Source organism: Phoca vitulina, unplaced genomic scaffold (assembly GCF_004348235.1).
Source record: "Phoca vitulina isolate PV1807 unplaced genomic scaffold, GSC_HSeal_1.0 scaffold20, whole genome shotgun sequence".
Lineage (NCBI taxonomy): Eukaryota > Metazoa > Chordata > Mammalia > Carnivora > Phocidae > Phoca > Phoca vitulina.
This window is the reverse complement of record NW_022589723.1, coordinates 34,233,975-34,306,063: the sequence shown is the minus strand read 5'-3', so window position 1 is coordinate 34,306,063 and position 72,089 is coordinate 34,233,975. Positions and strand designations below refer to the sequence as shown.

The following is a 72,089-nucleotide window of genomic DNA, read 5'->3' as shown; positions in this document are numbered from 1 at the left end:
ACTAACAACCATCAGAAAGAGAAATTAAGAAAACAATCCCATTTACATCAAAAAGAATAAAATACTCGGGGCACCTGGGTGGCTCAGTCAGTTAAGCATCCAACTCTTGATTTGGCTTGGGTCATGATCTCAGGGTTGTGAGATTGAGCCCTGTGTTGGTCTCCGTGCTGGGCATGGAGCCTGCTTAAGATTCTCTCTCTCTCCCTCACCTTCTGCCCCTCCCCCATCCTCTCTTCCCCTCTCTGGAAAAAAAATACTCAAGATAAATGTAAACCAAGGTGAAAGATCTATAATCTGAAAACTATAAAACATTGATGAAAGAAACTGAAGAAGATACAAATAACTTAAAAAATATTTCATGCTGATGGATTGGAAAAACTAGTATTGTTAAAATGTCCATAGTCCCCAAAGCAATATACAGATTTAATGCAATCTCTATCAAAATTCCAATGACATTTTTCACAGAAATTTAAAAAGCAATTCTAAAATTCATACGGAATAACAAGAGACTATAAATAACCAAAGCAATCTTGACCAAGAAAAGCAAAGCTGGAAGCATCACACTTCCTGATTTCAAACTACATTGCAAAGCTATAGTAATCAAAACAGTATGGTATTGGCATAAAAACAAACACATAAGTCAATGGAACAGAATAGAGAGCCCAGAAATAACCCATTCATATATGGTCAATTAATTTTCAACACAGATGCCAAAAAATACACAATGGGGAAAGGATAGTGTCTTCAATAAGTTGTGTTAGGAAAACTGATCATTCATATGCAAAAGAATGGAATTTGATCCTTATCTTACACCATACATAAAAATCAACTCAAAATGTTTGAAGATCTGAATGTAAGACCTGAAAATGTAAAACTCCTGGAAAAAAAAAAAAAACAACCCAGAGGATAAACTCCTTGACATCTTGGCAATGATTTTTGATTTGACACCAAAAGCAAAGGCAACAAAATAAAAATAAACAATTGGGACTACATCAAGCTAAAAACCTTCTGCACAGCAAAGGAAACCATTAACAAAATAAAAGGCAATCCATGGAATAAGAGAAAATATTTACAAACCACATATCTGAAAAGTAGCTGGTATCTGAAGTATATGAGAAAGTCATATAACTTAATAGCAAAAATAAAAGCAAAAACAAATAACCCAACTTAAAAATGGGCATTGGACCTGAATAGACACTTTTCCAAAGAAGACATATAAATGGCCAATAGGTATATGAAAAGGTGCTCAACACCACTAATCATCAAGGAAATGCAAATAAAAATCCACCTCAAACCTGTTAGCTGTCTATTAACAAGAAGAAAGAAGATAACAAATACTAGTAAGGATGTGGAGAAATGGGAACCCCTATACACTACTGGTAAATGTAAACTGATATAGCCATTATAAAAAAAATAAGTATGGAGGTTCCCCAAGAGATTAAAAATAGAGCTACCATATGATTCAACAATCCTACTCCTTGGTGTATTTCCAAAAGAAATGAAATCATGATCTCAAAGAGTTATCTGTACCTCCACATTCTTTGCATTGTTCACTACAGCCAAAATATGAAACAACCCAAGTGTCCGTCAATGGATGAATAGATAAAGAAAATGTGGTGTGTGTGTCTGTGTGTGTGTGAGAGATGGAATATTTTTCAGCCTTAAAAAAGAAGGAAACTCTGCCATTTATGACAACATGAATGAATCTTGAGGGCATTATGTTAATTAAATAAGTTAGAGAATGACAAATACCACCTGGTATCTCTTATATATGGTATCTAAAAGAAACCGAGAGTAGAATGGTGGTTGCCAGGGGATCGGGGATGGAGGAGATGGGAGAGGCTGTTAAAAAGGTGGCTCAGTTGGTTGAGCAACTGCCTTCGGCTCAGGTCATGATCCCGGGGTCCAGGGATGTATTCCCGCATTGGGCTCCCTCCTGCTCTGTGGGGAGTCTGCATCTCCCTCTGCCTCTGCCTGCCACCCCCCCTGCTTGTGCACCCTCTCTCTCTCTCTGTCAAATAAATAAATAAAATCTTAAAAAAAAAAAAGGTACAAACTTTACATTATAAGATGAGTAAGGTGTGAGGATCTAATGTATAGCATGCTAACTCTAATTGATAATATTGTATCATATAATTGAAATTTGCTAAGAAAGTAGATCTTAAGTTTTCTTACCAAAACAAAACAAAACAAAAGGTAACTATGTGAGGTTATGAATATGTTAATTAACTTGATTGTGGGAATCCCTTCACAATGTAGATATATATCAAATTATCATATTATACACTTCAAACATATTACAATTTTGTCAGTTATACCTTTTTTTATAAAGATTTTACTTATTTATTTGACAGAAAGAGCAAGAGAGCACAAGCAGGGGCAACAGTAGAGAGAGAGGGAGAAGCAGGCTCCCCGCCAAGCAGGGAGCCCGAGGCGGGGCTCGATCCCAAGACCCTGAGATCATGACCTGAGCCAAAGGCAGACGCTTAACCATCTGAGCCACCCAGGCGCCCCTTGTCAGTTATACCTTAATAAAGCTGGAAAAATTTTTAAATAAAGAAATATGACAACAAAAAAAGTATAAAATAATTTATGGAAAACAAATTTCTATTTGGTAAAAGAAGTGCTAGAAAATTCTCATAGGAAATGTTAGCAAAGTCGTTAGTATATTTTTTCTGTAGAACACATTTCATTGTTTTTATATCATGTTTGAATCGAAATTATCATCTTTATCCAGTGTCTATTACACAGCAAAATACAAAGTACTGCCCAATAGTTGTCTAACAAATGCTATTCCTTAAAAAACAATAAATATGTATTGTATTACTAATTTGATCAAACTTATATATGCTAATTTGTGACTCTATTCTTTGGGAATTAAGACATAATGTAGATTTTTGTCTATCAAACCTCTGACTACATATTACAGCTTTCCTAATTCCACATGAAGACAAACAGGATTGAGCAGGCTGGCAGGAACAAATACTCGACTGAATTCACAAAGATGTGGTAGGCAATGAGGATCAGATATCCACACTGAAAATACAGTCTATCAGGCAGAGCACATAGATGAGAATATAGAATATTGATGTGCTCTCAGTGATTATCACAGGATGATGGATGCTCTAGAAAGCAGCAGGTGTTTATGGTATAGTGGTTTTCAAACTTTAGCATGCATCAGAGTCATTTGGAGGGCTCATTGCAACACAGACTGCTGAGCTTCACTCCCAGAACCACTGAATTAGAAACTCTGGGTGTATGGCCCAATAATGTGCATTTCTAACAAGTTCCTAGGCAATGTTCATGCTGTTGGTTTGAAGAGCACAGTTTGACAAGTGGTAATGTAGAAGAAAATACTCATGAAGGCAGGAAGCATCAGGTAAGCCTATTAGTTAGTGCCAAGCCAGTGGGTAGAATTCTAGTCCCTGAACAGGGATTAGTCTAGAGCAGTACAAAAGGAATGATAGATTACTAAACTTGGGATTCGGGTACAAGGTTCTGATTACTAAACCTGGGGTGTGAGGTAGGGGTGAAGTCTCAGGAATAAGGAAGGAATAGGGATCTCAGAACTAGTGTACAAGTTCAAGGCTAGTTTAATACTCAAGGTGAGTTGATGCTAAGTCCAAATGGGTTGATTTATATTATTCCTGCTTAAAGTCAAAGCTGGTCCTAGGGTCAAGTCTCAATCTGCAGGAAACATCAAAAGAGATTTTAGTAGAGGGGTGCCTGGCAGGCTCAGTTGGTAGAGCATGCAACTCTTCATCTCCGGGTTGTGAGTGTGAACCCCATGTTGGATGTAGAGATTGCTCAAAAAAATAACTTAAAAGGGATTGTTGTAGGAACTAATAACAGTTTGAAATCAAATAGAAGTTGGCTTCAACTTAAAATAATATATCCCACCAAAATCTGAACATATAAAATAGATAAAGCAGTGTCTCGCAATGCTTTAATCCAATGTAAATATTTTCTCAAAGTAGAGTTTCAAGCACATTGTCAGACTATACAGAAGATATTTGAATGTTCTCAAATCACATTATACGGCACTGGTCCTATATAATCATACTATCTAAAGCTATAAGTAACACAAAACTACCATTCATTAACACCTGCTATGTACTAGGCCCTTCACATATGCTATCCCTTTTAAACCTTCCAACTCTCTCAATCTCAGCAGATATCCTCAATTTCTACAACACTAAAAAAGAAGAAAAGAAGAAGAGGAGGAGGAGAAGGAGAAGAAGAAGAAGCAGCAGCAGCAGTTACAATCTGGAATTATCTCAATTTTTGCTACCAAACCTATAAACCTATCTTTATCTGAATCCTATCCTTTATCTTAAAGAATGCTTTTATGAGCATTCTTTCTCCTTCCCCCCCCCACCTCCTGCCCCATTGCAATAAAGGAAATGTTAATCTTTCCATCTAAAGTAAAATGCTGTTGGTATTTTGATAGGGATTGCATTAAATTTGTAGACTGCTTTGGGTTGTATACATTTTAACAATATTTGTTCTTCTGATCCATGAGCATGGGATGTCTTTCCATTTCATCATCTTCAATTTCTTTCCTCAATATTTTATAGTTCTCAGAGTACAGATCTTTCACATCTTGGTTAGATTTATTCCTAGATATCTTACTATTTTTGGTGCAATTGTAAATGGGATTGTTTTCTTAATTTCTCTTTTGCTGCTTCATTATTAGTGTATAGAACTGCAACAGATTTCTGCACATTGATTTTGTATCCTGTGACTTTACTGAATTCATTTATCAGTTCTAATAGTTTTCGGGTGGAGTCTTTAGGGTTATCCATATAGAATATCACGTCATCTGCAAATAGTGAAAGTTTGACTTCTTCCTTGCTGATTTGGATGTCTTTTATTTCTTTTTGTTGTCTGATTGCTGTAACTAGGACTTCTGATATTATGTTAAATAACAGTGGTGAGAGTAGACATTCCTGTCTTGTTCCTGACCATAAAGGAAAAGGGATACATGCACCCCCATGTTTATTGCAGCATTATCTCCAATAGCCAAATTATGGAAACAGTCCAAGTGTCCAACAACTGATGAATCGATAAAGAAGATGTGGTATGTATAAATACAATGGGATATTACTTAGCCATAAAAAGGAATGAAATCTTCCCATTTACAATGACAGGGATGGAGCTAGGGAGTATTATGCTAAGAGAAATAAGTCAGTCCGAGAAAGACAAATACCATATGATTTCACTCCTATGTGGAATTTCAGAAACAAAACAAACAAGCAAAGGGAAAAACAAGAGAGAGGGGGGCAAACCAAGAAACAGACTCTTAACTCTAGCGAACAAACGAATGGTGACCAGTGGGGAGGTGTGGGGGGGAGGGGTGAAATAAGTGATGGGGATTAAGGAGTGTGCACTTGTGATGAGCACTGGGTGTTGTATGGAAGTGTCGAATCACTATACTGCAAACCTGAAATTATTTTACACTGTACATTACCTATTTTTAATTTAAATAATTTAACTAAGTAAGTAATTAATTAAAAGCTTAAAGAATAAAGTAAAAATCCTTTACCAGTATTCTGGATCTCATCTGCTCCACTGACTATTCCCCCCTCCCTTCCACCTTCAACCTCTTTTCTACTGGCTCCTTCTCAACAGTTGCTAAACACGGTCTGGTCTAGTCTATCTTAAAATAACAAGAAACTAATATTTTCCTTGGGCTTTTTTAAAAAAAGATTTTATTTATTTATTTGTCAGAGAGAGAGAGCACAAACAGGGGAAGTGGCAGGCAGAGGGAGAAGCAGGCTCCCTGCTGAGCAGGGAGCCCGATGCGGGGCTCGATCCCAGGACCCTGGGATCATGACCTGAGCTGAAGGCAGACGCTTCACCGACTGAGCCACCCAGGCACTCCTTCCTTGGGTTTTACTTTCCCCTCCAGCCCTCATCTTTTTCTGTTATTCTATTCAGTTAAATATTTCAATAATTGTCTATATTTTCTGTTTCCATGTTCTTAACTTATTCTTCCAATATGCTTTCTTCACCAATGCTTCTGCCAAAACCACTTTTTAACTAATTCAGTGGATGATTTTCAGTCTTTATCTTGTTTCTCAGTTACAACAGGGTTAACTCCTCCCTCTTTCTTTAAACACTTTTCCTTTGCCTTATATTTAATTACATTTTTCCTGTATACCCCCTACTTCTCTATTCTTACCCAGTTGCTTAAGGACTCTTTCCCTTATTTGTCACTTTAAGGTAGAGTTCCTTAAGCCTTAGTTCTAGGCTTTCTTTGCTTCTCTATATACTCCATGAAGAGTCTCTCTACATCAATGGCTTAGATTTCCATTTATGTGCAGATAGTTACCAAATCCTTATTTACTGCTATCTCTTAATCTCTAGACCAATGTGTAGCTGGGACATGGTCTTAAATTTAGTATATTCAGAAATAACATTTCCAAAATAATCTTCCCCACAATCATGCTCACTCTTTTTATTTTTTTTAAAGATTTATTTATTTATTTTGGAGAGAGAGAACACACGAGAAGGGGGAGGGGCAGAGGGAGAGAGAGAGAGAGAGAGAGAGAATCCTCAAGCAGACTCCCTGCTGAGCATGAAGCCTGACATGGGGCTTGATCCCAGGACCCTGAGATCATGACATGAGCCGAAATCAAGTGCCAGCAGCTTAACCAATTGAGCCACTCAGGCATCCCAATCATACTCACTCTTTTAAATATACTGTAATGTATTAATATTTATTGAGCATATAATTACAGGCCAAACATTGTGCTAGGTGCTGGGATTACAGCAGTGAACAAAACTGCCCCTCCATGGGAGACAAACACTAAACAAATAAATATACAAATAACCATAAAATCATAATTGTGATAAATGCTATTAAAAAACAAAGTACAAAAAAAAAAAAAGTACACTACCACCTACCCAGTGGAGCAAGTCAGAAGCATAGAAGTTATTTCTGCCTTTTTTATTTATCTCGAATATCAATCACCAAGTTCTATTGATTCTTAATTCCTAAATATTTCTGAAATTCAACTACTTATTTCCATTTCCTCTGTTACCATCCAAGTGCAGGACATCATTTTCTTTAAGATTCCTATCACATTCTTCTAACTGGCTTCTACTTCTAGTCTTGCTCTTTCTTATCTTTTATCTGCACTGCAGCCTACTAGAATGACTCGTTAAAAATGCTTAAAGTATTTCAAAATATTTTCACTGTCTTTAGGATAAAGTGCAAACTCCTAAGCATAACTAAAAACTCTGGACATCACATGTAAAATAAACACCAGAAGATTCTAAGTGGTGGGAAAAAAGAAGGCATACTGGCTAGAGAACTCTGAATCCAAGAAATGACATGGTGGTGCATTCTCCAGACTTTTTTTCTCCTTCATATATCCCAGACTTAGAGCTAAAAAAGCTGATAAACCAAAAACATGAGCAGGCACTGAGATAAAAACCCTAACAAAAGCCATTCTCTGTAGCCAAAGGATTGGAAAGGAGCAGGCTAGCAACACATAAAACTTTTAGACAGTAACCACTCAATTACAGCCAAACATTACAAAAAAACTGTAACTTCTGACCCAATCCCCATCCCCAATGGCAAAAGCCAAATAGGGACCCTCCCCTCACCAGGATGGTATTAGAGAAGACTCAGTAGGAATGCAGGAATTTCTTCCCCAGTGGATGTACTTAATCCCCCACTTCATATTAATGAAGAGTATGTGAGTAGCCTGAACTTCCACCCCTATCCAGCAGTAATGAGTCACCCCTCCTCACCATTAGAGTGGTGTCAGAGGGGCCTAGTGGAGAGTCAGGAATTTTACCACTACCCAGCAGATACAATAATCAATAGATGTCAAGACCAAGATAACAGCAGTTTCAGAACTACATGACAAAGATGTTAAAGCAGCCATCATAAAAATGCTTCAATGAACATTACAAACATGCTTGATATAAATGAAAAAAGTATAAAATCTCCCCCAAAGAAAGAGAGTCTTAGCAAAGAACTGGAAGATATAAAGAAGTACCAAGTGGAAATTTTGGAACTGAAAAATAAAATAGTTGAAACAAAAAGCTCACTGGATGGGCTCAACAGAAGAACAGAGGGAACAGAGGAAATAATAAGTAAACTTGAAGACAGAATAATAGAAATTACCCAATCTGAATAATAAAAAGAAAGTGAACTGAAAAAAATAAATGAATAGAGCCCCAGGATCCATGGGACTATAATAAAAGATCTAGTGTTCACATCATTGGAGTCCCAGAAAGAAAGAAAAAGGTGGGGTTGAAAACGTACTTAAAGAGGGGCACCTGGGTGGTTCAGTGGGTTAAGCGTCTGCCTTTGGCTCAGGTCATGATCCTGGAGTCACAGGATCGAGCCCCGCATCAGGCTCCCTGCTCAGTGGGGAGTCTGCTTCTCCCTCTCCCTCTACTCCTCCCCCGCTCATGCCAGCTCTCTCACTCACTCTCTCTCTCTCAAATAAATAAATAAAATCTTAAAAAAAAAAAAAAGAAAAAGTACTCAAAGAAATAATGGACAAAAATTTTCCGAATTTGGCAAAAAGCATAAGCCCATAGATTCAAGAAGCTGAACAAATTTCAAATAGGATAAATCTAAAATAATCTACACCAAGACACATTATAGTTAAATATCTGAAAATTCATATCAAAGAAAAACAGAAAAACCCTTGAAAACAGTGAGAGAGAAATGACATTTTACCAATAAGAAAAAACAATGCAAATGACAATGGGTTTCTCAACAAAAACCATGGAGGCAGGAAGGAATTAGTACAACATTTTGAAAGTGATGAAAAGAAAGAACTATCAACCCAAAAGCCAATATCCGGCAAAAATATCCTTCAGGAATGAGGGGAAAATGAAGATATTTCAGATAAGGGAAACCGGAAGGTACACTGGAGAATACCAAATGTTGAAAGAAGAATTAAGATGAATTTATACAATCTTTTCCAGAAAATGAAAGAAGGAGGAACACTCCCCAATTCATTTGATGAAGGTAATATTACTCTGATGCCAAAACCAGACCAAAAAAATGCAAAAAAAAAAAAAAAAAAAGGAAAACTACAAACCAATATTGCTCATTAGTAGGTGCAAACATCCTTAATAATACTAGCATATGGAATTAAGCAATATATACAAAAGAATTAAACACCATAACTATTTTAGTTTCCTAGGACTGTCCTAACAGAATACCATAAACTAGATGGCTTTAAACAACAGAATTTTACTCTTTCATGGTTTTGGAGGCTAGCATTCCAGAATCAAGGTGTCAGCAATGTCATTCTCCCTCTTGCCTTTCCTCTTCTTTGCTTTTGGGTGATGGCCATTGATCCTTGTCCTTCCAATCTATGTCTCTGTCATCACACAGTGTCTCAGTCTTCAGGTGGCTTTTTAATCTTCTAATGTGGACACCAGTCATACCGAATAAGGGACCTTGCATTTGGAAATTGTTTCTTAGACGTGACACAAAAGCACAAGCAGCAAAAGGAAATAAACATTGGACTGTATTGAAATTTAAAATTTCTCTGCTGAGGGGCGCCTGGGTGGCTCAGTCATTAAGCGTCTGCCTTCGGCTCAGGTTATGATCTTAGGGTCCTGGGATCAAGCTCCGTGTCTGGCTCCCTGTTCGGTTGGGAGCCTCCTTCTCTCTCCCTCTTCCACTCCCCCTACTTGTGTTCTCTCTCTGTCTTTCTCTCTCGTCAAATAAATAAATAAAATTTTTTTAAAAATATAAATAAAATAAAATTTCTGTGCTGAAAACAATACCATTAAGAAAGTGAAAAGACAACTGACAGAATGGGAGAAAATATTTTCTAATTGGATATCTAATAAGGGGCCAGTGTCCAGAATATATAAAGAATTACAACTCAATAATAAAAAGACAAAGAACTCAATTAAAAAATGGCAAAGGATCTGAACAGACTTTTCTCCAAAGAAGATATACAAATAGCAAATAGGCACATGAAAACATATGCAACAGCATTAGCCGTCAGAGAAATACAGGTCAAAACCACAATGAGATACCACTTCACTTCCACAAGGGTGGCTGTAATAAAAAAAAAAAAGACATTGGTAAGTGTTGGGGAGGATGTGAAGAAATTGAAATCCTCATATATTGCTAGGGAGAATGTAAAAAATGATTCAACCCCTTTCAGAAACAGTTTGGCAGTCTCCCAAAGTTATACATAAAGTTACCATATGACTCAATAATTCTGCTCCTAGGTATACACCCAAGAGAATTTAAAACTTATGTGTACACAAAAATGTGTACATCTGCAGCAGCATTATTCTTAATAGCCAGAAAGTGGGAAAAACCCAAAGTCTATCAACTGAGAAATGCATAAACAAAATGCAATATATCCATATAATGGAATACTATTCAGCCATAAGTAATGAAGTACGGATACATGCTAGAATACAGATAAACTTTGAAAACACTGTTAATAAGAAGCCAGTCACAAATGAATACATATTGTATGATTACATCATATTGAAGTGTCCAAATAAGCAAATCCATAGAGAGAGAACACAATTGCCAGGGGCTGGGGGAGAGAGGAATGGGGAAAGGACTGCTAGTGGATATGGGGTTCTCTTTTGGGGGTGTTGAAATATTCTGGAATTAGATAGTTATGATGGTTGTAAAATTTTATAAATACACTAAAACTATTGTACACTTTAAAATAAAATAAATAAATGTTAAATAATAGTGATGACCCCAAATGCTGGTGAGGTTTCAGAGAAACTCATACATTGCTGGTGGTTTTAGGATATGGTACAGCCACTCTAGAAAACGGTGGGCAGTTTCTTTTAATACTGAATATGTAACTACCATACATCACAGCAGTTTCACTCCTGGGCATTTATCCCAGAGAAATGAAAACTTATGTTCACAAAAAACCTGTAAATGAATGTTTATAGGAGCTTGTAATAGCCAAACCTGGAAATAACCCAAAGGTTGTTAAGCAGGTGAATAGATAAACTGCACAGCACCACTCAAGTAAAAAGGAAGGGATTGATGCATGCAACAAGCTTGCTCAAGCTCTGGAAAACTGAGCTGTGGGAAGATAAGCCAATCCCCAAAGATTACGCGCTGTATGATTCTACTTATAGGACATTCTTGAAATGACAAAATTATGGAAATGGAGAAGAGAATGGTGGTTAGCAGAGGTTAGAAAGGTGTGAAAACAGGAGGGAAGTAGGTGTAGCTATAACAGGGCAACATGAGGGATCCTTGCAGTCTTGTTAATGTTCTGTATCTTATACTAACGCATTTATCTTGCTTGTGATATTGCACTATAGTTTTGAAGATATTACCATTAGATGAAATGAGTGAAGAGCACATTAACTAGATCTCTTTGTATTATTTCTTAAAACAGCATGTTTATCTATAATTATCAAAAACTTAAAAAATTTAATTAAAAGGTAATAGTCACAACCATGAGACCACTACACACCTAATAGGATGGTAAAAATTCAGAACACTGACAACACCGTGTGCTGGTGAGGATGTGGAGGAACAGGAACTCTCGTTCATTGCTGGTGGGATTGCAAAATGGTACAGTCACTTTGGAAGACAGTTTAATGGCTTCTACAAAATTAAAAATACTCTTACCGTACAACCCAGCAATGGGGCTCCTTGGTATTTACCCAAAAGAATTGAAAACTTATGTCCATACAAACACCTGCACCTGGATGTTTATAGCTGCTTTATTCATAATTGCCAAAACTTGGAAGCAACCAAAATGTCCTTTATTGGTGAATGGGTAAATAGACATTATTCAGAGCTAAAATTAAATGAGCTATGAAACCATGAAAAGACACAGAGGAACCTTAAATGTGCATTATTAAGTGACAGAAGCCAATCTGAAAACGTTACATACTATATGATTCCAACTACATGACATTATAGGAAAGACAAAACTATGGAGACAGTAAAAAGATCAGTGGTTGCCAGAGATTGAGAGGAGGAAGGAATGAGTAGGTGGAGCACAGAAGATTTTTAGGGCAATGAAACTACTCTTTATGATACTATAATGGTGAAACCTATCACTATACACTTGTCCAAACCTACAGAATGTATACCACCAAGAGTGAATCCTAATGTAAACTATGGACTTGGAGGTCATAATGATGCATCAGTGTAAGTTTATCAATTGTAACAAATGTACCACTTTGGTGGGGGAAACTGATAGTGAGGGAGGCTATACGTGTGTGCGTATATATGGAAACTCTGCACCTTCTCCTTAATTTTGCCTAAAATTGCTCTAAAAAATAGTTTATTTTTAAAAAGGTAAAAACACTAAAACACTAGAATAAAAAAGAGGAATTTTGTAAAATCTCAGAGTGGGAAAGGTCAGACACAAAACACAAAGGCACCCAAAGAAAAAAATGTATAAATTTGATTTATGAAGGTTTTCAATTTCTACATGGGAAAATCAAAACACAAATAATAAACTAGACAAAATATTTGTAAAAATATGACACAAAATTCTAATTTCCTTGTTATATTAAAAGGTTGTATGTACCACTAAGGAAAAGCAACCAGTAGAGAAATAAACAGGAACAAGCCGTTTCCAGAAATAAAAATATAAATATAAAAAGATGTCCAACCTCACTCATAATTAAGGAAACATACATTAAAACAACTAGATAATACTTTTCATTTATCAGATTGGCCAAAATATAAAAGTTTGCTAACTTTTGCACGTTCGAAGGTGTGAAAAAAACTGGCACAATTGAAACTTAGGTCTACTCAAAAACTTGCACACAGATGTTTGAAGCAGTTTTATTCATAATTGCAAAACTTGGGAGTAATCAAGATGTCCTTCAACAGGTGAATGTATAAACTCTGGTACATCCATACAATGGAATATTACTTAGTACTACAAGAAATGAGCTGTCAAGGCACAAAAAGACATGGAGGGATCTTAAACACATATTAAGTGAAGCCGATCTTAAAAGGCTATATTCTATATGATTCTAACTACATGACATTCTAGAAAAGGCAAAAGTATAGAGAGAGTAAAAAACATCAGTTTTGCCAGGGATTGGAGGGATTGGGGAGGAAGGGGGAGGGATGAATAGGTGAAGCACAGGGGATTTTTAGGGCAGTGAAACTATTGTGTATGATATTGTAATGGTGGATATGTGTTATTATATATTTGTCAAAACCTATAAAATGTACAATACAAAGAGTGAACCTTAATGTAAACTATGGAGCTTCAGTTAATAATAATGTATCAATGTGGGTTCATCAATTGTAAGAATTGTACCACACTAATATAAGATATAAATAATAGTGGAAACTATGGTAGACTAGAGAGAGGTATGTGGGAACTCTGTATTTTCTGATCAATTTCTCTATAAGCCTCCAACTGTTCCAAAGAATAAAGATCTAATTTAAAAAAATAGGTCACCATTGGAGGATTCTATGAACTAATTATTTTGAAAACTGTTAAAAAAGAGAAAGATTTGATGTCTTTCCAATACACACTGGACTCCTAGGGAATCAAATAATAGAGGAGAGGAAGTTTCTCATTATAGACATATTCCAGCTAATAAGGAAGGAATGATATGTCCATTTTGCATCACCTGATCAATAATCTAGGTAATGAACATCAAAGGCTGCTTTATAAATACAAAAGTAAACACAACCAGGGTGCCTGGGTGGCTCAGTCGTTAAGCATCTGCTTTCAGCTCAGGTCATGATCCCAGGGTCCTGGGATTGAGCCCCGCTTCCGGCTTCCTGCTCGGCAGAAGGCCTGCTTCTCCCTTTCCCACTTCCCCTGCTTGTGTTCCCTCTCTCACTCTCTCTATGTCAGATAAATAAATAAAATCTTAAAAAAAAAAAAGTAAACACAACCAGATGATCTATGCTATCTTGACCAAAAAAAGAGACAAACCTGAGTCTGAAAAAGCCTCTCTCGATCCAACTATCGATTTACAGAAAATACGGAGGACAGGAAAACATACTAAAAGGCATTATGGGGATACAATCAGCAAAATCGATAGGTGTAAAACTATAGGTCAAATGACCAATTTCTTTGATAAGTAAGCTTCAAGGAGAAAAAAGGTGAAAGAAACTCTAGATTAAAAGACTTATGGGGCTCCTAGGTGGCCCCGTCGTTAAGCGTCTGCCTTCGGCTCAGGTCATGATCTCAGGGTCCTGGGATCGAGCCTGGATCGAGCCCGGCATCGGGCTCCCTTCTCATTGGGAGGCCTGCTTCTCCCTCTCCCACTCCCCCTGCTTGTGTTCCCTCTCTCGCTGTGTCTCTCTCTGTCAAATAAATAAATAAAATCTTAAAAAAAAAAAAAAAAATTTACGAGTCAAATCAAATCTCAGTGTGTGAATTTTATTTGGATCTTTGATTCATACAAACTCTAAATTTAAAAAAATTACTAGCAGTTGGAAATCTGAACAATGACTGGATATTTGATGATAAAGAATTATTAAATTTGTATGTGTGGTGATATTGTGGTTGTTTTTTTTAAAAACTGAAAGAGCTTCACACTGTAATCTTTACAAATGAAATGAAAAAGTATCTGGGATTTAATTCAACATAAAATAGGAAAGGGGAAAAGGTGAGGGTTTAGGTGAAACAAGATGAGTCATTAGTAGATCACTGTTGAAACTGGACATTAGGTACATAGATCTATTACATTAATCTGTTTACTTTTTCACATGTTTGAAATCTTCCATAGTAAAATTAATTTTAAAAATAAGCAACATACACACAAAATAAAAAAAAACAAGCAACAGGAAACAGTAAAGAGTGTTATTGTGAAACAAAACCTATGTGGTCCTTTTTATGATCTAGCTAATTGTGTAGAAATTATTTTTGATCCCTGCTACTCTCTCAGTCTCTATGTCCATGCAATCACCAAATACTGTTGATTCTACTTCTAAACTAACACTTCTTTTGAACTAGTCTAAGCTAAATTTGGCCTTTGCTTAGTGCACTTCTACTTTTGTCTGCCTCCAAAACTGCAGCCAGAGTGGTTTTTTTAAAAACACAAATTTGATCATACCCATCTTTTGCTTAAAATCCACGAATGCTTCTCAGCAATCATAGGGTAACAGCTAGCGTCGTCAATATGTATACACTTTAAGGCCTTGCAGGATCTGTTCCAACCCTGTGTACCTAACCGGCTCCATCTTGAGATGTTCTGCCTTTCTACACACCAGCTACTTCTTGAATTTGCCATACTCATTCCCAACTCAGAGCATCACACTTGCTGTTCCCTCTGCCTGGAATGCCGCCTTCCCCCTACATGCACCCTTATCCTTCAGATATCACCTTAAATGCTACTTTCTCAAGATAGCTTTCCAGTTATTTTTGGTCTAGGTGAGATTAAACTTCTCACAGATTCATAACAACTTGTCACAACTGAAATTTAAAAATTATTGAAGTTATTTATTTAATGTCTATCTTTCCTCCTATAATACAATCTCAAAGAGAGAAGGAACTAGGTCTTACTATATCCCCAAAGCCTAGTATTTTTTCTGCACATAGTCTAAAAGGTCAATAAATCTCTACTAAACTATAAATGAGTAGTTTGATGAATGAATAAATAAATGAATTTAAATATAATACTGGTCAAATCATGAAAGAATTATGTGCATCATAAGCATGATATTACACAGTTAACCTTAGTCGTGTTAGTCATATTCCTAACAAAAGATTTGCAAAGCCTCAATGTATATGTATAGAAATAAACAAAAATAGGGGGCACCTGGGTGGCTCAGTCATTAAGCGTCTGCCTTCAGCTCAGGTCTGGATCCCGGGGTACTGGGATCGAGCCCAGTGCCCCGCATCGGGCTTCCTGCTCTGCGGGAAGCCTGCTTCTCCCTCTCCCACTCCCCTTGCTGTGTTCCCTCTCTCGCTGTGTCTCCCTCTGTCAAATAAATAAATAAATAAAATCTTAAAAAAAAAAAAGAAACAAAAATAGGAAGTAAGTGAGAATGGCTATATTACAAATCCAAGTTACAGCCACTCACTGATACTCCAAAAGTACTTAACAACAAAGAAACAGGGACGTATCTTCATATACCATCCACCTTTCAAAGGAGGCAGACAGATATTCAAATAAAAGTGCTGATTCAAGTTCCAACTTTGTTATTCAGACAGAAAACTCAGATCCTCTCAAAGAGTAATAAAGACCATATATCCTAAAATTTTACATTTATATTCATTTATTTAAAACAGGCTACATACAGATTGCACACAGTCTCTTAACTCTTATAAAATGGGTGAATTTAACTAATCTAGTCAAGTAAAATCAAAGATCTTCATAACTTTTAAAGTTAATTAATGAGAAAAAAACTACAAACTCCTGAACCAAAATTTTATTTTAAATTATTAGGCTTTCATGCATATGAAATTTTTTTATAATATATGACATGGAAAGATGTTAGCACATTGAACAATAGAAAATATTTTCATACAACTTGTGAATCACTAATATGTTTATTTCTCCAGTGAAATGAATGCACGGTTCGCTTAAATCAACTTTGTTGTGGAACATCAAGTAGGTTTAAAATTTTTATATTATTGCTTAATAACTTCCTAATAAGGTTTTGAGTTTCTAGTTGACTTACACATAATATTTTTTTCAATGTATTGAATACTGTAGTAGCTTTTTGTCTCATTTCTGGTGGAACATGTCTAATATCTAAATATTCAGACAATTTAGATCTGGAATTGTACAGCATGTTAATAACAGTTTCAATGTCATCAATTCCAACGTCCCTGCTTTGTCCTAGTGGTAACAGCTGGGATTTATACATCTTTTGTAGTTTATGTTCCGCTGCTTCTGCTAAAGCAAGGCTCCGTTTTAGGTGCTCTCTAGAGGCTCGAATGTCCTCTCTGTATTCTGGCTTGAGGCTCTCAGCAAGAGGTACCTGTTGTACCTGTGAATGAATATCTGAAATTTTTTTCAAAATGTCTTCAATACTCAGAATCTGTGGGCTTTTTTCAAATGTTAGTGCGTCCGATTTTTCCATTTCATATTCACCTGAGAGCTGAGGAACATCTTCTAGTTCTGTGACCGTGTCCATGTCAGTGCTCCTACTTGAAGAGGTACTAAACGGTTGGCCCGAGGTGACATCTGGACTTGGGGATGTCTCAGTGACGTTTGGCCGTGGCTTTGGTGCCTCAGTATGTGCCAGTTCCGGCTCTGGCTCTGGCTCTCTTACAATAAGCGGTTCATCTGTGCGTAACACAATAGAAACCTTTCTTGGTTTAATCGACCAGAATGCTGTACTTTTGGTAGTTTTCTTCTTCTTTACTTCCAGTGTGAAGTCTCCAGTAGGGGAAGCTGTGGTGTTTTCACTGATAGGATTGATTAAAACATCATTTTCAGTAGAAAAGTCTCCATGTGTGATTATCTCCTTTAATCTCGATACCTTCGGTCCTATAGAATGAACATTATTTGGAGACTTTGATTTTTTCTCAGGACCTGGCTCCCTAGTAGGAACACTTAGTATTAGGTTCTGTAAAACTTCTACATAATGATTTAAGTTTTGTTCTTCGTCAGGCGTCACAGTTATGCCTTAAAGGAAAAAAAAATCAAACAATAAGTAACACTTGATATTATATATGATATATTGACAGAATCTACCGACCTAAATTTACTTCCTATGTTATCACTTAAAAGTTGAGATAAAGAACCAAGAAATAAAGCACCTTTGGCTCAGTCGATTTTCACTTAAATAAAAAAATACATATTTATTCAGATCCTTAACACATGAACAAGATTAGTGCAAAAGTTACATATTAACACAATTCTCTATATTTTTTCGCTTTTATTCTCCCATATGATTCAGTAGGTAGCTTATTAAAACAAAATTCTTGATCATATCCTCCACCACAGTGGTGCGCTGGAATTGGCTCATACTGGCTCACCAGAACCAATTACTCAATTTTTAGGAATTTTGTGAACCAAATGTTAAACATAGACATTATTAAAAATTATTTTAATTTGAAATTAAATAAATTGTATTCAAAATAAAGGTAATAAATATTCAAAATTCATCACATTTTACTATTGTCTATGGTCTTGAGGTTATTTACATCTAGTGTAGCTGTACGGTAGAAAAGCTATGTGATGGTGTACTAGTCTATATCCCTTTCTCTGTCCCTGTTCAGTAACACCAAATAAATAGCCTGAAATCAACTGTGATGGGAATATTTACGTCACGTTAATGGGCAAGTGCTATAAATCTCGGCTTACCAGTCTCTCCAAAAAGCCAGTTGTTGAACGTTTACCAGTACACCACTGCCTTCAACCCAGCAAAGATCTAACTACAGCCTGTGGATCATATCTGATGGGGAAATGTTAAGGTTCAGAGCAAACAGTCAAGAAAGAATTCTTGAGACAACTTTGGTGCAAAAAGGTGGTATTATTAAAGCAAGGGGACAGGACCCATGGGCAGAAAGAGCTGCACTGGGATTGTGAGGGGTGGCGCATTATATATTTTCAAGTTGGGAGGGGGTTAAGGATAGCCTAGGTCTCTAAGGAATTTGGAAGCAAGGTTTCCAGGACCTTGAGGGGCTAACTATTGTTAGGAAAAGTCATTTATCACTGTCTAGTAAGACCTTAGTCATGAAACCCTTCAGATGTATATCACTGGGCCATCTGGTTGAAGGATGATTGCTAACATATATCGTGGGGGTTATAGAGAAAGGAAGTTTCCAAAGGAATTTTTATATGTTAAAGGAGACTTACAGGATCCTGGTGGTTGGGATAACGTTACACTAAGATTGCCTTTTGCCCGTAGCAAAGTACCAACGTCAAGGTAATTGAGTTCCTAGAGGAAGGTCACTCTGCCTGTACCAACTTGTCAACTGGCTGCCGGCTGTAAGGAAATTTAATTTTTTCTTTTGCTTTTGATTCCCACATTAATATCCACCTAATTGTTTTGTAAATAAAGTTTTATTGGAACCCAGCCAGTCTTGCCCATCTGTTTATGTATTATCTATGGCTGCTTTTGGTTGCAACAATAGAACGGAGTAGTTACAACAGAGACCACATGGGCTACAAAGCTGAAAATACTTACTATCTGGCCCTTTACAGAAAAAGTTTGCCAACTCCTGGTCTAAACCATCAACATTTCACTCTTAAAACAAAATAGCAGTTCTATTTATACAGGTATTTTGCAGCATCTGAGTGGTGGTTGGTGAAGCCTCTCATTTCCAACACGGAAAACAAAAAAGATTATTGAATAAGATATTCCGAAATTCTCCTCAGGTCCCCTACTCCTAAGATGGTTTTTAATATTAAGTGCTGGAATTTTGTACTACATGTCATTTTGAAATGATTTTGCCACTATCAAGGATATAAATTGACTTAATTCAAGAAAGTAAGTCACTTTTTACCAAACTCTAATGCATAACTCCTACCTAAATTCTCCCTCTGCAGGCAAAATGAAATTACAAACTTTATATTCAGCAGGTACTTCTATTCAGCACTTTCACAAGCACAAAACGGTTAAAAATGCTTTATATTTAAATGTTTTTCCTCTCTTCCTTAACTGTTACAACTTAGAAAGGCCAGATGGATATTTAATCAAAATTGGAAGTATATTTCTAAATTTAAAAAAAAAAATTTTTTTTAAGATTATTTATTTATTTGACAGAGAGAGACACAGAGAGAGAAGGAACACAAGCAGGGGGAGTGGGAGAGGGAGAAGCAGGCTTCCCGCTGAGCAGGGAGCCCGATACGGGGCTCAATGGGGGGCTCGATGAGGGGCTCAATGCGGGGCTTGATTCCAGGACCCTGGGATCATGACCTGTGCTGAAGGCAGAAGCTTAACAACTGAGCCACCCAGGCGCCCCTAAATTTTAAAAATTTCTTAATGAGAACAGTTTAGTAGGCAAAGTGATAGTGGAAAGATACCAGACTTCTCTGGAGATCTAGATTCTAAAAGTACATTCTGCATTTTATGTTATGCTTAGAAAAGCCTTGCATACTTCAAGATCCATATGACGATGATAGGTGAAAAAAGGGAGATAGATTTTGATATTATCTCTGTAATAATTTTCTTAAAATCGCTGACCCCATATCATGCATTTTGTCTGTGAATTGTGGATTTTAAAAAATGGACTAGAAGGTTAACATACCTAACTCTTGTGGGTCATTGCCTATTTTGTGCCAGTCTCAGCCTATCCATAATAAAGCTGCAGACTAAATGTCCACAATAGCCAAACTGTGGAAAGAGCCAAGGTGTCCATCAACAGATGAATGGATAAAGAAGATGTGGTATATATATAGAATGGAATATTATGCAGCCATCAAAAGGAATAAGATCTTGCCATTTGCAACGACGTGGATGGAACTGGAGGGTATTATGCTGAGCGAAATAAGTCAAACAGAGAAAGACATGTATCATATGACCTCACTGATATGAGGAATTCTTAATCTCAGGAAACAAACTGAGGGTTGCTGGAGTGGGGGGTGGGGTGGGAGGGATGGGGTGACTGGGTGATGGACACTGGGGAGGGTATGTGTTCTGGTAAGCGCTGTGAATTGTGCAAGACTGTTGAATCTCAGATCTGTACCTCTGAAACAAATAATGCAATATATGTTAAGAAAGAAAAAAAGAAGAAGAAGAATGTAGCAGGAGGGGAAGAATGAAGGGGGGGAAATCAGAGGGGGAGAAGAACCATGAGAGACGATGGACTCTGAAAAACAAACTGAGGGTTCTAGAGGGGAGGGGGTTGGGAGGATGGGTTAGCCTGGTGATGGGTATTGAGGAGGGCACGTTCTGCATGGAGCACTGGGTGTTATGCACAAACAATGAATCATGGAACACTATATCTAAAACTAATGATGTAATGTATGGGGATTAACATAACAATAAAAAATTAAAAAAAAAAAATAAAGCTGCAGACTAGAAATGCCTGGTGGTGCTCACCTGGGCCCTGGAGTGAGCTACCCACAGACATTTTCCCTTTCCAAATCAGTGTTATGACTGGACTGACCCTTGTGGTTCTTATTATGATTCCAAGACATCCTTCAGCAACAACCATCAGGAAACTTTGACAAAACAAAGGTTTATTACTTATAAGACCTGGAAATTACATAGTACACTTGGGGCCACACAGTGGGAGGTGGAGACGGATGGAGAGAAAAAAACAGAGAGAGGGAGAGGAGAGTGTGTGGGAGCCCAGGAAAGCAAGGGAGCCAGAGACAGTGCCAGAGATTGGGGGTGGGGGGTGGGGGTGGGGCTGGTAAAGTGCAAATGGGCCAGGGGTTCTCCTTTTATTGGGGTCAAATGTGGGGGCTCTAGGGCTCACTCTTTATTGATGAATTAAAACATAAGAGCATGAATTTGAAGCTCAGGAAGAGGAAAAAACAACTGGCCCAAAAGGACAGTTATCAAAATCAATTAAGATCTGCAAAACAAAGGAGCCTCATTAGGGGCAGGTGGCCTGGCTCTTTATCTAGGCTTGTGGCTGGCACTGTGTATATTTAAGATAGCAATCTTTTAGATGAATGGCTCTTTGATATGGATGCCTCTACAATCAAAGCTTAAGTCTGGCACTTGCATTACAAAAAAAGAAAAAAAAACACAACTGTCCGAGTCTATACTACATTGCCTCCGAGGAGAGGAAATGGGACTGAAGTCAGGTCATTAAAGGGGACTTTACACTTACCCACATATAATATTTTACTCTCTAAAAACACATAAGCACACATACCCAATCATCCAATATAGCGAACCATTAAAATTCACATTTTAAAAAGGAAAATAACTTATTTATGTATTCTCATAGGCATGTAATGCGTTGTCCTGAATCTATAGTTTCCTGGAGGAAAATATTAAGTAAAATGAATATGCAGCCTAGTGCAGCGAAAAAAACTTTTTTTATTCTGGTCCTCCTTGTACCACTTTCTAAGCATCATGACCTTAGGCAATTACTTAATTTCTCTCAACATTTACTTAACTATAAAATTAAGTTACTCTATTTGCCCTTTTATCTCATAGAACCAAATAAATTAGATACTTGAAAAACACTTTAAAAGCCCTATAAAGAAAAATAAATAAATAAAAGCTCTATAAAGATAATTGCTGACATTTCTCATCTTAAAATATAAAGTTAAATCCCTTAAAAAAATATGCCTTGGATCCTATCTGTAAAAAACACTAGAAGCTTTTCTGCTAAAGACTGAAATAAGATCAGGATACTAATATCTCCGTTATTATTTAACATCATGTTGGAGGTATTAGTCAATGTAATTAGACAATGGAAAATAACTGGAAGCATGAGAGTTGGGAAGAAAAAGGTTAAACTATGTTTATGTGTAGATGATATAATTAGACATCTAGCAACACAAAAGAATTCCTTTGAAAAGCTACTGCAAGGAGTAAGAGAATTTAGAAAAGTAGCAAGTTATAAAATCAACATACAAAAATCAGTATACCAATATAAACCAATTAAAAGATGAGAAAGAAGATGCTATTTTGATAACAAATAACAAAAGAAAATATCTAATCATAAATTTAAAAAGACATGTCCAAAATCTATAGGAGTAATTACATTAGGCTGAATATAGGCATCCAGAGGTCTTTGCAGATGTGATTAAATTAAGGATCTTGACAGGGGATTATCCTAGATTATCTGGGTAGACTCTAAATCCAATCACAAATGTTTTTATAAGACAGAGACAAACAGAGATTTCATACACAGAAGAGGAAGGGGTAATATGGAGGAGGAGGCAAAGATTAGAATGAAGTGGCCATAAGACTTGGAATGCTGGCAGCTACCAGAACCTAGAAGAGCCAATTAAAATATTGCCTCTTTGAGCTTGCAGAGGGAACACAGCTCTGCCTTACATGTTGATTTTGGCTCAGTGAAGCTGATTTTAGACTTATGGCCTCAAACTGTGAGAGAATAAATTTCTGTTATTTTTTGATACCAAGTTTATAGTAATTTGTTATAGCAGCCACAGAAAACTGATACAGGAATGTCACAAAATCTTCCAAAAAACATAATGTAAGCTTCAGCAAATGGAAAGATATACCATGTTCTTAGACAAGAAGATTCGATATCATAAAGATGCTTAGATGTCATATTCTCTCTGTTAATGTATACATTTAATATGCTCCTAACAAAATATCATTACTTGTTTTCTGGAGTTAGGAAAATGGATTATAAAGCTCATCTGGAAGGAAAAATGAGTAAGAATAGCCAGAAAAATAGAGGCTAGCCCCAATAAATATTGAAATATATTATAAAGCCTCTATTATAAAAATAGTATAGCATTGCACATGAATGTACAGATGAATGGAACAGAACAGAAAATACAGAAACAAACCCAACTGCATATGGAAAAATAGCTCTAAGTGAGGGAAGTTTCAATTTATAAACTCACTTAGCTAATAAATGAAGAAGCCACCTATAATTATGACATTTTGCAATGATTATCAATATCAAAGATTATTTGTATTACAAAAAGATACACAATCAGACATTATGTATTTCTAGCACCTATGAAGCAGTCTTGTAAAAATGGTCAAAACCTGAATCTAACAGGTCTCTCTAGATCTGACAATATACTGAAAGTACATGGGACAACAAAGGAAGATATAAACGAGACCATAGGGATATAATCAGCAAAATCTAGACTATGGGAAACTATAGAACATATGATCCAGTTTCAACAACTACATTGCAAGGACAAAAATAGAGATGAAGGAGGACTACATTAAAATGGAATTAAAAGATACATGAATTAAATGTATGAATCTTATTTGAATCTCAATTCAACCAAACAAACTAGAAGAGAGAGAATCAGGGAAGTTTGAACATTGGCCAGATACTTGATAATACTAAGGAATTATTATTTTTTAGGTGTGAAATTCACATTATTATTGTGTTTATTTATATTTTAGTGCTTTATATTAAAATATTTACTGATGAAATTATATGATGTATCAAATTTGCTTCTAAAAAATTCAAGTCTGAGAAGCTGGGGAGAGGGACCAGGAAGGTGAGGGGGAAAGGAATGTGGGTGGACATATCAATGAAACAAAATTAATTGTGGGTTAGTAGTTGAAGCTGGTTATAGATATATGGAGATTTATTATACCATTCTTTCTACTTGTGTATATGTTTAAGTTTTTCCACAATAAATTTTTTTTATATCGGTTTTGGAAAAATTTCAATTCTGGGCCACTATTCACATGCAAATCTAAAATCTGCAACCAACAAAGGCTTAAATGCTTTTAAAAAGACATTGCCAATAGATTGTAGGCTGCTAAACATTCCATTTTTTTAAATTATTTTTTTTTAAGATTTTATTTATTTGAGAGAGAGAGAGCAAGGGCAAGGGGGAGGGGTAGAGGGAGAGGGAGAAGCAGACTCCCCGCTGAGCAGGAAGCCCTATGTGGGACTTAATCCCAGGACCCTGGGATTATTACCTGAGCCAAAGGCAGATGCTTAACTGACTGAGCCACCCAGGCACCCTAAACATTCCATTTTTAATCATTTAACTTCTCCCTTCTCAAAGTAGTAAATAGGACATCCAGGTTACTATTAGGTGAATTAGATTGTCAAAGGACAGGAAAAGGAGATCCTTACTGCTAGCTGATTCCTAAAATAATTGAAGTACTCATTATCCCTTTATACTATTACTTAGGCAACATTAAAAAACCTGTTCATGGCTGCCGAACAATACAGCACCCTATCTTCTACCTTGTTTTTCTTCTCTTCTTCATGAACCCTTTGTCTCCATATTGTTCTATTGTTAAATCTATCCTCTCACTACACACTTCCCACCTCCTACTTTTGTACCCCTAAAACATCTACTTACTTCATATTGACTTCTCAGTTTCCCTAATCAGGACTGCTCTTGCAAATCAATTTGATCTTTATACAAATGTTTGCAGGCAAGGTAGTAAAAGATAGTCAAGGCTCAAATATCCTGACAAATGGCCCTGACCACTATGAAAACCTGCTTTCCCCATTCTTCAGAAGTTCCTAGAAAGATGAACAAAATTCAAATTCTTACAAAGACCAGACTACTCCGCTAGAAGTTGAGTTTTTACACATTGGATATGTATAGTTTACACTGGTGTGCTTTATCCTCCTCTGTCTTCTTTACCAGTTAGTGATCCAACCAAACATAGCAATGTCTCAGAATGTGGATAAGGTAAGAATCTCTTCCACCTTTAGAAACCATAATGCTGTTTTCCAGTGCCTCTAGTTGGCAGGATGGCTCCCTGCTATGCAGGCTTAAGGTTTAACAGGAATCACAGATACAGATGTCATAGCTGTGCTTGAGACTGTCTGCACTTTTCTTCTTGAAATAGTACAGGGAGAATTAGTCACATGGCAGAAATAATAGGAAAGTAAACAAAACGGGAAAACAACTGTAGGAACAAAAGTGGCATGAAATCTGAAGGGGAAAATTGGAAGACAGTGATTGAAAAGACCATAATAGCTCTGACTGACTGAGCAATTGCTTTGTGCCAGGCACTATACTAAGGGCTTTGAACATGAGGAGCGTTTTTACAAAGAGGAAAATAAGGACACTTAGAAAGGATAAGTAATTTGCCTAAGATTATATTTGATTTGTAGGTGGTAATAATGGCATTCAAACAGAGGTTGCCTTATTTCAAAGCTGGTACACATAACAACTACACAATGTTGTCATAAAAAGATGACACAAGGATGCTGGCAAAATAGAAGTATGATAATAAAATTGTCCTGGAAGAATACAACTCTCTTTTAAAATACATGTAAATACTAAAATACAATCAATCAATACATAAGTAAAATATACAAAATTTTGCTCTACTGTCAACTGGATGAAAATATATCCCTTTCATATATTAAGATGTATTTAGAATTTTTAAACCTGATCCAAAAACCTTTTTACTTTTTATTTTTTAATTTTTATTTAAATTCCAGTTAGTTAACATACAGTGTCACATTCGTTTCAGGTATACAATACAGTGATTCAACACTTCCATACAACACCAGGTGCTCATCATGACAAAGTGCACTCCTTAATCCCCATCACCTATTTCACCAACCCCCCCACCCACCTCCCCTCTGGTAACCATCAGTTTGTTCTCTATAGTTCAGAATCTGTTTCTCGGTTTGCCTCTCTCTTTTTTCCCTTTGCTTGTTTGTTACTTAAATTCCACATATAAGTGAAATCATATGGTATTTGTCTTTCTTGGACTGATTTATTTCATTTAGCTCCATCCACATCATTGCAAATGGTAAGATTTCATTCTTTTGTATAGCTGAGTAATATTCCATTGTATACATATACCACATCTTCTTTATCCATTCATCAGTTGATGGACACTTGGGCTATTTCCATAATTTGGCTATTGTAGATAATGCTGCTATAAACATTAAGGTGCATGTACCCCTTTGAATTAGTATTTTTGTATTCTTTGGGTAAATACCTAGTAGTGCAATTGCTGGATTGTAGGGTAGTTCTATTTTTAACTTTTTGAGGAAACTCCTCCATGCTGTTTTCCACAGTGGCTGCACCATTTTGCAATCCCACCAACAGTGCAAGAGGATTCCCCTTTCTCCACATCCTTGCCAACACCTGTTATATCTTGTGTTGATTTTAGCCATTCTGACAGATGTGAAGTGATATCTCATTTTAGTTTTGATTTGCATTTCCTTGATGATTAGTGATGATGAGCATCTTTTCATGTGTCTGTTGGCCATCTGTATGTCTTCTTTGGAAAAGTGTCTAAAACTGATCCAAATTTGATATATTTTTGTTACTACAAAGTATGGATAGCAACTGACAGTCAATGACATATAAAAGAATACATTCACTTCACACAGAAGCAAAGAGTAAGTTAGTTTTGAGTTTATTTTGAGGAAAATAATAAAATCTGATTTAAAATGAGCAATGTAATAAAAAACTTAAATCAACAAACAATAGTTTCAAAACATACATTTCCTTCTCAAGAATGGCCAATTAAAGATGGAAGAAGAGAGTACAAGAAATAAAATAAAAGCCAGTTAACATGAAAAGTTGCTAAAGTTCACTGTTCATAAAAGAAATGCAAGTTAAAAACAATCTTTGTCAGTCAAGTAGGTAAAAAAATTTTCTAAAAACCTAGGATTGGCATGTGTATAATTACTTCCTTAGTAAAAGAAGTAACTTCCTGGGACACCTGGGTGGCTCAGTCAATTAAGCATCTGACTCTTGATCTCAGCTCAGGTCTCAATCTTAGGGTCATGAGTTCAAGCCCCACGCTGGGCTCTGTGTTGGGTGTGGAGCCTCCTTAAAAAAAAAAAAAAGTAACTTTTCTTCCTTTTTGATCCTCACATCCTTCATTAGTTTCTCACTAGCACACTGATCTTTTCTTTATAGAATTTAAGATAATCTTAACTATATATATTTGTTTAATGTTTTCTAACTACTACATATTGTAAGCTCTTTGAAAGCTGTGACCATGTCTGCTTCTCTATATCCCCTGTTCTACCCAGTGCCTAGAGCCATGGCAGTCAAAAAAGCATTTGTTAAGTGAATGACTGAATGAATAAACCAAATGCTGGCAGGTATGTAAATTAATTGTACCTCCACTAATTTATCTTAAGGAAATAATCACAGGTAAAAAAAATTTCTATAAAATTCTGTTAGAACGCTGTAGAGGAAAACTAAATGTCATGTTATGTCTAAAATAAATCTGCTGGTCTAAAGACTGTCTTTGTTTTGATTTGTTTTGATTTTGGGTTTGTTTAGTTTTCGGGTTTTTTGTTTGGTTTTGTTTCTCAGCTAATAGTCCAATAATAATTAGTGAGAAAATCTGGGCATTAAAAAAAAAAGTTCTCTTATTTTAGGCTAAGAAGGCAGTTTTTATGTTTTTCTAAATTTCTAAGTCTGAAGTTTATTAACAACAATATCATAATTATTGTAGTTAAATAGCTCCAATTTTCAGAAAGCCCTGCACTTCTTCTAACCGGCCCTTACTAAATAGCCTAATATAAATTTAGATCACATAAATTTAACTAAATTTGTTTAAGTTCTGTTAATTTTGTTTTATTAGATTTTATCAATCTCTAAGGTAACATTGCATTAACATAATTTTAAGTAAATTACAATCTTAGGGATTAAAAATCCCTAAGGGTTACTAGGATTAAAATACCTTCATAACTTATCTTTTACATATTTTAAAGTATACAATTCAATGGTATTTAGTATATTCACAGTTGTGCAACTATCACCAACCACGATCTAAGTTTAAAACAGTTTCATCATCCCCAAAATAAACCCATTCCCCAATTTCCTCAGCCCTAGGCAAATACTAAACTACCTTCTGTCTCTATGGATTTGCCTATTCTTGATGCTTTATATAAATTAAATCATACAATATGTGTTCTTTTGTGACTGGCTTCTTTCACTTAGCATAATGTTTTTAAAACTCATCCATATTGTAGCATACGTCAGTATTTCATTCCTTTTTATGGCCAAATAATATTCCATTGTATGGATATACCACCTTTCATTTATGAATTCATCAGTTGCTACACATTTGGCTTGTTTCTACTTTTTAGTGATAATGGTGATGCTGCTATGCTCATGTACAAGTTTTTGTGTGGATGTATGCTTTCATTTCTCTTGAACATATGTCTAGGAGTAGAATTACTAGGTCATATGATAATATTATGTTTAACTTTTAAGGAACTGCCAAAGCAGCTGCATTCCCATCAATATATGAGGGTTCCAATTTCTCCATATCATCCCAATACTTACCTGTCCTTTTGATTACAGCCATCCTTGTGGGTGTTAAGTCATAACTCATTGTAGTTTCAACTTGTATTTCTCTAATAGCTAATAATACTGAACATCTTTTCACATGCCTGTTGGCCATCTGTATATCTTCTTTGGAGAAATCTGTATTCTGATACTTTTCCCATTTTTTAATTGGGTTTTCTTTATTATTGAGTTGTAAGTATTCTTTATATATTCTGGAGACCAGTCCTTTGTCATATATATGACATATGTCAGATATGTCATATCTTTGTCATATATATGATTGAAAATATTTTCTCCTACTCGTTAGTTGTATTTTCATTTTCTTAAGGTTATCATTTGCAGCATAAAAGTTTTTAATTTTAATGTGGTTCAATTTATCTATTTTATTGAGGCTGCTTGTGCTTTTAATGTCATATCTAAGAAACTCTTGCCAAATCCAAAGGCACAAATACTTACATCTACATTTTCATCTAAGAGTTCTAAGTTTTAGCTTTTACATTTAGATCTATGACCTAGCTTGAATTAACTTTTATATATGGTTTGAGGTAAGGGTCCAACTTCATTCCTTTGCCTAGTGTCCCAGCACCATTTGCTGAAAAGACTGTTCTTTTCCCCACTGAATTGTCTTGGTATCCTTGTTGAAAATCAATTGACCAATAATGTAAGAGGTCCTTTCTGTACTCTCGACTCAATTTCATTCATCTATATGTCTATTCTTAGGCCAGTACTACACTGTCTTGATTACTGCAGTTGTATAGTAAGTTTTGAAATCAGGAAGTGTGAGTCCTTGAACTTTCTTCTTTTTCAGGATTGTTATGGCTAGTCTGGGTCCCTTGTATTTCCATATGAATTTTAGTATCAGCTTGTTAATTTCTGCAAAAAAAGCAAGCTAGGATTGTGACAAAGTGTTGAATCTGTAGATCAATTTGGGAGTATTGCCATCTGATACATTTTTAAACAGAACTCAAGATTATACATAATATATTTACATAAATAGGATCATAATATATATACTACTACATTTGATCAACATTTAAATTTTTTATTGAAATATGCCTCTTATGCATTTTAAAGTCATTAAGTGTTCTTGGCCTTGAAGCCACAAAGCCAAGAACCTAAAGAATTAGGTCTTTTTCATCTGCAGAGTAAGCAACACAAATTATTTCTCATTTCATCTCTTATGACTAAAGGGTACAAAGGAAATTTTCAGGGCAAGATTATTTTGGACTAGGAAAGCAGAAGGCCTAATGTGTAAGTTCTTGGCTTCTAACAATGTCTGTGGGGATGTTTTCATCCACTCCATTCTTTTTAAGAACCACAAAGGGCAAGGAGAGAAGTTAAAATAGCCACCAGCAACAACTACCAAACCCATCAACAAGCAAATAAATGTAAATAAAAAGCATAATCCTATATGTTTTAAGCACATTTAAAAGGTCACTTGGCTTTGGCATCACAGTTCTCTTTATCCTGTTGTGGTATAGCTATCAGGATCACTTGGGAGAGCACCTTAGTGTGAATGGACCATCTTGACACATTTCATTAACTTCTGAAATAATATGGTAGCATATCTTCTAATATGTGAATCCTGTTGGTGGGTAGCCTCTGGCGGGGGTTGGGGGGAGGGAGGTTGGCAAAAGAATCATGGGTCTGTCCATAAATATTTTATAGGGAGAAAAGTAAGATCTTCTTGTAAGCTCTGATTTGTATTAGTTTTAGAGTAAGGAAATACTTTTGCTGATCTGGGTTACATAAATAAAATGAAATGTAAACAATATTTTTAAGCATTTGAAGAAAATTCACCCAAGTAAAGTATTAAGTATTTGAAAAGTAGTTCTTACACTTTTGAGTTTCATTATGACTCATACACTTTTTTTTTTTTAAGGATTTTTTTAAAGATTTTGTTTATTTATTTGACAGACAGAGAGAGCACAAGCAGGGGGAGTGGTAGGCAGAGGGAGAGGGGGAAGCAGGCTCCCTGCGAGCAGGGAGCCCGACGACTCACACATTTTTTAACAGTCTTATATTATCATTCTTTTTTTTTTTGATGTTTATATGGTCACAATTTAGCCAGTTGGAGCCACTGTAAGCTGTCTCCTGTCCTTTTGAGGGAACCTCTGAATTTTTAAAGGATCCTTGCTTGTTCTCTGGTAGGTACTGCTGCCTGCCTCCCTGCCATCTCCTATCCCACTCTCATCCTTACCCCTCCAATTTGTACTTATTTCCCTAAAGATGAAAATCAGCTATCTGTTCAAGGAATCCTAGTTTCTTTTTATGGAAAACAATATTAGAGATAAAAATCTGAGGGCTAGAAGTACATATCAAAACTAGCATTACAGAGTGACATTGTTATTAGGCCATCTTAGTCAACAGAACTAAAAAATATATATGTACAGACATTAATTTTTACTGATCTTTTCCAATTGACTTTTAACATTAATTTAAAGCACACCTACCTGAATTTTAAACCCTCATCTAAATTATAATTGCATTCCCTTTTATAACATAATAAGCCATACAACTATTACTTTAGCTGTAAATCTTGATTAAAACTGACATAATTATTGGTTCTGTCAATAACAATTTATTAATATTAAAGCTCACCATAAAAATACTGACTGAATAACAAGGTTGAACATTACAATTGCTTTTGGATAATTTGACTACATTCCACTCCAACTAATGAATGGTCAAATTATCTTGTTTGGGGTTATGTGTAATTTTTAAAACTGTTTTGTTGTTAAATACACCATATTCTGATATATTCTTTATTCTAATTGCTTAATTTTCATTTGAGATTGTTAATGTTTTAACTGACGACTGTTTCTTGGTAGCAGCATTACAGTACTAGAGTTTAAAAGAAGCCTTTTTTTTTTTTTTTAAGTACACTTTGAGATGGATGAAAAATATAAGCAGTTTGGTCTGTCATATTCAAGAATCTTATTTGGTTAACCTAATGATTCATGTAGCTACATGAATAATCTTTCACTCTATATAAGTTCGTCCTGGAGAAACTCAGTTTTGGAAGTGTAAGAAACTTGGGAAATTCCAGTCACCTAAATTTCTATGCAATATTTTATTTATTTACTTATTTTTTGTTTTTTTAAACATTTTACTTATTTATTTGAGAAAGACAAAGCAAATGAGCATAAGTGAGTGGTGGGAGGGGCAAAAGGAGAGGAGAGAATCTCAAGCCCATCTGGGCTCAGCCTGACACAGGGCTCAATCTCACAACCCTGAGATCATGACCTGAGCCAAAATCAAGAGTCCGTCACTTAATCAACTGAGCCACCCAGGTGCCCCTCTATGCAAGATTTTAAATAGTTGCATGCATTAAAACATAATACTTGTAAACTAGTCTAGGCTGGTAATATTTTGTCACTTGGTTCAGGCATTGGGTTACACAGGGGCATTAACCATAAAAATTCATTAAGCCTCTGATTTATGTACTTTATTGTATGTATATATTTAAAATGTCATGTTTATCACTCTGTTTTGCATTATAGTTACTGGACATTAACATAAAGATAAAACAAAAAATCATTTTTAAAGAACGAGTTTATAAAAATTTGATTTTATCAATAGATGTTATTGTCATTTCAGTTAGTAGAACTAATTGAAGACATTCTATAAACTGAGCTATATTTCCCAGTTTCGTTATGCTATAGATTTTACTACTTTGAACTAAGACAAAACTAATATAAAATTTCTTACATTTAAGATTACAGATATGACGGTATAGCTCATAAGACTTTTTTCTTCTACCAAAGAGTTAGGAGTGCTTTGGTTCCCCTGTCTAAGCTGAGAAACCATGGTTTCTGTGGCCAGAGATATTACAAATTTTTAAAAATTAAAAAATGTGATTTTTAGCTCTAGTCATTTTAAATAACAAAAGTGGTTTTAACACATGTAAATTACATGGTTTATTTTCTTTTTTTAATGAAACTGTGTAACGAACCACCCCAAGAAAACCTAGTGCTCTATTATCTATGCAAATATATTGCATACTAATCGAGTTTTATTTTAATTAATTAATTAATTAATTTTTTAAAAAGATTTTATTTATTTATTTGACACAGAGAGAGAGACAGCGGGAGAGGGAACACAAGTAGGGGGAGCGGGAGAGGGAGAAGCAGGCTTCCCGCAGAGCAGGGAGCCCGATGCGGGGCTCAATCCCAGCACCCTGGGATCATGACCTGAGCCGAAGGCAGATGCTTAACGACTGAGCCACCCAGGCGCCCTATTTTAATTTATTTTTAAAGATTTATTTATTTACTTATTTGAGAGAGAGAGAGCATACAGAGGGAGAGCGAAGGAGAGAAGCAGATTCCCCACTGAGCAGGGACCCCAATGTGGGGCTCGATCCCAGAACCCCGGGATCATGACCTGAGCCGAAAGGCAGACACTTAACCGCCTAAGCCACCCAGGTGCCCCATTAATCGCGTTTTAAAAATGATGTTTGGAAGTCTCAAGTTCTTAAAAATGTACTATCAAGCATCAATTAAATATCTAATTGCATACATAAAACTTCAACTGGTAACAGGTGTAAAAAACCAAATAATTTCTTCTACAATGTCTATTTAAAAGAGTGGATATATATAGATGTGTTTTTTGTAAAAATCCGAAAAGCTACAACTTTCTTTGTTTCTGGAGAGATTTCCTAATTGGTAAAGCTAAAATGGTATTATGCATTAACTGCTTTAATAACAATTTCTTTTTTCCAGAAAACCTTACACTCAAAAATGAAAAAAAAAAACAAAGAAAAAAGATTCTATGCTCCTAAGAAGTAACAGCATGCCAAAAATTACAATAAAATGTAATGATAGTAATAAAATGCTAATATTAAAAATCTTATACAGTAACATACCTAGTTTCTTTGAGACTAAAGTTTTAAGAAAGGAAAAACATGTCACCTTAAATCTTAGGCAAAGAATCAATAGTTTCTGAATAGTTTCTGAATTAAAAAGGAAAATTAAACCACTCCCACCCCTTCTTTGGTTAAAAAAAAGAAAAGGAGGGGGAATATAATTTTTTAAAAATATATATGTAATTCAAATTTGGGAACTTTTATATGAATTATCTTTACTTTAAAGAATAATAAAACACAGGTCTACAATAAAACTAGGTAATTTTAATATTTCTTTGGGGAGTTTCTTACTTAATGTTACAATTTAAAATTCCAAGAGAGGGAGCCTGGGTGGCTCAGTTGGTTAAGCGACTGCCTTCGGCTCAGGTCATGATCCTGGAGTCCCTGGATCGAGTCCCGCATCGGGCTCCCTGCTCGGCGAGGAGCCTGCTTCTCCCTCTAACCCTCCCCCCTCTCATGTACTCTCTCTCTCTCATTCTCGCTCTCTCAAATAAATAAATAAATCTTTAAAAATAAAATAAAATAAAATAAAATAAAATTCCAAGAGAATATTGGTAAAATTTAGGTCTTATAAAAAACTGTACCTTTTAAAAAAAGCATTTTTTTAATGTGTTTCATTTGTGTGGTGATCATGTTGTTATCACAGGACACAAAACTAGAAAGTAAACAGGGCATATCCAAATCTATGCAGAATTTGGATTTTTGCACTTAGGCTAATATATCTAAATTTTTTGAGAAATGATTTGAAAACATATAATAATTATAATGTGAATATGAAATTTCACTTGAAATGTGCTATAAACCAAATATCTGGTGTCTTAAAAATTAGTTATTATGAAACCTACACAATATTATAAGATCATAATGACCAATAGAATTTTTCCATTAAAATGTCTTATGTAGAGTTTTTAAGTGTTATAATTTTCTGATAATATTTAATATGAATTGTATTTTATTTTGACATTAACTTGGTTATATTTCCTGCCATTTTTAATTATGGACCTATAAGCTAACATTTAAACTAATAACATATGTATTTAGCTAAAGACTTAAAAGAAAAACATTAAGGAAATGGCAACAAACTGCTTGTAAATTAAAAGGAATGTTGCTAGGAAAGTAATGTATACTGGTTAATTGCCTATAAAATTGAAAACTTGAAGAACTTTAAACAAACTCTCAAAATATTGAATTTATTTACATTCTCTGTAAGTTATTTAGGTGGAGTATTATGAATCACTAGTCAGATAAAATTCTATCTAAATAATTTAGATGTCTGATGTTCAACTAAGACTTCTTTCTCCTTTCTAATATCTACTACTTTATACACAAACTGGAAAATAATACAAACAAAATCACTGCAAGCCTAATTCCAACATATTTTGACCAAAATTAAAAATAAAAAGAGGTCGGGGTGCTTGGGTGGCTCAGTCGTTAAGCGTCTGCCTTCGGCTCAGGTCATGAGGTCCTGGGATCGAGCCCTACATCAGGCTCCCTGCTCCACGGGAAGCCTGCTTCTCCCTCTCCCACTCCCCCTGCTTGTGTTCCCTCTCTCGCTGTGTGTCTCTCTCTGTCAAATAAATAAATAAATAAAATCTTTTAAATAAATAAATAAATAATAAAATAAAAACAGGTCATCACATCATTCCAATATATCCTCTACTTAAGTATTCTTGCTTACTTGTAAAGCACGTTGTCTCTTCCATAAGTCCCAAATAAAATGTTTTAAAACAATGTATCTGGATTTTCACTTCCAAAAAGATAGAGAACATGTACTTTTCCCCTATTCTTCCTACTAAGCACAGTTAAAAACCCTGGACACCATATATAAAATATGCATTCTGAAAGGCAGAGAGAAGACAGACCAACTAGGAACTTCAAGATCCAAGGAATGATACAGCAGCAAGTTCCCTGGGTTTTCTTTTTGCCACACATACCCCAGACTGGGGACTGGAGAAGCCAGCAACCCAGAAACACCAGTGGACATAGACAAAAAGTCTCCAAGAAAATACTGCTCTCTATAGCCAAAGGACAAGTAAAAGGGTAGCCTAGCAAGACAGAAAACTTTTAGGCAATAACCACTCTATTGCAGCCAAACACTGCAGAAAACTTTGTGGCCCTACAGCCACTAGCAAACGCTGAGTGGAAAGCCCAGACTTTTACCCTCATCAGGCTTCAGTGATGTGCTCCAACCCCTCTGCCCTTATCCCATAGAAATGTTGCTACCAAGTACAAATTAATACCTTCTCTTCCAGTAAAGAAGGCTGTCTGAGGACCTGGGACCTGTGGTAACAAGGCAACAGTTGTCTTCCACCACTCAAGTGACATCAAAGGCTCAGAGGCCTATTTAAATATGTACAGAAGATTTCAATAAGATCCAGAGTCTTACAACATAATACCCAAAATGTCCAGGTTTTAATCAAAAGCCACTAGTCACAACATGAACCAAGAAAATCTCCATTTGAATGAGAAAAAGCAGTCAACAGATACCAACACAAAGATGACACAGATGTTAGTATCACCTGGCAGGGGTTTAAAAGCAGCATCACAAAAATGCTTCAACAAGCAATTATGGACATGCCTGACACAACTAAAAAATAGAAAGTCTTGGGGCGCCTGGGTGGCTCAGTAGGCTGAGCATCCAACTCTTGATTTCAGCTCAGGTCATGATCTCAGGGTCATGGGATCAAGCCCTGCATCGGGCTCTCTGCTCAGTGGGGAGTCTGCCTCTCTCCCTCTATCTCTCCCTTTCCCTCTGCGCCTCACCCTGCTTGCACTCTCTCTCTCTAAGATAAATAAATCTTAAAAAAAAAAAGAAAAATAGAAACTCTCAGCAAAGAACTAGAAAATATCAGCAAAGAAACAGAATAGATAAAAAAGAACCAAACTGAAATTTTAGAACTGAAAAACACAAAGACTGAAATGAAAAAAACTTCATGGATAGGCTCAACAGCAGAATGGAGGGGACAGAGGAAAGAATCTGTGAACTGGAAGACAGAACAATGACAGATGCTCAATGTGAAAAACAGAAAACAGACTGAAAAAGACATGAACAGAAACCCCGGAGATGTGTGAGACTATAAAAAGACCTAACATTCATGTCATCCACATATTGGAAGGAAAGGAACAAGAAGGTGAGTCTGGAAAAGTACTCAAAGACATAATAATGGCTGAAAAAAAATCCCAAGTTTGGCAAAAGACATGAACTTACAGATTCAAAAAGCTAAGTGAACCTCAAACAGAATAAACCAAAAGAAATCCATGCCAAGACATTTGTCAAACTTCTGAAAACTAAAGACAAAGAAAAAAGTCTTGAATGAAGAGAGAAATAACACCTTATCTATGGTGGAAAAAATTCTGAATGACAATTTGAATTCTCAGGAGAAACCATGGAGGTCAGAAGAAAATGGCATAATTTGTCAAGAGCTTAAAAAAAAAAGACTGTAGGGGCGCCTGGGTGGCTCAGTTGGTTAAGCGGCTGCCTTCGGCTCAGGTCATGATCCCAGGGTCCTGGGATCGAGTCCCGCATCGGGCTCCCTGCTCTGCGGGGAGCCTGCTTCTCCCTCTCCCTCTGCCTGCTTCTCTGCCTACTTGTGTTCTCTCTCTATCTCTCTGTCAAATAAATAAATAAAATATTAAAAAAAAAAAAAAAAAAAAAGACTGTCAACCTAGAATTCTCTATCAAGGGAAAGTATCCCTCAGGAATGAAAGAACGATCAACACCTCTCAGATGAAGGGAAATGAAGAGAAGTTGTTGCCAAAAGACCTACTCTATAAGAATGGCTAAATGGAGGTCATTAAACAGAAAGAAACTGATACAAGAAGGAATCCTGGAACACTGGGAAGGAAGAAAGAATAAAAGGAAGTGCAAAAGTATGGGTAAATGCAATAGACTTTCCTTCTCTTGACTTTTTCAAATTACGTTTGACAGTTAAAGCAAAATTTATAATACTCTGATGTGGTTCTCAAGGTATGTAAAGGAAATATTTAAGGCAATTATATCATGAATGGGAGAGGGTAAAGGACATAAAGAGAAGTAGGTTTCTACATTTCAAACTGGTAAAATACTGATACCAAAAGATTGTGATAAGTTATGTATACATAATGTAATACATAGGCTATTCAAAGACACACTCAAAAACAGCATAAATCAGAGGAAATTCTAACAAAATCTGCATCTCTCAATATTAGATGGGTGCTATCTGATCATGTGTTTAATATACAACTTATGTTTTAAAAAAACAAAGACTTTAAAGCCCAATAATACTGTTAATTTTCAAATACGTGGTAAGTTAAAGGTAGTAGTAAAATGTTCCATATATGGAGGAAACTTGGTAGCTCAGTAAAGAGGAAAAGATAAACTTTTTAACTTTCACATGAAGAGAAAGAAGTTAAAGTTCAATAGGATACCTCTGGTCCTTGTGCTTTAAGAAATGCATTTTTAGGGCGCCTGGGTGGCTCAGTTGGTTAAGCGACTGCCTTCGGCTCAGGTCATGATCCTGGAGTCCCTGGATCGAGTCCCGCATCGGGCTCCCTGCTCGGCAGGGAGTCTGCTTCTCCCTCTGACCCTCCCCCCTCTCATGTACTCGCTCTCTCTCATTCTCTCTGTCTCAAATAAATAAATAAAATCTTTAAAAAAAAAAAAAAAAAAAAAGAAATGCATTTTTACTTTGCCTTGGCCTATAACCTTGCTATGGCATCTGGTGATTACGCTCAAAATTTAACCAAGAACCATGGATGCTCCTTTTTTTAAAGATTCGAATATAACTAGGATTTTTATTACCACAGAAACGAAAAACAGAATGGCTTTATTGGTAAAGAACTCATGTATATAAAGCTTAACATATACCCAAGCATGGAATCATGTATAGGTGGACCAGACTCTGGCTGAATGTCCTTAATTTGGAGAACAAATTCCTTGTATTTTCCATCCATGTCATTAAGGGGGAACACAAATAGACTTCCCTTATTCTACAGAAGTGATACAAATAAGAATACTTGAAATCTGTCATCATGTAAGAACTGCCAGCTAACACACCAACATTTTCAAATTAAAAAGAACATAAATAACTAAGATGAGGTACTTGTAACTCAAATCAAAGTTCTAATAACTGTGCTTCATTAGTGGGGTACACTCAAAGAATGGACACAAAGGGAAACATTGTATCTTGTCATTCATCCAGCAGTTTTCCTATAATTTGTTAATTTAAATTTTTGCAGACAGACAAAACAAGTAATTTTGTTCATATTAATTAAGTGTTCCAGGTAAAGGAATGTAACTTTAGGGTTGGGGGTGGAAGAAATAGAGAGTCCGGTAAAAGGGTACAAACTTTCAGTTATAAGATGAATAAGGCCTAAGGATCTAATGTATAACATGGTGACTATGGTTGATGACACACACAAAAATACACACAAAAGGTAATTATGTGAGGTGACGTACTAATTAACTCAGTGGGAATCCTTTCACAATGTAGACATATATCAAATTATCATATTGTATACTTTATTTTTTTAAAGATTTTATTTATTTATTTGACAGAGAGACAGAGAACATCACGGGGAGCAGCAGGGGGGGCGGGAGCAGGCTCTCCACTGAGCAGGGAGCCGAATGCGGTGCTTGATCCCAGGACTCTGGGATCATGATCTGAGCTGAAGGCAGACACTTAACCGACTGAGCCACCCAGGCGCCCCTAAATTATCACATTGTATACTTTAAATATATTACAGTTTTGTCAATTATACCTCAATAAAGCTGGGGGAAAAAAGAAACGTAAGTTTATGACTTTGCACCTCTTGGTATTTACGTTCTTGGTTAACATATTCCCATAGTGAATACGGGCTTGCCCAATGTGATTGTCTTGGCCTATGGAGACATTAGAAAGTCTGACACAGCATAGGCTTGATAAGAGCTTGCATACTGGGGGCTTGTAAAGCTCCCTCTTAGAAGCAAGGTGCCATGGTAAAAAGACATTTGGGCGAGACTACTAAAAGATGAGAAGTCATGTAGAGAAAGACATTGGAAGGTAAGAGGCCATGTTGGATGTTCTCATCCCACTTGAGCTTCCAGCTGAATACAGCTGAATGAGTGACCTCAAATCCACCATATGAGGCAAAACTGCCCTGCTGAGCCCAGTCAACCCATAGACCATGAGAAATAATAAATCTGGGGGGTGGTCTGTATGCTGCAACACATAACTGAAACAGCTTCATTAAATTATATTTTTATTTATTTATTTTAAGATTTTATTTTTAAGTAATCTCTACACCCAACATGGGACTCAAACTCACAACCCCAAGATCACATGCTCCACCAACTGAGCCAGCCATGCATCCCAAATAATACTTTTAAAAAGTTTCCAAATTCAGTTCCAGTGGAGTTAAAAACCAGGTTATCCCAGGAGTGATGTTAAAATTTAATTGGAACCAAAGCAAACTCATGACTTTGAAATAGATCTCTTCTGTTCAATAAAATGACCTAAATAACAATATCACCCGAGCACGGAAGTCTGATATGTATCCCAGGTACTTTGGTCTCTAATACCATGTTCTACTGTATCCTCAGAAGGATGGCTGAACCCATTCAGAGTAGGGAAGATACAAAGTGGTCTTAGGACAACCAGGTAATAACAGAAAACAAGAAGTCTTTAAAAACACATGAGATCTTATAAAAAGAACACAAAAAGCAGCTCAAAAGAACAGAAAGACGGCTTTTTTTCTGATAAAAAATTAAAGGACAGGCTAATGCAACTACTGCTACACCCCTAAAGATAACTCTCTGGACATTCACATATATGGTAACATGCTCCTCATTATCTAAAACATTAATGAAGTGTGTCATGGCCTTCCATCTACAGGTCTGAGAGACCCTCCCAGTGCTATAGCCTTGGGCCTTGAAACAATGTAAAGTGAACTTGCAGCATCAGAAGTGAATTTTATCTTTTGAATATACTTGAGATAAAAGGAACCTGCTTTTCTTTTTTAATGTATTTGCCAATACATTTCAACAATTATTGCTGTTTGCTGCTTTACTCCTTCCCTTGCCTTCTGTGGTCTATTAGGACAAAGGTCTTCTAAGGACAAAGATATATGCCAAAAATGCAAATATTGAGCCTTCTTTAAACACCAACCTAGAGAAGCAAGTTAAGAGGTTTTCTTATCCAAGCTTAAAACAATCCTGTATCATTTACTCTACCTTTGCTGACTGATCCAAAGAGATAACCAGGAAAAAACAATTTATCCATGAGATACAAAAAAGAGCCCAAAAGCTAATATTTCACATTCTTGTGTTTGTAGCTTCAGGCTCACCAATATTTGGTGACTTAAAATTATAAAAGGCAAATTACATAATTTAATAGTATTTAAATATATAACTATTATGTAAATGACACTTTAGAAGTTATAATTTTTTAAAGCAATAAGAATTCTCATTAAGAAGTTATATACTGCAAATACATTAAAGAGGTATGATTTTTAAATTTGGAAAATATTTAAAATTAAACCATGGAAAAATCAGATATAAGAAAATTGAATGTATATAAATTTAAGTATATAGTAAAAAGCTGTTTATCCAGCACCATCAGGATGTGTATGCATGTATGGGAATGCAGACTGCTGTACATCCAAGCCTTATTCATGTCAAACTGAACTTAGATTAAACAAGTACTAGCTAAACTTGAGTTGGGCATATTAGAAAGGTATGGACAGTTAAAAGAAGTACTGAGGTTTTTAATAAATGTAATTACTTAATACAATACCCACGATGTCTGTATAAGATGACCTCAAAACTGTCTTAGTATTCTAGAAGAAAAAGTCAAAGCTGCACTTTTCATTATAAAAACCTATGTGCCTGCAGAAAAATGAAACTGGACCATTTCCTTACACCACACACAAAAATAGACTCAAAATGGTTGAAAGACCTAAATGTGAGACAGGAGTCCATCAAAATCCTAAAGGAGAACACAGGCAGCAACCTCTTCAACCTCAGCTGCAGCAACTTCTTCCTAGAAACATCACCAAAGGCAAGGGAAGCAAGGGCAAAAATGAACTACTGGGACTTCATCAAGATAAAAAGCTTTTGCACAGCAAAAGAAACAGTCAACAAAACCAAAAGACAACCGACAGAATGGGAGAAGATATTTGCAAATGACATATCAGATAAAGGGCTAGTATCCAAAATCTAAAGAACTTATCAAACTCAACACCCAAAGAACAAATGATCCAATCAAGAAATGGGCAGAAGACATGAACAGACATTTTTCCAAAGAGGACATCCAAATGGCCAACAGACACATGAAAAAGTGCTCAACATCGCTCAGCATCAGGGAAATCCAAATCAAAACCTCAATGAGATACCACCTCACACCAGTCAGAATGGCTAAAATTAACAAGTCAGGAAACAACAGATGTTGGCGCGGATGCGGAGAAAGGGGAACCCTCCTACACTGTTGGTGGGAATGCAAGCTGGTGCAGCCACTCTGGGAAACAGTATAGAGGTTCCTCAAAAAGTTGAAAATAGAGCTACCATACGATCCAGCAATTGCACTACTGGGTATTTACCCCAAAGATACAAATGTAGGGATTCGAAGGGGTACGTGCACCCTGATGTTTATAGCAGCAATGTCCACAATAGCCAAGATGTGGAAAGAGCCAAGATGTCCATCGACAGATGAATGGATAAAGAAGATGTGGTATATATATATACAATGAAATATTATGCAGCCATCAAAAGGAATGAGATCTTGCCATTTTCAACGACGTGGATGGAACTGGAGGGTGTTATGCTGAGAGAAATAAGTCAATCAGAGAAAGACATGTATCATATAACCTCACTGATATGAGGAATTCTTTTTTTTTTTTTTAAAGATTTTTTATTTATTTATTTGAGAAAGAGAGAGAGAGAGCATGAGAGGGGGGAGGGTCAGAGGGAGAAGCAGACTCCCTGCTGAGCAGGGAGCCCGATGCGGGACTCGATCCAGGGACTCCAGGATCATGACCTGAGCTGAAGGCAGTCGCTTAACCAACTGAGCCACCCAGGCGCCCTGATATGAGGAATTCTTAATCTCAGGAAACAAACTGAGGGTTGCTGGAGTGGTGGGGGGTGGGAGGGATGGGGCGGCTGGGTGATAGACATTGGGGAGGGTATGTGCTATGGTGAGTGCTGTGAATTGTGCAAGACTGTTGAATCACAGACCTTTACCTCTGAAACAAATAATACAATATATGTTAAAAAAAAAAAGAAGAAGAAGATAGCAGCAGGGGAAGAATAAAGGGGGGGAAATCGGAGGGGGAGACAAACCATGAGAGACGACAGACTCTGAAAAACAAACTGAGGGTTCTAGACGGGAGGGGGGTGGGAGGATGGGTTAGCCTGGTGATGGGTATTAAAGAGGGCACGTTCTGCATGGAGCACCGGGTGTTATACACAAACAATGAATCATAGAACACTACATTAAAAACCAATGATGTAATGTATGGTGATTAACATAACAATAAAAAATTTTTAAAAATCTATGTGCCTTTTCTTTGGCATGACAACATTTTTTATATGATTCTCTCACCAACAAATGTTGGAATAGTGGCCTTGTAAAATAAAGAATACAAATCTGATTTAAATCAAACACAAGGGTAAGCCTGGTTTCTTTTGGTGTACTTACTCCAAAAAATACATAAACAAAATTAAAATTACTTCGAGAAAAAGAATGAGAGAGAAAGTAGCCATGTTAATATTGCCCTACATATCCCTTAACCCCTTCTGTAGAAAAGAAGTAAATTACATTTTCAAGATATCTTCTATGATCTATATATATTTTCCTTATGTCTTGTGTCATCTATACATTCAACACAAAATGGCTCTTTTTCCTGAAAAGTATCTTTTCATTTCCTACAAGCCGTAAGAAAACTTAGGGAAGAGGCCACAAAGAAAAAGAATAGGCCACAAAATGATGCAGTCAGGCAGGAGCTTACACTGAGTTAAGTAAGGATCCAGCAATCCCAGAGTGTACTTTATGACTGTATTAATGTCACTTCAACTAAAGTCTCCATACATGTCAGTCAGTTGTGACTTACTGATCTAAAGCTACCAAAACGCAATAACTGATGTTAGAAATAATGACCATCAGACATCAAGAAAAGATATCATCTTCAAGGTGTCTGTTTCTTTATGGCAAAGAAGAAACATTTTACAAAGATCTCTGTTTAAAACAGCTAACAATCGGGGGTGCCTGGGTGGCTCAGTCGTTAAGCGTCTGCCTTCGGCTCAGGTCATGATCCTAGAACCCTGGGATCGAGCCCCACATCGGGCTCCCTGCTCAGCGGGAAGCCAGCTTCTCCCTCTCCCTCTCCCCCTGCTTGTGTTCCCTCTCTCGCTGTGTCTCTGTCAAATAAATACATAAAATCTTTTAAATAAATAAATAAATAAATAAATAAAACAGCTAACAATCATAAGTGCTAGTATTTAAAGCACTAACTTTGGCGATCTAGGACACTTTATCCAGAATTTTTCTCACTACCAGTCATGATTTAGGTTGTGTTGTCTTTTCATTTTTTAAATCTAATTTTTAACTCAAGACCTTTTGACAATTCTGAAATATAGCTCTTCATAACTGGCATGCTCCTTGGTACTTTTTTCACACCTACCTGTTAAACTTTATTTGGTTAAACCAACCCCAACATTACTAAATGTTACAATGAACTAGTTAGACTAGATGGACAAGCCTCACAGTCTTATGTGGAATATCAGATATCAGACACTCCACTTAAATACCTCAACGTCTCCACATGTTAATATAGTAGTCTTGACAGGTGTGATTTTCAGCTATTGGGGAGGGACAGGAACAAGTCGTTAAGTTTCAATTCTGCTTAAATACGGTTGTGAATCCTGCGCACCGGGATGCACTGTGGGAGTGCATAGGGGGTCAGTAAGTGGCCTAGACAGGCACCACAATCCACTTGCTCTCCATGTTTCACCATGGGGGGGTCAAACTTTTTCTGTAAAGGGCCAGAAGTAAATATTTTAGGCTTTGCAGGCCATACTGTCTCTGTGGCAACTACTTAACCCTGCTGTTACAATGCGGAAAAGCAGCCATGGGCAATTCAAAAAGGAACGAGCATGGCTGTGTTCCAATGAAACTTTATTTATCAACAATGCAATTGGAATTTCATACTTTTCCACATGTCAGGAGAGACTACATTTCATATTCACCTTTAAAAACGTAAAAACCGTTCTTGGCCAGCCAGCCACACAAAAACAGGCCACCTTGGCCCGCGGGCCGCAGTTTGCAGATCCCTGCTTTATCCCACAGGCACAGACTCTGGCAAAAGGGGACGAGGTTAACGTCAAGGAATGTGTCCGCCAGAGGTGAGGAGGTCACACCCGCGAGCCCAGTGCGCCCAGCCCGGCGCTTCCCGGGTCACGCCTGGGACCGGCCACCTGCATCGCCGCCTGCAGCGTGCAGGTGGCGGCGGAGGAAGAGGCAAGGAGAAGAGGGCCGCAACGGAGGCCTAGGACCCGGGGCAGTGAGGTGCAGGACCGGGTCTCCGACGGGCCCGGGAACCTGGGACTTCCCCCAGGTGTATCCCCTGGGTCGCTGCCGCCGCAGGTCGGTCACTCACTCGGATAGGCCGGCACGGACGAAGGCCACAGCAACAGCGCAACTAGAAGGACTAAGAACTTCATGGGCATCGTCCGCAGCACTCCGCCATGCGACGGGAACGTCCTGGGCCACTAGGCCGGGTACCTCAGGGCCGAAAAGAGAGGGTGTCTACGGCGACCGTCCCCCCTCAGGGCCGTGGGCGCCCTGCAACGGTTGTCCCCAGCGCGCAGGCGCAGCGAGGGGTGGGGGAGGGGAGCGCGAGCGGCCGAGGCCCGCCCCTCCTGGAGCGGCGCGCAGGAGGCGGGGCGACAGCGCTCCGCCGCGCCCCGGTGCGCATGCTCGCTCGGGATTCGAAGCTCTTCGCCGCGCGCCGGGCTCCGAACGTCCGGAAGCCCGGGCGACTTCTGGAGCTGTGAGGGCTGGCGTGTGGCGGGACTCGGCGGCTCCGCGAAGGCTGGGCGTGTAGCCGTGCCTGAAACACTGCCACTGCGTGGAAGGAACTGTCTGATGGAAGACACAGACGAGTAGCCTGGCAGTTACAGCCGCGTGGAAGTGCTGCAGTGGGGGAAGCACTCGGCACTGTGAAGCCCAGAGGAGGTCCCCCAACTCAGAAGGGCGGGGAGGAGGCTCCCGAGATGGAAGAAAGCTGGACGCACCCCGAGAACCGAAAATAGTCGGGTCTAATTGCAGCGATGGGGGCAGGTGTTGGAGGTGAGGGAGGAGAGCTAAGTAGTCATTAAAGCCACTTTAAGGGGCTTGGGTTTGTTTTGTTTTTTTAAAAGATTCTCTCCCCCCCCCCCTTTTAAAGCCAAACTATGGAGACAAGCTATGGCGAATAGATCTGTGGTTGTCTAGGGTTAGGGATGGGGGAGAGCCTGGCTATAAAAGGATAGCATGAGGGAGTGATTTGGAGCGGCAGGTAGTTGTGGCCTCAGAATCTATACATGTGTTAAAATTCACAGAACTGTACACCACCAAGAGTAAGTTTTACTATAGGGTAATATTTAAAAATCTATATGTACCCATATCTTTGCTTCAGGAAACAAAGGGCTTGGGTTTTATTCTGAGGTAATGGGGAGATACTGCAAGGTTTAGAGCTGGGAAAGGTGTCATGAGACTTTCATTTCACAAAGCTCTCCTTGCTGTGTCGAGAACTGGTTGGAGGGAAGGAAGCAAGACTAAGAGGCCAGGAGCCAAGTTAGAAGACTGTTACAGTATTCCAAGCACGGATTGACAGAGACCTGGACTCATGCTGGCAGAGCACATGGGGCCCGTGGACAGATTTGAAAGACATTTAGAGTTAGAATTAACAAGACTGGGAAATTGTCTGAATGTGAGGACTGAGGGAGAAGGAGATCATGCTCATGTTTCTGGCTTGAGCACCTTGCGTGTGGTGTGAGATGGGGAATACGGGAGTTGGGGATGGAGGAAAAGAAGTTTAGTTTCAACATTGTTGTGTTGAGATGGGCTTGGGACATCCTACTGGCGGGGCCTGTCCAGTGAGCGAATGGATGTGGGGCCCTAGAAAAAGCTGAGATGAAGAGGGAGGTAGAGGAGGCATCAGCATCTAGAAGTGGGGATGTGTGGGATTGCCTGAGGAGAGCTTTTAGAGGTGAAGCCCTTTGGGCCTACATTAGATCCCTGGAAACTTTGGCAGGCTAGAAAGAGGAGGATGGATCAGCAAAGGAGATGGAAAATGGGGAGAGGAAAAGCAGGAAAGAATGGAAGCTTCATGGGAGAGGAGGAGTTTAAGGCTGTCACATGCCTCTGAGAAGTCAAACAGGAGAAGAACTTCCATTCAGCAACAGGATCCTTGACAGAAGCGGTTTCAGTGGAGTAGTTTAGGCAGAAGCCAGACTACATGAGTTGAGGAATGACTAAGAGCGCAGGAAATGGTGACAGCTAGTACAGACAACCTTTTCAAGTTTGGTGCAGGAATCTTAGGTGTGCTCTACCAGCACTCTAGCAGCCTTCTAGAATCAAATGCTTACAACTATTTGGAAAGCCATTTGGAATATGTGACCAAAGCCTTAACATAATATAAATACTATGATCTAATTTATATAAGTTCAGTGGCAGATATGTCCTAAGATAGCTGTAATGGATCATGATCTATAATATAATTTTTTTAAAAAAAGAATGGTAAAGTTTGTTTCTAAATAAACATTCTAAAATATTGTTAGAATACTGGGCAAGTATTAAAATGGTGTTCATAAAGTATATCTAATTTGGGGAAATCTTTCTATTGTAGTGGATTATATTTGAAGTAGTAACTGAGGTCTCACCCTCTCTGGGCTTCTTGTCCCTCTACCTTTCATTCCACCGTTGGGATATCTGTGGTCACCTTAATGTATGTGCTTCAAGGAAGGACAGCTAGAGTCTTGAACAGAGAAATCAAAAGAAGGGCTGGATTTTTTTTTCAATCCATCATGGGGTTGAAAGCTAAATCACTTTTATAGGAGCTGCTGCTTAGGTGAAAAGTTTTGTTTTTGTTAATTTGTTTTGTTTGTGTTTTTCAGTGGACATGCTTGCTTGATTTTGAATATCAAAAGCCAAGGAAACTGGAGGACAGGAGAGCATAAACCATAGATGGTTTCAGGTGGATTCCAACCATAGGTGGATTCAGGATGATGTATAGTCTGTTTCCCCAATACTGATTGCAGTTTACATACAGAATCCCCTCACAGGTTTTGGTGGTTGCAGAGATTACTTACATCTCCCAAATTGAGTGAGGGGCTGTAAGTGAGAGGTTCAAAGAAGATGTCTGTCGGTTAAGCCCAGAGTTGGGGTTGTTTTTTGCTTTTTTGTATGTTTATATAAATCGGGTAAGACCTTAGTGGCTTTCATCTTATGGATCATCCAAATGGACATGTTGAAGGGCACCTAGCTGGCTCAGTCATAAGAAAATGTGACTCTTGGTCTCAGGGTCATAGGTTCAAGCGCCACATTGGGTGTAGAGATTACTTAAATAAACTTAAACAAAACAAAACAAAAACAAATGGACATGGTGAAATAGCCAAGGTGTATCCTTACTGTGGAAATTTAGTTACCAAGAATGACTTTTAACTGTGTACTTTATGATCTATGTACTAACATAGAAAAATCTCCAAAATAGGTTACTGAGTATTTTTTAAGTGTGGAAAAGCACATATCCATTTATGTAAAGTCATAGCACAGTTATATATTTATAATACTCCAGAAATCATTCTGGAAGAAAACACAGCAAGCTGATAGCAGTGCTTGCTTCTAGGAAAAGAAATGAGATTGGGTGGAAAAGAGGAGATTTTGAAGGGAGAATTTTTCTTTTTACTCTAATTTTTTCTCATCTCTTGAATTTTTCAAACAAGATTATATTATATATTATGCATTTCTCATGTAATTAAAAACTTTACAAAATCTAGAAGCTTAAAGGAGTAGTAGTAAAAGTAATATGCATTTTATGCTTCATGCTTTCTCCTACTGACTTCACTGAAATATTTTTATTTTTTTAGAGGGGGAGGGAGGGAGGAATGGAAGGAGAGGAAAAGAGAGAATCTTAAGTAGGCTCCATGTCCAGTGTGGAGGCCAATGAGGGGCTCAATCTCACGACCTTGAGATTATAACCTGAGCCCAAATCCGAGAGTCAGATGCTTAAGTGACTGAGCCACCCAGGAGCCCTTCACTGAAATATTTTAAAGTGACTAATTCACTACCAAAAAAAAAATGTATTTGGCCTGTATCTCTGCTTCACCTCTGGACTCTGTAAACTGTTCTGATATTTAATCACACAGTATCATTTCACGTTACATGATTTTTTTCCTCAGGGATGTATTGTATCTTCCCTTTATAGTGGTTCTTACGCTTCTCCATTTCACATAGCACCTTGTTGGTGCTCAATAAAGACTAACATAACAGTTCATGCTCTTCCAACCTAAAGGAAGAGATACCAACCTGTCCTTCCTCTGAACGTCCCAGACCTATCAAAATCCACTTGTGTTTCAAGGCCCAAATGCCACATCTGCTAGGAAGCCACCCCCTCCTCACCTCTCCAATTAGAATAGATCGTATTTTCCCTATCCCATATTTCCACAAGCTATATTACAGCTGTTTTTTTCATTTAATTACTGTGTTTTATTTTTACAAGTCAGTCTTCTCTACACCAAAGTCTTTGAGGTCAGAGAAGCAGATCTAAGTTATCTCTGCATTGCACCCTCCCTAGCCTAGCCAAAGTCTTGCATTCATTGGTTGCTCAATAAATGCATGTTTGAGTTCAAAGAAAATTGAAAGGTTGGTGTTTTTTCTGTAGGCTTCTACAGAATCCTGAAAGGAACTAAGTTACTCAGCTGCAGAGACAACTTCCAGCACAAATTTCAATCTCAAGAAACTCCTCAGCTCTTACGTGTCTATGATGCCATTATTTAAGCCCAGGTGAAAGGAATGGCACTGGTCTCATCTGCTCTTTTCTCTATATACCTCTACAAGTAATTCCAGACAATAAATTCCTAATTGTGAAATTGCTGTCAAATGGAATGCACCAATTTCCATACCCATCAATAATATAATGACTTAAGGGGCTCCTGGGTGGTTTAGTCGGTTAAGTGTCCAATTCTTGATTTCAGCTCAGGTCATGATCTCGGTCGTGAGATTGAGCCCCACATCGGGCTCTGTACTGGATGTGGAGCCTGCTTAAGATTCTCTCTCCCTCAGCCCCTCCACCCTGCCTGCTTGTGTGTGCTTTCTCTCTCTCAATAAACAAACAAACAAACAAACAAATTGCATAATGACTTACTAATACTGGGTGTCATCATCTTTGAGGACCAACTATGTTAAATATGGTATATTGTTCTTTTATCTGTTTTCCTTTGTTTTTCAGTGAGACAAAGAGTTCTGCTTACTCTCCCTCACTGCCCCCACCTAGAACTTCCCCTATACTCCTAGTGTGTATCTAAAGCCCGCATTTACCTGCTCTGTATTCTTTCTCCTGTTAATTAACCCAATGGATTTGAATTAATAGGCTAAGGTTAGCTAGAGTTATGTTTGTCTCCCTGAAGAATGAAGCATATTGGGGAAGTCCTTCCCCCATCCCCACTATTCTCCTGGAACCAATGCAAGGGTAGCTCTGACCATAGCCCTTGCTTTACTTAATGTCAAAGCAATTTTCAGATCTCAGATCTCAAATTTCACTTCCTAACACCACTTGGCACAGTGCCTGGCAAAATAGTTGAAATTCAATATTTACTAAATGAATGAATCCACCCACTTCCCTACCCATCCATCCACTCCACCGTTCTAAAACTCAGATAGCACTTACTAGCACAAGAGCACCAGCGGCTTTGTCCAAGAAGGACTTCAGCCACCTGGGGGCAGCAGAGCCTCGCCAATGGCTGGGCTAGAACTTGGCAATTACTTCTTGGCCTCTCCAGCTGGGAGTCTGGGAACTGGGTTCTGATTTTGTTGTGCTGGAGCATGTTTTGCTATCGTGTATTTTGTTTTATTCTCATAAACACACCAAATAGCATTTAATAATACTAAAAATGATTCTGTAATACTAGCCTTTATTCTCCAAGGGAGATTTTCTCAGTGCAGGCTGTTTAGAGGAATGTTGCATATCCAGTCTTCCTCTAGCTGTTAAAGCTACTCCATATGCATTTGCATTACAGACAGACCTGGGCTGAAATCAGTTTGTAAATGAGACCTGGAAGCACACAGAAGAAGTAGGCTGACGCTTGGGATTGCCCTCTTTCTACAGGTGCTGCACCACTTTAGGTAGGCAAATGCATTTTTTATTCACAATATAGGACTCTGAATTGGCTCCATGGAATGTTTTTGTTTTGTTTTAATAAATGGATGGCAAAGAAATTTTGGAATGGGGATGAGAAGAGTTTGGAAGGAGTCGCAAGCACGTGAGCCTAAGATTGTTGTTAGTTCTTTCCAGGGAAACCCTCCCTCTTTCCTTTTGTCTCTACAAAATCAGCATGCAAAATCCTGTGAAAGTCTAAGAATATAGCTTGTGACTTACAGAGATGTCAGAACAATGATTTATTGCCCTATGGATCCATCTACCTGGAAGGTCCCTGGAATTCTAAAGGAGTTCTCAATACAAATTTAATTTTAATTCACTTAACTTTTGAAAAATAGTATATGTCCCCATTAAACAGGAAGATTCTTAAGGACAGGGACTGTGTCTTTTTGTGTTTTGTGTCCCAGGGACTTTTCACAGTGTCTGGCAGAATGTGCTCTGTAAGTATTTGTTGAATAACTTGAAATTTCCTAGCTAATGCCACCAAATAAAATAGAAGGTGACCTTGGGTAAGAAAGACCTTAATCTCTCTGGATCTCATTTTCCTTTTTTTTTTTCAAATAGTAATGCTTTGTATTTGTTTACTGGCTTCAGTCTAAAGCTTACAGACTCTATATTTCCTTTTATATTCACAGGCATACCAGAAGGGTAGACTAAATATGTATTAGCATCCCAGTTCCATTGATGAGAAAATTGAGACTCAGGCTAAAAGATTTGGCCAGATCACCTAGCCACATTCATTCACTAAGACTACAAAACACAGGTCTTTTGCTTCTAAGTACAGCATGCTTTTCACTGTATTTCTCCAAACTGTAAGAGATAATCACACTAGTTAGTCTCTTCAAACCATTTTTCTGGCTCCAGCAGTAGTTCCCAGTCCTCACAGCACATTAGAATTAGTATAGAGCTTTTAAAAAATAACCAGTAATCAAGACCTTGCGTATTGGCAGCAGAGGGATAGCCATGTAGATCAATGGAACAGAATATAAAATCCAGAAAAAGACCCAGACATACATACCCAACCGATTTTTTACAAAATGCAAAAGCAATTCAGTGGAAAAAGGGTAACCTTTTCAAGAGATGGAGCTGGGGCAATTGGACATCCATAGGTTAAAAAATATAACTCAAACTAAACCTCACACCTTTCACAAATATTAACTCAAAATGGATCACTGTAAAACTTTAGGGAAAAAAATAGAAAAAAAAACACTTTAGGACCTAGGACTGGGCAAAAAATTCTTACACTTGACACGAAAAGCATGACTATATAAAAAAAATTGATAAATTGGACTTCCTCAAAATTAGTAACATTTTTTCCAAAAAAGACCCTGTTAAAAGGGTGAAAAGACAAGCTACAGGCTTAGAGAAAATATCTGTGAACTACAAATCTGACAAAGGACTACTATCCAGAATACATAAAGAGTTCTCAAAACTCAGCAGAAAAGAAAAAATTCAATTAGAAATGGGCAAGACACAGTTCACTCAAGAGAATCTACAGGTGGCAAATATTGCACATGAAAGGATGTTTAATATCATTAGCCATTAGGGAATTGCAAATTAAACTCACCATGAGATACCACCACACACATATTAGAATTACTAAAATAAAAATAGTGACAACACCAAATGCTGCCAAGAATGAAGGGAAAGGGGCACCTGGCTGGCTCAGTTGGAAGAGCCTGTGACTCTTGATTTAGGGGTCATGAGTTTGAGCCCCTTGTTGGATATAAAGATTACTTAAATAAACTTTTTTAAAAAGAATGCGGGGAAACAAGATTACTCATAAATTGCTGGTGGGATATAAAATGTTCTAACAATTATGAATGACAGTTTGGCATTTTCTTATAAAACCCAATGAAACAACTATATGACTCAGTAGTTGCAATCTTGAGCACTTATCCAAGAGAATTAAAAACTTGTGTTTATACAAAAATTTGGACATGAATCTTCATAGCAGCTTTATTCATAATAACCAAAAAAGTTGGAAACAACTTAGCTGTCATTCAATGGGTAAATGGTTAAACAAGCTGATAGGATTTTTTATTGCCTAATGTATGGTCTCTCTTGGAGAATGTTCCATGTGCACTTCAGTAGAATGTGTATTCTGCTATTATTGGGTGGAATGTCCTATATATGTCTGTTAGGTCTAGTTGGTTTACAGTGTTGTTCTATTTCCTTATTGGTCTTCTGTTTACATGTTCTATTCATTATTGAAAGTATGATATTGCAGTCTCCAACTACCATTGTTGAGCTATTTTCCACTTCTATTCTATCACTATTTGCTTCATATATTTGGGGGCTCTGTTGCTTGGTGTGTATAATTATTATAACTTCTTGATGAATTGACCCCTCTACCAATATATTATGTCCTTGTTTGTCTCATAATGGTTTTTGAATTAAGGTCTATTTTTTTCTATTTTACTATTGTCATAAAGTTCTGTTTGGCTTACCATTTGCATGGGAATATCTTTTTACAAACTTTCACTTTCAACCTATGCATGTCCTTATATCTAAAGTGACTCTCTTGTAGGTAAAGAGTTTCCGAGACAAACAAAAACTAAAGGAGTTTGTGACCACTAAACCAGCCCTGCAAGAAATATTAAAGGGGATTCTTTGAGTGGAAGAAAAGACCAAAAGTGAGAAAGACTAGAAAGGAATAAACAAAATCTTCAGAAGCAATGACAAAACAAGTAATAAAATGGCACTAAATACATATCTATCAACAATTACTCTGAAGGTAAATGGACTAAACACTCCAATTAAAAGACATAGGGTGTCAGAATGGATAAAAAAAATAAGACCCCTCTATGTGCTGCCTACAAGAGACAAATTTTAGACCTAAAGATACCTGCAGATTCAAAGTGAGGGGATGGAAAAACATTTATCATGCAAATGGACAGCAAAAGAAAGCCAGGGTAGCAATACTTCTATCAGACAAAGTAGATTTTAAAACAAATACTGTAACAAGAGATGAAGAAGGGCATTATATCATAATAAAGGGAACTGTCCAACAAGAAAATCTAACAATTGTAAATATTTATTCCCCTAACTTGGGAGCACCCACTTGTATAAAACAAAAAGAAATATAAAGGAACTCTTTGATAATAATACAATAATAGTAGGGGAATTTAACACTCCACTTACATCAATGGACAGATCATCTAAGCAAAAAATCAACAAGGAAACAATGGCTTTGAATGACACACTGGGCCAGATGGACTTAACAGATATAGTCAGAACATTTCATCCTAAAGCAGCAGAATACACATTCTTTTCAAGTGCACATGGGACATTCTCCAGAATAGATAACATACTTGGTCACAAATCAGGCCTCAATGAGTACAAAAAGATTGAAATTATACCATGTATATTTTCTGACCACAACACTATGAAGCTTGAAGTCAACCACAAGAAAAAAATATGGAAAGACCACAAATACATGGAGGTTAAAGGACATGCTACTAAAGAGTGAATGGGTCAACCAGGAAATTAAAGAAGAAATAAAAAATTACATGGAAACAAATGAAAATGAAAACACTATGGTCCAAAACTTTTGGGATGCAGCAAAAACAGTCATAAGAAGGAAGTGTATAGCAATACAGGCCTACCTCAAGAAGCAAGAAAAATCTTAAACAACCTAACCTTACACCTAAAGGAGCTATTAAAAGAAAAATAAATGAAGCTTAAAGCCAGCAGAAGAAGGGAAATAATAAAGATTGGAGCAGAAATAAATGATATAGAAACAAACAAACAAAAACAGAAGAGATCAATGAAACCAAGAGCTGGGAGCTGGTTTTTGAAAAAATCAATAAAATTGATAAACTCCTAGCCAGATTTATCAAAAAGAAGATAAAGGACCCAAGTAAATAAAATCATAAATGAGAGAGGAGAAATCACAACCAACACTACAGAAATACAAACAATTATAAGAGAATATTATGAAAAATTATATGCTAACAAATGGGACAACCTGGAAGAAATGGACAAATTCCTAGAAACATATAAACTACCAAAACTGAAACAGGAAGAAATAGAAAACTTGAACAGACTGATAACCAGCAAAGAAATTGAATAAGTAATCAAAAATCTCCCAACAAACAGAAGTGCAGGGCCAGATGGCTTTTCAAGGGAATTCTAGCAAACATTTAAAGAAGAGTTAACACCTGTGCTTGCTTCAGCAGAACATACACTAAAGAAGAGTTAATACCTATTCTTCTCAAACTATTCTAAAAAAATAGAAATGGAAGGGAAACTTCCAAACTCATTCTATGAGGCCAGCATTACCCTGATTCCAAAACCAGACGACTCCACTAAAAAAGAGAACTACAGGCCCATATCCCTGATGAACATGGATGCAAAAATTCTCAACAAAATACTAGCAAATAGAATCCAACAGTACATTAAAATGATCATTCACCATGATCAACTGGGATTTATTCCTGGGCTGCAAGGGTGGTTCAATATTTGTAAATCAACAACGTGATACACTACATTAATAAAAAAAAAGGATAAGAACCATATGATTCTCTTAATAAATGCAGAAAAAACATTTGACAAAGTGCAACATCCATTCTTGATAAAAATCCTCAACAAAGTAGGATTAGAGGGAACATATCTCAACATAATAAAGGCCATATATGAAAAATCCACAGCTAATATCATCCTCAATGGGGAAAAACCAAGAGCTTTTCCTCTATGGTAAGGAATAAGACAGGAATGTCCACTCCCACTACTGTTATTTAACATAGTACTGGAAGTCCTAGCCTCAGCAATCAGATGACAAGATGAAATAAAAGACATCCAAATCAGCAAGGAAGAAGTCAAACTTTCACTATTTACAGACAACATGATAGTATATATAGAAAACCCAAAAGACTCCACCAAAAATTCCTAGAACTGATACACGAATTCAGTAAATTTGCAGGATACAAAATCAACACACAGAAATCTGTTGCATTTCTATATCCCCAATAATGAAACAGCAGAAAGAGAAATCAAGGAATCGATCTCATTTACAATTGCACCAACCCATAAGATCCCTAGGAATAAACCTAACCAAAAAGGTTAAAGATCTGTACTCTGATAACTATAAAACACTTATGAAAGAAACTGATAACATAAAGAAATGGAAAGACATTCCATGTTCATGGATTGGAAGAACAAATATTGTTAAAATGTCTATACCACCCAAAGGAATCTACAGATTTAATGCAATCCCTATCAAAATACCAATAGCATTTTTCACAGAGCTAGAACAAACAATCCTAAAATTTATATGGAACCATCAAAGACTCCGAATAGCTAAAGCAATCTTGGAAAAGAAAAGCAAAGCTGGAGGCATCACGATTCTGGACTTCAAGTTATGTTACAAAACTGTAGTGATCAAGATAGTATGGCACTGGCACAAAAACAGACACATAGATCAATGGAACAGAATAGAAAACCCAGAAATGGACCCACAACTATATGGTTTACTAACCTTCAGCAAAGCAGGAAAGAATATCCAATGGAAAAAAGACAGTCTCTTCAACAAATGGTGTTGGGAAAACTGGACAGCCACATGCAGAAGAATGAAACCGGACCACTTTCTTACATTATACACATAAATAAATTCAAAATGGATTAAAGCCTAAATGTGAAACAGGAAACCATCAAGATCCTACAGGAGAACACAGGCAGCAACCTCCTTGACCTCGGCCAAAGGAACTTCTTACTGGACATGTCACCAGAGGCAAGGAAAACAAAAGCAAAAATGAACTATTGGGACTTCATCAAGATAAAAAGCTTCTGCACAGTGAAGGAAATAATAAAAAAAACTAAAAGGCAGCCTATAGAATGGGAGAGGATATTTGCAAATGACATAGCTAATAAAGGGTTAGTATCCAAAATTTATAAAGAACTTATCCAACTCAACACCCAAAAAACAAATAATCCAATCAAGAAACGGGCAAAAGACAGGAATACACATTTTTCCAAAGAACACATCCAAATGGCCAACAGACACATGAAAAGATACTCAACATCACTCATCATCAGGGAAATGCAAATCAAAACCATAATGAGACACCACCTCACACCTGTCAGAATGGCTAAAATTGACAACACAGGAAATAACAGGTATTGGTGAGGATGCAGAGAAAGGGGAACCCTCATGTACTGGTGGGAATGCAAACTGGTGCAGCCACTCTGGAAAACAGTATGGTGGTTCCTCAAAAAGTTACAAATAGAACTACAATCCAGCAATTGCACTACTAGGTATTTACCCAAAGGATACAAAAGTACAGATCTGAAGGGGTACATGCACTCTGATGTTTATAGCAGCATTATCAACAATAGCCAAATTATGGAAAGAGCTCAAGTGTACATCAACTGATGAATAAAGAAGATAAAGAAGATATATATGTATATCTTATATCTCTATATATCTATATTCCTTTATAGATATATAGAGATATAGATAGATATCTATATCTATAATGGAATAGTACTCAGCCATAAAAAGGAATGAAATCATGCCATTTACAATGATGTGGACAGAGTAGAGAGTATATGCTAAGTGAAATAAGTCAGAGAAAGACAAATACCATGTGATTTCACTCACATGTGGTATTTAAGAAACAAAACAGATGAACATAGGGGAAAAAAGAAAAAAGAGGGGCAAACCAGAAAACACACTCTTAACTATGGAGAACAAACTGAGGGTTATTGGAGGGGTGATGAGTGGGGGGATGGGTTAAATGGGTGATGGGTATTAAGGAGGGCATGTGTTGTGATGAGCACTGGGTGTTGTGATGAATCACTAAATTCTACACCTGAAACTTAAAAAATAAATAAATAAATAAAAATTAGAAAAAAATAAAGTGAGTCTCTTTTAATCCACACATATTTGGATCATAGTTTTTTTAAATTCATCCTGCCAATCTCTGCCTTTTGCTGGAGAGTTTAATTCATTTACATTTAAAGTGACTATTGATAAAAGACTTACTTTTTCATTTGCTATTTGTTTTCTGTATATCTTATACTTTTTTGTTTTTCTGTTTTCTTCATTACTGCCTTCTTTGGTGCTCATTAATTTTTTTGTAGTGCACCATTGTGATTCCTGTCTCATTTCCTTTTGTGTATAATTTTTAGATATTTTCCTAGTGGTTACCATGGAGATTACAATTAACATCCTAAATAGCAATCTAGTTTGAATTGATTCCAACGTAACTTTAATAGCATACAAAATTCTGCTCCTATACAGCTCCATTTCCTTCTTAGTTTTTTTTTTCTCACGAATTACATCTTTATACGTTGTGCACCCATGACATAAACTCAGTGATTGTTTTCTGCATTTGTCTTTTAATCATGTAGGATATAAAAAATGGAGTTAGAAACCAAAATACAGCAATACTGGCTTTTATATTTACCTACGTACTTACTTCTACTGGAGAGCTATATTTTTCATATGGCTTTGAGTTACTGCTTAGTGTCTGTTCATTTCAACCCAAAGAACACTTTTAAGCATTTCTTGTGTGACAGTTTTACTGGAAGCAAATTCCTTCAGTTTTTGCCTATTCAGAAATGTCCTAATTTCTCCTTCATTTTTGAAGGATAATTTTGCCATATACACAATTCTCAGCTGCCAGGTTTTTTTTTTTTTTTTTCTTTCAGAACATTAAAAAATGTCATCTCACTCGCTTCTGGCCTCCATGTGTCTGATGAGAAATCTGCTTTAATCTTATTGAAAATCCTTTTTATATACTTAGTCAACTTATCTGTTGCTACTTTCAAGGTTCTCTTTGTCTTTGGCTGTTGACAATTTGATTATGTGTCTCAGCGTGGCTCTCTTTGTGTTTATCCTTCTTGAAATTTCTTGAGCTTCTTGAGTGTGTAGATTCATGTCTTTTATCAAATTTGGGGAGTGTGATGCCATTATTTCTTCAAATATTCTTTGTGCACCTTTCTCTCTGTCCTTTCCTTCTGGAACCCCCATTGTACATATGTTAGTATGGTAGTGTCCTACACATCTCTCAGGCTCTGTTGAGTTTTCTTCGTTCTTTTTTCTTTTTGTTCCTCAAACTGGATATTTTCACTTGATCTAACTTCAAGTTTGCCATTTTTTTCTTCTTCCTGTTCAAATCTCGTATTGAAACCCTCTAGTAGGTTTTCATTCAGTTATGGTATTCTCGGCTTCAGAATTCCAGTTTGGCTCTTTTTCTATCATTTCTATTTCTATGTTAATACTCTCTTTCTCTGTATTGTTTTCCAGTTTTTTTTTTTTTATTTTATTTTAGTCACCATACAATACATCATTGGTTTTTGATGTGGTGATCCACGATCCGTTGTTTTCATATAACACCCAGTGCTCCATGCAGTACGTGCCCTCCTTAATACCCATCACCAGGCTAACCAATCCCCCTGCCCACCTCCCCTCTAAAACCCTGTTTGTTTTTCAGAGTCCATAGTCTCTCATGGTTCGTCTCTCCCTCCAATTCCCCCCCCCATTTTTCCCTTCCTTCTCCTAATGTCCTCCATGCTATTCCTTATGTTCCACAAATAAGTGAAACCATAGGATAATTGACTTTCTCTGCTTGACTTATTTCACTTAGCATAATCTCCTCCAGTCCCATCCATGTTGATGTAAAAGTTGGGTATTCATCTTTTCTGATGGCTGAGTAATATTCCATTGTATATGTGGACCACATCTTCTTTATCCATTCATCTGTTGAAGGGCATCTCAGTTCTTTCCACAGTTTGGCTATTGCGGACATTGCTGCTATGAACATTGGGGTGCATATGGCCCTTCTTTTCACTACATCTGTGTCTTTGGGGTAAATACGCAGGAGTGCAATTGCTGGGTCATAGGGTAGCTCTATTTTTAATTTTTTGAGGAACCTCCACACTGTTTTCCCAAGTGGCTGTACCAATTTGCATTCCCACCAACAATGTAAGAGGGTTCCCCTTTCTCCACAACCTCTCCAACATTTGTTGTTTCTTTCCCTGTCCATTTTTGCCATTCTAACTGGTGTAAGGTGGTATCTCAGTGTGGTTTTGATTTGGATTTCCCTGATGGCTAATGATGATGAACATTTTTTCATGTGTCTGTTAGCCATTTGTATGTCTTCTTCAGAGAAGTGTCCTTTCATATCTTCTGCCCACTTTTTGACTTGATTATTTGTTTTTTGGGTGTTGAGTTTGAGAAGTTCTTTATAGATCTTGGATACCAGCCCTTTATCTGTAGTGTCATTTGCAAATATGTTCTCCCATTCTGTGGGTTGCCTCCTTGTTTTGTTGAATGTTTCCTTTGCTGTGCAGAAGCTTTTTATCTTGATGAAGTCCCAAAAGTTCATTTTTGCCTTTGTTTCACTAGCTTCTGGAGATGTATCTTGAAAGAAGTTGCTGTGGGCGATGTCAAAGAGGTTACTGCCTATGTTCTCCTCTAGGATGTTGATGGATTTCTGTCTCACATTGAGGTCTTTCATCCACTTTGAGTTTATCTTTGTGAATGGTGTTAGAGAATGGTCGAGTTTCATTCTTCTGCATGTGGCTGTCCAATTTTCCCAGCGACTGTCTTTTTTCCATTGCATGTTTTTTCCTGCTTTGTCGAAGATTATTTGACCATAGAGTTGAGGGTCCATATCTGGGTTCTCTATTCTGTTCCATTGGTCTATATGTCTATTTTTGTGCCAGTACCATGCTGTCTTGGTGATCACAGCTTTGTAATATAGCTTGAAATCAGGCAACGCGATTCCCCGCAGCTTTGTTTTTCTTTTTCAACATTTCCTTGGCGATTTGGGGTCTTTTCTGATTCCATACAAATTTTAGGATTGTTTGTTCCAGCACTTCGAAAAATGTTATTGGAATTTTGATCGGGATGGCATTGAAGGTATAGATTGCTCTGGGTAGCATAGACATTTTAACAATGTTTATTCTTCCGATCCATGAGCATGGAATATTTTTCCATCTTTTTGTGTCTTCTTCAATTTCTTTCCTGAGTGTTTTGTAGTTCCTAGAGTATAGATCCTTTACCTCTCTGGTTAGGTTTATTCCGAGGTATCTTATGGTTTTTGGTGCTATTGTAAATGGAATCGTTTCTCTAATTTCTCTTTCTACAGTTGTGTTGTTAGTGTATAAGAAAGCAACTGATTTCTGTGCATTGATTTTGTATCCGGCCACATTACTGAATTGCTGTATGAGTTCTAGTAATTTGGGGGTGGAGTCTTTTGGGTTTTCCACATAAAGTATCATGTCGTCTGCGAAAAGAGAGAGTTTGACTTCTTTGCCAATTTGAATACCTTTTATTTCTTTTTGTTGTCTGATTGCTGTTGCTAGGACTTCTAGTACTATGTTGAACAATAGTGGTGAGAGTGGGCATCCTTGACGTGTTCCTGATCTTAAGGGAAAGGCTCTCAGCTTTTCCCCATTGAGGATGATATTCGCTGTGGGTTTTTCATAGATGGATTTTATGAGCTTGAGGAATGTTCCCTCTATTCCTATACTCTGGAGAGTTTTAATCAGGAAAGGACGTTGTATTTTGTCAAATGCTTTTTCTGCATCAATTGAGAGGACCATATGGTTCTTCTCCCTCCTCTTATTAATGTGTTCTATCACATTGATTGATTTGTGAATGTTGAACCACGCTTGCATGCCGGGGGTAAATCCCACTTGGTCGTGGTGGATGATCCTTTTAATGTATTGTTGGATCCTATTAGCTAGGATTTTGTTGAGGATTTTGGAATCCATATTCATCAGGGATATCGGTCTGAAATTCTCCTTTTTGATGGGGTCTTTGCCTGGTTTGGGGATTAAGGTAATGCTGGCCTCATAGAGTGAGTTTGGAAGTTTTCCTTCTGTTTCTATTTTTTGAAACAACTTCAGTAGAATAGGTATTATTTCTTCTTTGAATGTTTGGTAGAATTCCCCAGGGAATCCATCAGGCCCTGGACTCTTGTTTTTCGGGAGGTTTTTGATCACTGCTTCAATCTCGTTACTGGTTATTGGCCTATTCAGGTTGTCAATTTCTTCCTGTTTCAGTCTTGGCAGCTTATAGGTTTCCAGGAAGGCCTCCATTTCATCTAGATTGCTCAGTTTATTGGCATATAGTTGTTGATAATAATTTCTAATAATTGTTTCTATTTCCTTGGTGTTAGTCGTGATCTCTCCCCTTTCATTCATAATTTTATTAATTTGGGTCCTTTCTCTTTTCTTTTGGATAAGTCTGGCCAGTGGTTTATCGATCTTATTAATTCTTTCAAAGAACCAACTTTTAGTTTCGTTGATCTGATCTACTGTGTTTCTGGTTTCTAATTCATTGATTTCTGCTCTAATTTTAATTATTTCTCTTCTAATGCATGGCTTAGGCATCGTTTGTTGCTTTTTCTCTAGTTCTTTAAGGTGTAGAGTTAGTTGGTGAATTTGGGATTTTTCTATTTTTTTGAGTGAGGCTTGGATGGCTATGTATTTCCCCCTTAGGACCGCCTTTGCAGTATCCCATAGATACATCCCAAAACACACATCTGATGTGTTTTCGTTCTCATTGATTTCCATGAATTGTTTAAGTTCTTCTTTGATTTCCTGGTTGACCCAAACATTCTTGAGCAGAGTGGTCTTTAGCTTCCAAGTGTTTGAATTTCTGCCAAATTTTTTCTTGTGATTGAGTTCCAGTTTTAGAGCATTGTGGTCTGAGAATATGCAGGGAATAATCTCAATCTTTTGGTATTGGTTGAGACCTGATTTGTGACCCAGTATATGGTCTATTCTGGAGAAAGTTCCATGTGCACTCTAGAAGAATGAGTATTCTGTTGTTTTAGGGTGGAATGTTCTGTAAATATCTATGAGGTCCATCTGATCCAATGTATCACTCAAAGCTCTTGTTTCCTTGTTGATTTTCTGCTTAGATGATCTGTCCATTGCTGAGAGTGGAGTATTGAGGTCTCCTACAATGAACGTATTGTTATCACTATGACTCTTTATTTTGGTTAACAGTTGGCTTATGTAGATGGCTGCTCCCATGTTGGGGGCATAGATATTTACAATTGTTAGATCTACTTGTTGGATAGACCCTTTAAGAATGATATCGTGTCCTTCTGTGTCTCTTATTACAGACTTTAGTTTAAAATCTAATTTGTCTGATATAGGAATTGCTACCCCAGCTTTCTTTTGAGGTCCGCTGGCATGGAAGATGGATCTCCATCCCTTCACTTTCAGTCTGGATGTATCTTTAGGTTCAAAATGAGTCTCTTGTAGACAGCATATGGATGGGTCCTGTCTTTTTATCCAATCTGCAACCCTGTGCCATTTTATGGGAGCGTTTAGGCCATTCATGTTGAGAGTGATTATTGAAAGATATGAATTAATTGTCATCATGTTGCCTGTGAAGACGTTGTTTTTATAGATTGTCCCTGTAAATTTCTGTTGTATATCACTCTTGGGGTCTTTCTCCTTTTATAGAACCCCCCTTAATATATCTTGCAGGGCCGGCTTAGTGGTCACATATTCTTTCAGTTTCTGCCGGTCGTGGAAGCTCTGCATCTTTCCATCCATTCTAAATGAAAGCCTTGCCAGATAAAGTATTCTTGGCTGCATGTTCTTCTCATTTAATACCCTGAATATGTCTTGCCAGGCCTTTCTGGCTTGCCAGGTCTCTGTGGATAGGTCTGACATTATTCTGATGTTCCTCCCTCTGTATGTAAGGAACCTCTTCCCCCTAACTGCCCTTAAGATGGTTTCCTTGGTTCTAAGATTTGCAAGTTTTATTATTGCATGCTGGGGTGTTGGCCTGTTTTCCTTGATCTTAGGAGGGGTCCTCTCTGCCTCTAGGATTCGAATGTTTGTTTCCTTCCCCAGATTAGGGAAGTTCTCAGCTACGATTTGCTCAAATACATCTTCTAGTCCTCTCTCTCTCTCCACTCCCTCCGGGATTCCAATTATTCTGACATTGGAATGCTTCATGGTGTCACTTATTTCTCTGATTCTATTTTCATGGATTCTGAGTTGTTTTTCCCTGGCCTCCTCTTTTCCCTTTTTATCTGTTATATTGTCTTCCAGGTCACTTATTCGCTCTTCTGCCTCAGTTACCCTAGCTGTTAGATCATCTAGATTGGATTGGATCTCATTGATAGCATTTTTAAGTTCTGCCAATTCACCTTTCATTTCTGCCCTTAGAGACTCTATGTTGCCATTAATTGATTTCTCCATTCTAGCCATTGTCTTCACAATTGCCAGCCTGAATTCCATCTCTGACATCTTGGTTATATCTGCATCCATTTGTAAATCTGCAGCATAAGTCATAATCTCTGAATCTTTTCTATTTTGGGGGCTCCTCCTCCTAGTCATTCTGTTGATGGGTGTTTGAGGGAATCTACAGAGTCCAAATTATTGACCAGAACCCAAGCAAGATGCACCTGTTTTCTTGGGACCTTAGGGTTGCTGGCCTCTTGTTTTCCCAGCCTGTCTTCTGTGGGAGGGGCCTGCCACACTGTTACTCAGGCAACCCTGTTTGGGCGGTGTTGCCTTGCCCCACTGTGGCGGGGGAATGGGCTCAGTGGGAATCAGTTTTGGGGGCTTTTGTTCTCTGGCAGCTTTCCCTGGTGGCTTTCCGCGTCTCTTCCACGAGTCAGAGCAGAAGAGACCGTTTCCAACCCTCTGCCTCAGAGCAGAGAGACCGCAGTCTGTTCTTCAGTGAGCCCGCCAGGCCACACTGTCTCCCTTTCTGTCCGTGCTGCTATAAACTGCAGCGTCCTGGGTTGTGCGCCCCTCCGCAGTGCCCCCAGTCCTGCCTCCAGGTTGGGGCACGTCTCTGCCCTTTGTGCTTCTAAAACCACCAGCTGCTCCCAGTTCGTGCGCACGACCCCGCCGCTCTGGGTTTCTGTCCCGGGGGCTGCAGTTCGCAGGCGCGACCCCACCACTCTGGGTTTCCGCCCAGGGGGCTGCCCTAAAGTCCTTTCCCCACCACTACCAGTCTGTGAGTCTGTGCCCCGTCCACAGCGAGTGAGACTGTCACTCACTGGCAGTGTAGTATCCCCACGGCCAGGTGCCCTCCTGCTGCTGTTTATCCTCCGATATCTGCCCACGGAATCACGGCTCCCCGCTTTGTACCTCAAAACTAACTGCCTGCGATATTCTGTTTGTAGAGATCCAGATCTTCTTACATCTCAGGCTGGTTTCATGGGAGCTCAGAGTGGTCTGGTAGATATCCAGCTCAATTCCGGGGACCAGTTGAAATAGGGTCCCCTACTCCTCTGCCATCTTTCCCCCCTCTTGTTTTCAGTTTTCCTTTACCTATTTGTTCATGGTTTTCTTTAGTTCTTTGAGAATATTAAAGACAATTTATTTAAAAGCTTTTTCTAGTAAGTTCAATGTCTTCCCTAGGGACATTCATATCTTCTGTGAATGGGCCATACTTTCTTATTTCTTTTTATACTACATAATTTTTTTAAAAAACTGAACATTTTGAATGTTATAATATGGCAACTCCAAAAATCAGATTGTTTACTCCTTCAGTGTTTGTTATTGTTGCTTGCTATAAGCTTTAGCTATTTGTTTGCCTAATTACTTTTCTAAACTATTTTGTAAAGTTTTCAATCTTTGTTATAAGTGATCTCTGAAGTCTCTCTTTGTTTAGCTTATATTCAGGTAGTGTTTTAACAGATTTCCTTGAATTCCAGAAACTGAATGGGAAAAAGACACAGAGAGAGACCTCTCCCAGTCTTTGCACATTGGCTCAGTTCTAGGACACTCCTTCAATGCTCCTTCAACTCATTTCAACTCCTAATTGCTCTGGCTCGAACTTCCAGTATGATGTTGAATAGCAGTGATGAAAGAGGACTTCTTATTTTGATTCTAATCTTAAGGGGAAAGATTTTAGTCTTTCACTATTGAATATGGTGTTATTTGTGGGTTTTTCATAAATGCTCTTCTTTTTTTTTCTGTTGTTTTGTTTTTGTTTTTGTCAAATCTGTACAGAACCACTGATCTGGTTACAAAAGAGAATCATTGAATGTTGGAAGTGGAATGGACCTCAAAGTTTATAGTTCAAATCTCCCATTGTATAGATAGAGAAGCTGAGGCTACATGTCTTAACCAAGTTAACCAGAGCTTGGACCAATAGTAATAATAATAATAACTATGATTTATTACTTACTTACTGAATGCCAGTTACTATAGCAAATAACACTATCTCATTTATTCTTCATATTAATACTATGAGGTAGGTACCACTATTTCCATCTTATAAATGAGGATGCTAAAGCTTGGAAAATTTAAGAAAATTGTTCAAGTTTACACAGCTTGTAAATTGATGAGCTGGTGAGTGTGGATGATCTGGTTATGTCAGAAAGTAAGGAAACTTTCAAAGGCTTATAAAAGCTTGTCAAAAGAAGTAAACCACCTTGAAGGGGTTCTACTGGCCAAATGTATAACAATGTGAGCATCAAAAAACACTTAATATAATTGGTTGAAGTACTTAGAATTCATAATGATATTACATTATAAGTTCACAATGCTATTTGAATAAGAGTAAAAAACAAACTCATTTGTTACCAGTGGTGGTAGCTAAAGCATTAACTTTGAAAATTGGTAATTACTTTCTTACTTTGAAAATAGGTTAGTAAAGGAAAGTAATTAAGCATTTATCCCACTTTTTCATTAGGATCTGTTATCAGGATAATCAGATTAACCTTGTTGATGAGGGAGAGTCTGACTTATAGAGGCATGCTGGATAATAAATGTCGAAGGAATAATAGAATTAGAAAATCAATTTACAACCCCTAATGAAATAGTTGATTCATGCAAGGATCAACAAAAGATGTTAAAAGCATTAGGTGAAAGACTGATGGGAACTGGTGTTTTACATATTCATAAAATTTCACCTCATAGGTTACTTGCTAAGCACAAGCAGGAGAATATAATTTTGTAATTCTAGTATCAAGCTATCATCATCTTAATCCAAAGATCACTCTTAGCATTGCAAATATTGGGAGAACTAGATTCATGTGCCTTCTAGTATGATGAAATATGAAGTATACAGCACCACCTATAAAGTATTTTTGCCAAAAAATATTTAAATTCTGGTTGAAAGAAAGAGGAGGGATAGAAAAAACAACTCACACAGTTATATGAGGAAGCAAGCAGACAAATCCAGAAGGTGTGGCTTCAACAAGTGAATGGTAAGATAGTTCAAGATTGAAGAGACATACAGTAAGATAATATATGAATAAACCAGCTATAAAGATATTTGGGGGACAGTTGAAAAATACTGACTAACTTCTAGATATTAGATAATATGAAGGAATATTGTTAGAGATGATAAGGTTATTGTGGGGTCATGTAGGGAAATGACCTTACTTTTTAGAGATGCCTACTGAAATACTTAAGGTGAAATATAATGATGTCTGTATTCATTTCACAACATCTCAATAATAAGACCACTATGGCAAACATGGCAAATATTAACAGTTGTTAACTCTAGTTGATCGGTATGTGTATATAAACTATATGATTTGTTCTAGTTTTTTTTTTTATGTTGAAAACTTTATCATGGAAATTGGTGGGAAGCATTCCATGTTAAGAAGGTATCCCTGTTTTCCCTTAAGGCACACCAGCATGAAGAACAAATTTCAAAGACAGTCCTAGGATAGGAGGTCAATCAACAAGGAACAGCTAGCAGCACCACTCCAAAGTGACCAGCAAGAATAAAGGCTAGAGCAACAGCCCTGCACCAAGATGGAAGGCCACCAAAAGTGCTGGATCATACTTAAATTCTTAGCAGAGGAACTGGAGAAAAAGTGGCACAAAATGATGGAGGACGTTCTATGCAGAAGGGAAGACACCAAGCACCTGCTGTGATTTGGATAAAGAAATGGAGTGGAGGCTCCAGGTGGCAACTTTACTTACTCTGTGAAGCCAAGGAGCACATTCACATTCTTTCTAGATCATATGGAGAGCGGGGGACATCTGCTTCCTCGAGGGACTCTCAGAAACTTCAGAGAAACTGATGAATTCAGCCAATCTCTTCCTGATATTCCTGCATTTCTCACCAGCTGTTGAATCATAAAGCTTCCCTTTGTAAGAGATAGACCATGTTCAAAGATTGGAGGATTCAGTATTGTGACAATGTCAGTCGCTCCCAAGAGAGCCCAGAAACAGGCCCACACTGTCATTTGACATTAAAAAAACAACAATGGGGGGATCCTGGGGTACTAATAATATACTCTTTCTTGATCTAGATGCTGGTTACATGAGTGTGTTGAGTTTGTGAAAATTTAATAAGCTGTACTAATATATGTGCACTTTTGTGTTTGTATATTATACTGCAATTAAAAGTTTATTTTCAAGAAGAGTAAGAGTTCAAATGATGTTTTCCAAGATTAAACTGCTGTTGTTCAAAGCAATTCTCCTTAATTCCCTGCATTTCTAATACTCTCCATTAGTTCTTTGGTTGCTTTCAGAGTACTAAATTGACTGACAGGGATTGTTAATGGGTGGGGAGAGAGAGAGTTATCCTTGGTCTTTGAGTAGTTGCTCTTCAGTCTCTTCCTAATTGTTGGGTCTCACAAGTATGTCCTGACCCACTCCATTCCCCTAGTCCATTTGGGACCTTCCAGAAATAACCCTTCTTTTAGAGCCACTCACAGACAGCTTCTGCTTCCTGTTTTAAAATATCTTAAAATTTACTTTAATTGAGAGGGGTGCCAAGATGGCAGAGTAAGAGGACCCGAAGTTCACCTCGTCCCATGGATACAACTAGATAACACATCAGTGTAAATAACCCAGGAAATGACCTGAGGATTGACAGAACAAACTCCACAACAAAAGGTAGAGAAGAAGCCAGAGGTGACATCAAAGAGGGCAAGAAGGGCAGACATGGTGGGGAACTAAATGAACTGTGGCTGTCCATGGGGGAGGAAGCTGCAGGCATAGAGAAGGGAGAGAAACAGATTATCTCACCAGGGAGCCTGTGCAGGGAAGACAAAACCCCAAAACATTTAGCTTTGAAAACTAAAGGGACCAAATTTTGTGACTTCTTACAATCAATGAGACCTAAAGCCTGGAATTTTAAAAATCAGAGAGCTCCGTTCTAGGAGAGCCTGGAGGGCAATAGGAAGCGAAGTCCCCACCCTTAAAGAGATAGCATGACAAACAGCCTGTGAGTTACAGCACAGAAACAGCAATGAAAAATGCCTGGAGTGCACAGGAGTGAGAGAGTTATTTATGCATCTCAGAGCATGTCCAGAGGGGCAGCATTGGAGGTACTTCTCCAGGAACAAAGGAGGTGGCAGGTGCCATCTCCCTCCCCCACCCCCCAACATGGTGGGGGTGGTGGCTGCAGGCCCTGTGCAAACCCAAGGCACACCTTGTTAAAACTGAGCACCCTGCCCAGGCAGCCCCAGTCCCAGCAGTGGCAGCAGAATGGATGTTGGAAAACATTTTGCATGCCCACTGGTGTATACCTTGTTAAAACTATATGCTTCACCATGGCCAGGGACCAAACACTGTCCACCACAGGCAAAGAGAGACTCTGCAGACAACTGGACTGAAAGAAAAAATGGCCAGGACACAACAGCAACACACATAGGAGACATCCCTGAAGCACCAGGGGACACTGCACTGCAGGGCATTACAGGACCTTGTCTCCATAAGGCCATCACTTTCAAGAGCAGGAGACATAGCTGACTTTCCTAACACACAGAAAAAGATGCTGAGAGTTGGACAAAATGAGGAGACAGAGGACTATGTCCCGAATAATAGAGCAGGACAAAACCATGATAAGAGACCTAAGCAAAACAGATATAAGTAATTTATCTGATAGAGAATTTAAAGTAATAATCATAAAGATACTCACTGGACTTAAGAAAAGAGTGAAGGACATCAGTGAGACCCTTAATGAAGAGATAGAAAGCATAAAGAACCAATCAGAAATGAAGAACACAATAAATTAAAAATACATTAGATGGAATAAATAGCAGGCTAGAAGAAGCAGAGGAACAAATCAGTGACCTGGAGGACAGGTAATGGAAAGTTATCAAGCTGCGCATGTGAGAAAAAAAAATTATGCAAAATGAAAATAGACTAAGGGAACTCAGTGACTCCATCAAGCATGATAACATTAACATTTATAGAGATCCTAGAAGAAGAAGAGAGAGAAAAGGGGGCAGAAAATTTATTTGAAGAAATAATAGCTGAAAACTTCCCCAATTTGGGGAAGGAAACAGAAATCCAGATCTAGGAGGCACAAAGATCCCACAAAAAAATCAACCCAAGGAGGTCCACACCAAGACATATAGTAATTAAAATGACCAAATAAGACATATAGTAATTAAAATGACCAAAAGTAATGATAGAGAATCTTAAAAGCAGCAAGAGAGAAAAAAAAAAGATAGTTACATAGAAAGGAAACCCCAAAGGCCATCAGTGGATTTTTCAGGAGAACTATTGTGGGCCAGAAGGGAGTAGCTTGATATATTCAAAGTGCTGAAAGGAAAAAAATCTGCAGCCAAGAATACTCTACCCAGTAAGGCTATCATTCAAAATAGGAGGAGAGATAAAGAGTTTCCCAGACAAACAAAAGCTGAAGGAGTTCATGACCACTAAATCAGCTCTACAAGAAATGTTAAAGGGGACTCTTTGAGTGGAAAGGAAAGACCATAAGTAAGAGTTTAAAAAGTAGGAAGCACAAAGGGCGCCTGGGTGGCTCAGTTGGTTAAGCGACTGCCTTCGGCTCAGGTCATGATCCTGGAGTCCCGGGATCGAGTCCCGCATCGGGCTCCCTGCTCGGCAGGGAGTCTGCTTCTCCCTCTGACCTTCCCCCCTCTCATGTGCTCTCTCTCTCTCTCACTCTCTCAAATAAATGAATAAATAAAATCTTTAAAAAAAAAAAAAGTAGGAAGCACAAAAGCAGTAAAAACAAGCATATCTGTAAAAATCAGTGAAGGGACTCACAAAATAAAAAGATGTAAAGTATGGCACCATATACCAAAAATGTTGGAGGGGAGGAGTAAAGAATGGGCTCAAACTTAAGCAACCATCAACTTAATGTAGACTGCTATATGCAGAAGATGTTATATACAAACCTAGTGGTTTGTATATAACAAAAAAATGCAAAAAATAAAGGAATCCAAGTATAGCACTGAAGGCAACAAACCATGAAAAAGAGCAAGAGGAGAAAGAATCAGAGAAGAACTACAAAAACAACCACAAAACAAGTATCAAAATGGCAATAAATACTTACTTATCAATAATTACTTTGAATGTAAATGGACTAAACATTCCAATCAAAAGACATAGGGTGACCAAAAGGATAAGAAAACCAGACCCATCTATATGCCGCCTATAAGAGATACATTTCAGACCTAAAGACACATGCAGACTGAAAGTGAAGGGATGGAGAAACACTTATCATGCAAATGGATGTCAAAAGAAAGCAGGGTAGCAATACTTATATTGGACAAAATAGACTTTAAAATGAAGACTATAACAAGAGATAAAAAAGGACACCTTATAATCATAAAGGGGACAATCCAACAAGAAGATATAACAATTGTAAATATTTATGCACCCAACATGGGAGGAGCACCCAAAAACATAAAACAGTTAATAACAAGCATAAAGGAACTAATTGACAGTAATACAATAATAGTGGAGGACTTTAACACCCCACTTACATCAATGGACAGATCAGCCAAACAGAAAATTAACAAGGAAACAATGGCTTTGAATGACATGCTAGACCAGATGGATTTAACAAATATATTCAGAACATTCCATCCTAAAACACCAGAATACACATTTTTTGCAAGTGCACATGGAACACTCTCCACAATAGATCATGCATTTTTCTGACCACAACACTGTGAAACTAGAAATCAACCACAAGAAAAAATCTTGAAAGACCACAAATACATGGAGTTTAAATAACATGCTACTAAATAATGAATAGGTCAACCAAGAAATAAAAAAAGAAATAAAAAATTACATGGAGGAAAATGAAAATGAAAACACAATGGTACAAAATCTCTGGGATGTAGCAAAAATGGTTCTGAGAGGGAAGTTTATAGCAAAACAGGCCCACCTCAAGAACTAAGAAAAATCTCAAATAAACAACCTAACCTTCCAGCTAAAAGAGCTAGAAAAA

At 37.4% G+C, this 72,089-nt stretch overlaps 1 protein-coding gene across 3 annotated transcripts; it reads right to left on the bottom strand.

Annotated features, from left to right (window-relative positions):
* Window positions 1-15,923: 15,923 nt before the first annotated feature.
* On the bottom strand, window positions 15,924-45,416 carry SPESP1 (sperm equatorial segment protein 1). 3 transcript variants are annotated; one of them, XR_004301051.1, is made up of 3 exons: window positions 45,218-45,416; window positions 36,185-36,188; window positions 30,193-30,204 (listed from the first exon to the last, which is right to left on the bottom strand). XR_004301051.1 is itself a non-coding variant. In XM_032417940.1 (2 exons), the coding sequence occupies exons 1-2, from the start codon at window positions 45,285-45,287 to the stop codon at window positions 16,508-16,510; spliced, it is 1,116 nt and encodes a 371-aa protein (XP_032273831.1). In that variant the 5' UTR covers window positions 45,288-45,416; the 3' UTR covers window positions 15,924-16,507. The 3 variants fall into 3 exon arrangements, 2 of the variants coding, with proteins under 2 accessions (XP_032273831.1, XP_032273833.1); XM_032417940.1 differs by lacking the exons at window positions 30,193-30,204; window positions 36,185-36,188 and adding an exon at window positions 15,924-17,553; XM_032417942.1 differs by lacking the exons at window positions 30,193-30,204; window positions 36,185-36,188; window positions 45,218-45,416 and adding exons at window positions 15,924-17,553; window positions 28,744-28,856.
* Between the last annotated feature and the right edge of the window lie 26,673 nt (window positions 45,417-72,089).

What these genes read in the sequence shown, in the direction of transcription:
- SPESP1 (XM_032417940.1), bottom strand. Translation starts at nt 45,287, where the DNA reads ATGCCCATGAAGTTCTTAGTCCTTCTAGTTGCGCTGTTGCTGTGGCCT. An exon ending in GTCCGTGCCGGCCTATCCGA is followed by an intron (nt 17,554 to 45,217) that starts GTGAGTGACCGA and finishes TTTTCCTTTAAG; the next exon opens with GCATAACTGTGACGCCTGAC.